Source organism: Brachyistius frenatus, unplaced genomic scaffold (assembly GCF_029030835.1).
Source record: "Brachyistius frenatus isolate BFR_SWC_R1_liver_20210118 unplaced genomic scaffold, ASM2903083v1 Contig_25, whole genome shotgun sequence".
NCBI classification, from domain to species: domain Eukaryota; kingdom Metazoa; phylum Chordata; class Actinopteri; family Embiotocidae; genus Brachyistius; species Brachyistius frenatus.
The window spans coordinates 4,151,152-4,223,240 of record NW_027210624.1 but is presented as its reverse complement, the minus strand read 5'-3'; the positions used below and the strand labels follow the sequence as shown (position 1 = coordinate 4,223,240).

The window sequence follows — 72,089 nt, the reverse complement described above, 5'->3', positions numbered from 1 at the left end:
CATGCTGGTAGAAAACAAGAAGTTGACATCTCTTGGGGGAAGTGACTCTGCCCAGGACATTTACTTGCCCTATGTAGTCAACGATATCACCACCTTCTTCACACTGCTAGTCGGCATCTACTTCCCCTCTGTCACTGGTGAGACTATTATAAATGTATATATGCATGTAGGCCTTTTTCACCTTCGCGGTCTCAAAGCCCTCCACACTGTTTCCCACTCACACACATGGACTGACATCAGGAGCAACTTCCACTTCCACTTCAACATGAGGACAGTGAAAAGCGGGTATTGAACCACCAACCTTATGATTGATGGGCAACCTTCTGTACCTGTCTGATTTTAATGTATATTGTGGTTGAAATTTCCCACCAGAGTTTAGTTTCATTTCTGAAGACCTTATGTTTGATTTTATGTTGTGATCTTCCTGTTTAGGTATAATGGCTGGTTCAAACCGTTCAGGTGACTTGAGGGATGCCCAGAAGTCCATCCCCATTGGCACCATCCTGGCTATTGCTACTACTTCCGTCATCTGTATCCTTAAACCTTGCACTGTGACACAGACAGCAGAAAATCTAGTAAAAGAAACACTGATTTGAACAATGTTATTACATCCAAAGTGGTTGGTGTCCAGCTTGTGGTTCACAACTGATGTTGCAGTTAACTGCAAGGTTATCCTACAGTTGCCCCATTTAAAGGTTGTTAGCAGTAACACTTAGTTTAGAGACATTTAAAAGGAGAATTAAAACTTGGCAAAAGACAACTAAAGACCACCATTTACTGGGTGGGTCCTCTCTGTAGTCTTTTTAAGAGTTTGTCTCGAGATTAATTTTATTCTCCTGAACAGTGCTTCCCAGACGTCACTTGTGTGGTTCTGTTCGGTGCCTGTATTGAGGGAGTTCTTCTTCGAGACAAGTAAGACTTTAACACTTAAAAATACAATACACATGTTGTGCCACGTATGTGAAAAGAACGTGTTTTTACAAAGGGATTGGCCCAGAAAATGGTGCACATTTTGTATTATTTAAATTTCATCTTCTGAGGGTGGATAGATAAAATTATCTAGTCACTGTCTGGTATTTAGCATTGTTAACATAAAGAACATGCTTGTAATTGTGTATAAGGTTAGTTTAAAAGCACCTTTTACATCACCCATAAATGAAGTAAATGGTGTACAAAAACCTTTTATGTATTACAAATCAAATATATATTTTGAATGATTTCCAGCTTTGTATACAGGCTTTGTATAAACACATGGACCTATCATATATTTAAAATTCACAGTCTACTCATTATGGCAGCTATGTAAGTGAATGTTTCTTTCAAATAGAGATAAACAACAACAATAAAACTTGGCTATTATCACAAAACATCCCATAAAGACACCAAAACATACAGTGCATTAGTCCATCTCTAAATACTTTGTGATATATTTTCTGTAGTTCTCAGGCTGAGCCCTGTTCACGCCGGCTTAATATGAAATCTTTAAAAATGACCACAATATCTCATTTTGTTTTTAGAAAGGTACTGTAGTTTAAGCAAAAATCACTCAAACAGTAGAAAATAGTGCATTTGTTGGGGACTATTTTATGGGTATGAGTCAAAAACTACAGCCCGTGTGTTAATAGTAATTGAAGAAGCCTGATAGGTAATGACTTGGTGACTTGTTAGAAGGATCAGCTCATTGCTGGTTATGATCCCATAATGTGAAAAATGAAGAATATCACCAGACATTTCCTTTAAGTAAATTTTTTGACAATGCATTCCCTATTCAATGCTTGTTTTTTGTGTTCCAGATTTGGTGACTCAGTAAAAGGGAATCTTGTTATAGGCACACTATCGTGGCCCTCTCCCTGGGTCATTGTGATTGGCTCGTTCTTCTCCTGCTGTGGGGCAGGTTTGCAGAGTTTAACAGGCGCCCCTCGCCTGCTGCAGGCTATCGCACGAGATGGCATTGTACCTTTCTTACAGGTTAGAAACAAACTCTCAACATAAATAGAGTCAAAGCCAGTGCTTCAGTTTCCACACTTGACTGTGTTTCTGCTCGTAGGTTTTTGGTCATGGGAAAGCTAACGGAGAACCTACCTGGGCTCTGCTACTGACTGCTGGGATCTGTGAGATTGGCATCCTCATCGCCTCCTTGGACGCGGTTGCTCCTATCCTCTCTATGTCAGTATCTGTTTGCAGAGTAATATTACATGCTCTCTTTCCATAAAAGCAGATCGCTGAATGAAGTCTGTGATCCCTCCAGTATTTCCCTTCTTAAAGCCACTTGCAGTAGGTCATAAAGAAGAGATTTAGATGATGAGTAAGGAGTTTTTTTTTGGCTTGTTGTCTTTCTCCCTTCAGGTTTTTCCTTATGTGCTACCTGTTTGTCAACCTGGCCTGTGCTGTTCAGACCCTGCTGCGAACACCAAACTGGAGACCCCGCTTCAAGTACTACCACTGGTGTGTAATGAATTGTACATCATTGCTGGTATATTGTCCTTCTGCAGTGCAACGAAAGAAGAGGCTGTCGAAAGGCTCTGCTTGAATTTGAGGGTCACATTATTCCAGCAGGAATTCTTCTACCAAGATGACTCTCTTAGAGATTTTTGGATACGTGTCAAGAATAACACGTAAAAAAACAACTTCACAACTGCAAGCACATCAGTCTAATGTGGCTTGTGTGATAATGGCCATTAATGAGATTAGTTCCACAGTACAGGTTGAGGACAATGCCGGATATCACTATTGTTAGCTGTTAGCATTCTGAACTGTTTTCATTTCATTGAGACATTTACACAGAAAATCCAAATCAGTTCTATAAATCGATGAGCATGTAAAGAATGGACAGTTGTACAGTGTGCTTTTTCTCCTCCAGGGCTCTGTCCTTCCTGGGAATGAGCTTGTGTCTTGCTCTCATGTTCATCTGCTCCTGGTATTATGCTCTCGTTGCAATGGTCATCGCTGGCTGCATCTACAAGTACATTGAATACCGAGGGTAAAATGGACTTTGTTCACAAAACTTTGTTTGGTTTAAAAGTGGTCATATATACAGTGTATCCTTATTAAGTAAAAGTTCCTATTTACTGTAAGTGAGCAAGAAAACTGACAGAAAAGAAAGATTGAATCAGAGGAGTAAAGAACCATACAAAGAACAAACTACTTATTTTTTAATTAATTTTTTCATGCAGCGTGTTACAATAAGTTACTTAGTGCTAGTGCTCCCATGTTGCTACATATACATGTGAACCCACAAAAAATTCTCTGAAATAAAAATGAACCGAACCAACTAAAAACACACAGGAATTCATTCAAACCACGAAACAGTCTAAACTATGGAAACAGTGACTTCCTACGTCCTTCCACTCCTTTTGCATTTATCGGGTGGTGTTAATTCATGTTTTTGTGCTTTTCTGGAGATTTAATTCTCATTTCTTTGTTTGCCTCTCCAGGGCAGAGAAGGAATGGGGTGATGGCATCCGAGGCCTCTCTCTTAATGCAGCCCGCTACGCCCTTATTCGACTTGAGGATGCTCCACCACACACCAAGAACTGGAGGTACAGGGTATTTTGTGTGTTTGAATGTGCGTCAGTGTGTGTTACATGGGTGCGGTTACAGTTGAAATGGGGCCACCTGTCACTGGTGGGTGGACAATAGAAGGACAGGAATAGACACAGAGGGGGAATTTGATTAATCTCTCAAGTCTCTACATAATCTGTCAGAAAAGTCTGATAAGCCTTCATACTGTACAAAGGCCCACACTGGGTGACCCTGTAGGCAGCTTTTTCAAAAGTCAAACCAGTTACTATCTTGGTATTTTCAAGTGTGGATACTCTTTTATGATTTGTCCAATGCTGTAGATGATAAGATACAATGGATAACTTTTCATTTTAGTTTTCTGCTTTTCTGTTGTCCTAAACAACTCCAGTTAGTCCCTGCATAGCTGAGTGAGAAATTATTTAATAAAAATAATGCTGCTGCTTCACAGACTCTTCAGAAGTAACATGTTTTACACACTATATTCTACATCTATTTTGACTCACACACCAGATTAATTTTGTTATTTTCTACCACAAAAATATGTATTGCTGCTCTTAAACATTAAGGATAAATGATAAAATGTAAGGTTAAAACAATCTCTTCCCACCTGGCAAAGAAATTAAATGTGACTCCATCCCTGTTCTCCTTTTTGCTCTTGATGTTTCCAGGCCTCAGTTGTTGGTGCTCCTCAACGTGGACTCTGATCAAGCAGTCAAACACCCTCGTCTGCTGTCTTTAACCACTCAGCTGAAGGCAGGGAAAGGCCTGACAATAGTGGGCAATGTTTTTGAGGGAACCTACCTCACCAAAGACACAGAGGCCAAGAAGGCTGAGCAGGTATGGTGGAAGTGCACAAACAGGCGAGCAAACATTCGCAATAAGAGAGCACAATGAGCTTTGTAAGACTGTCACTGAGTGTAAGTCCTCCACCACTGCAGCATTTTTGAAACAGACGTTCAACAGCATTTCAAGTCATGTCCTTAAAATGATAAACAAATCTATTCAAACAACCAGTTTTCCAGATGCCTTCTAAAAGGCTGTTGTAAAACCCTTACTAAAGAAACCCAGCCTTGATGGCAATGCATTGATATAGCTATAGCTATAATACAATATCTAAACTGCCATTCATTAGTAGGATACTTGAAAAGATAGTTTTCGTGCAAATACACTCCTTTCTCAAAGATAACAACATCCTGGAGGAGTTTCAGTCAGGCTTTAGAGCACATCACAGCACTGAAACTGCACTTACTAAAATATTAAGCAACCTCACACTAAACTTTTATGAAAATAAGGTCTCAATTCTACTCTTCTCAGACCTAAGTGCAGCTTTGATGCAATTGACTATGATATCCTCATTAATCGTCTTCAGAAGTTGGTAGGTCTGTCTGATAGTCTCTTAAACTGGTTCAAAACATACATCAAAAGGAAAAAGTTTTATTTCAGCATTGGAGATCATTTGTCTAAGAATATGACAGCTGCTTTGGGGTTGCAAAAGTGAGCTGCCTTGGTCCTTTATTATTCTCACTTTACATGCTGCCACTTGAAAGAGTGCAGTGTTTGTTTCCATAGTCATGCTGATGATACACAACTGTACATTGCTGCTGTACCAAATAATGATGCAGTTATGCACCCCATCACCAAATGTCTTTTGGCAATAAATAAATGTGTGAAGATAAAACAGACATCCTCCTTGTCAGCCCAAAAACAAAAAGTGAAAGACTGAAAAATAATTTGGGGCAACTAAGTCCTTGGATAAAATCAGAGGTCACAAAGTCTCATCTTAGTTCAAAGTTATCTTAGTCCCAGATCTACGTTTCAAGGCCCACGTTAACAAGGTGATGGAAACCAAATTTTTCCACCTTAGAATCATAGTTAAGGTAGCCCAATTTATATATCACACAGATGCTGAAAAATTATTCATGCCTTCATTCTTAGCCGAATGGTTTACTGTAATGCACTTTTTACTGGCCTCCCAAAGAAAATAATAGACTTTAGTTCATCCAAAACTCTGCAGCTTCGCTGTTAACAAACAACAGGAGAGAGCACATCAGTCCAGTTTTAGCGGGTATGCTGTAACACAAAGAATTAACACGAAGATCCTCCTCCTTACATACGAAGCTCTTAATGGGCTTGGACTAACTTACATTGCTAACTGTCTGGTTAACTGTGTGCCTTCAAAAACATTGCGATCATACGCTACTGGCTCATTGGAGGTTCCCAGCAAAAGCCGAAGGGAATTTCCTGGATGCAGTTTTTGTCAGTTATGCTCCAAAACTGTGGAACACACAACTGTAGATATCAGGGAAGCTAGCTCATTAAATACTTTTAATAGAAAGCTTAAGACATGTCGCTTTACATTCGCTTTTAAAAAGCTACACCTGAAGCTCTCTCGCATCTGCTTGCACTTTGCACTGCAGCGCCTTTTAAATGTGTTTTGCTTCATTCTATACTTTAACTCAGTTTCATTAGTGTTATCTTGTGTTTAATTTCATCTGGTCTTCTGGATTTTGTTCCTTATCTTATTTTAAATTACATTTTAACATGTTTTTATGTTCTTTTATATCTGTTTATATGTGAAACACTACATGGGATTTTCCTGCTGTAAAGCACTTTGAGCTGCATTTGTTGTATGAAAGGTGCTATCCAAATGAAGTTTTTTTTTATTATTATTATTATTAATAATAATATTATTATATGCAGGCACACGTATATTGTCATTAATGTGGATTTTTTCCCCCCACAACTCTGCCTTCTGTTATATACTGTTTTTATTACATACCATATGTTATATATTGTTTTTATATGACCTGTTCATTGAGGGTTTTTTTTTAGTAATAATGTAGTAAATAAAAATGTTCTTTTTTTTGAAAGTTTTTAAGATTCATCACTGGACCATCAAGCAAATCTGTAGTGTAAATCTGATGTGTAGCATTTTAGAGCCTTATTCCATATAAACTTCGCCTCCTACTGGCCACATTGAGTAAGGCATATGATTCTTGCTGCCTGATTGGACTTTGTCCTCAGGTGCATTTTTAATCAGCGTATTATCTGTAAAAGCAATTATGTGCATGACCAACATTTCGGATCACACGGGTTTAAATCTATCAGTATGAATTGTCCTGTATGGATACTAATGAGGGAGCTGTCTGTTCATTTTGTGGAAAGAATTGAATTTGTTCAGGTGATATCATGAAGGCAATCGTTGCTATTGAGTGGCCATGGCCTCTCCTTGAGGAAGACATATTTTCTCAACAGTCAGTGTTGCAATATTAGTGTATCAGTCCATGTATCCTTCCTACTTAATGTTAAAGACCCTATTGTCTTTTTTTTCTGTCTTTCTCCTTATAGAACATCAAGGCTTCTATGTCAGCAGAGCGTACCAAGGGCTTCTGTCATGTTGTGGTGTCCTCGAACCTCAGAGATGGCGTCTCCCACCTCATCCAATCTGCAGGCTTGGGAGGCATGAAGCACAACACAGTCCTGATGGCCTGGCCTGGAACCTGGAAACAGTCCAATGACCCACAGTCATGGAAAAATTTCATAGGTACAGTGCAAGATAAATTGAGTACATATGGGAATGCAAAATCAAGACCAAACTGACGGTAGTTACATCAGAAGTGATTTGTAAATGCACTGAAGGTATGATGCACTGAAGGTATCCTACTATGGGTAAGATATGATTATAGTCACATACTGATGTCGCGCCTACACTCTCTTTCTTTGTCATCCAGAGACGATACGGGAGACCACGGCAGCCCATCACGCCTTACTTGTGGCTAAGAATGTTGACAGTTTCCCCACCAACCAGGACCGCCTTGGGGAGGGCACTATTGATGTTTGGTGGGTGGTTCATGATGGAGGCATGCTGATGCTGCTCCCCTTCCTGCTGCGACAGCACAAGGTTGGTTGGTGTGTTAGGGTTGTGTTTATTTCTGAAACCTCACCCTAACAAATACATTTTCTCTGACCTTTCACTCTGTTTTTTTATACACACACACCCACAATTCCTCTTGTCAAGCCATATTTCTATCTATCTATCCTGACTTTCTCCTTCCATTCTCTTGATAATGAATTCATCCATCCTTTTCCTGCTGTTCCTCCATATTAACTATCTTTTGCTGCTCCAGGTGTGGAGGAAGTGCAAGATGCGTATCTTCACTGTAGCCCAGATGGACGACAACAGCATCCAAATGAAGAAAGATCTCCAGATGTTCCTTTACCACCTGCGACTGGATGCTGAGGTGGAAGTAGTGGAGATGGTGAGACTTGGTCTGATAGTAAACTATCGCATTACATCCTGTTGTGGTAGTGATGCATGAGCATTGGAATCAGGATGATTGTCTCCAGCCAGTGTGGAGGTTGTTTTTTTTTAGTCATAACACAAACCTTAAAACCTCACCCAGTGAAATAATAATATTTAATATTATTGAATAATATTATTTAATATTATTGAATAATATTATTAAATAATATTATTATATTATATATTATTATTATATATATATATATTATATTATAATATATATTATATATTGTATTATATTAAATAATAATTAATAATTATTTATTTAATATTATTTAATATTATGAAATAATAATATTTAATAACAATATTCTATTGTGGTGAAACCAAGAAAAACGGGTTTTTCTATTATCTGCATTCTGTCATAAAAGTGGAATATGACACATTTGTGATTCAATTATGTATTCACATCTAAAATGTTTTCATGTGGTGATGGGTCTTTCAAACAGTTAATTTTGTTTCTTGTTCAGGTTTGTCTGCCTCCTAGTGCACCTAGAGGTTAGAGGTTTTTCTTTTCTCCGAATTGTTTTGGTTACACTGTTTCTGTCCTCTTCTGTGCAGCATGATAACGACATCTCAGCCTTCACTTATGAGAAGACATTGGTGATGGAGCAGAGGTCTCAGATGCTGAAACAGATGCAACTTTCCAGGACTGAGAGGGAGAGAGAGGTAAAGTACATGCGTTCGTGAGCGTAGCTGCATTTTAATTAAACATAAAGGATGTCGGAGATTAGATACTAAAAAGATGAACTCATATAGACACACAGCGCCAAGATGGCTTTTATTCCGGCTAAATGTATTTTAATATTTTGCTTGTGTATGTGTACATGTAAAGTGATAACTATCATATTCCCACAACTCTTCTGTAGTTTTACCTCATACAGATAAGTTGAAACAGTATGTAAAAAAACCCCAAAAAAACATAATGTAGGTCATTTACATAAATAACTCTGCATCGTTTAATGACAGCATAATTTAAGTAATACCTAGCTAAACATTAAGCTATGTGACAATTGGCCCCCTCTCCCTGTTCATCTACCACCGCGTCTCTGGGCCGTGCCACACTGTTCAGATTCAGAGTATCACTGACGAATCACGTAGCTCAATCCGGAGGAAGAACCAGGGCGCTGCTGAGAGCACGAACCTCAGCCGGCAGTCCTCAACGATGGAGGACACTCAGGAGGACGAGGTAGCCGATCTTGTCAACCCATTGTCCCTTATTGTCAGACTCGCAGGCCCGTCTTCACAAAGCTCCATCTTTGGCTTTCCATTTGACTCTTTTGAAGACGTTCATGATCGTCATGGTTTTAAATCTGGACTCGGAAAATCAAATTTGACAAGATGTCAAAAATAGATGTGCAAGTGGCCAGTGTTGCATTGCGATTCCATTTTTCAGATTGAAATGCACATACTCAAGATTTAATACCCAGATGAGGAGGAAGGAGAAAAACACTACTAGTGTGGGTTAAAATTAGTCCTACGGCAGGTAGTGCAGTTTTCATTTGTAAATATCGACCTTTGTAATGTAAAGCATTGCTCTGACATAAGAATCAGAGAATAGTGGTGCTAATGGAGAGTCAGTTGTGTTATTATGATCATGTTGGAAAGGATCATGTTGTTTGTCAGTTGAAAAACTTGTAGAAAATGATATATCTACTCTCAGCTCATTAGTTGAAATTTAAAGATTTTCTCACATTGAGAGTTGTTTGGACTTTAGTTCTCCTCGCCATGCTTCTCCTCAAACAAATGTCCATACTGTGTCTTTAGTGTCACAGTGAGGTAAAATGTTCTCTGGGTAATCATTTGTGCTTCTTAACCTTCTCAGTGTGGGTTTATTCATAGCATCAGCTCTTGGCTGATTTGCCATGTCCATGCAGTGTACTGGTAGAGTACTTTTCCAGGGAACGAAGATGATGGGTAACCTTGTTTAATTACAGCTTTCGCTGCTCCAGAGCAGCTCAATCTCGTCCGAAACCAGTTGCTCCACTATAGAAAGCAACAGTGTGATATCCTGGGTAGTCCACGACTACAAAGCAGTTATTGACTTTGAGGCACTTATCATTGTAAAATTTGAAAATGGCCTTTTTTGGTTAGGGCACTGGCTAATAACCGTATGAATATCCCAGAAAGAGTAGCAGGTGCATGGTTCCAGATCGCATCCTTCTTGTACATCTGACATTAAAACCGCAAGCCCAGATTGACCCAACTGTAGTGCTACTTACTGTATAGTCATTGAGAGCTGCTTTGTGAATACCAGCCAAGCACACCCTGAATCTGCTGCCAGCCTCCCAATGCCTCTAAAATTCCACCTCATCCCCCAAAAATGTGAGCTAAAAGAGTGGACAGTATTGTCTCAGAAACCTGTAGCTTAGTACTAGTACCAAACCTGATGCTGTCACACACATGAATCTGCTGCTCCACACAGTTTAAATCCATCTAAATATGATTTAGAACATGGCCTTTCATGCATATTGATGATAATGATCCTTTGCAAGTATTTTTAATTCTCTTAAATTTGACATGACAATACTGTCTTCTCTCTTTTATTTTTACCTGAATCATAATCACCATCCCTGTCATCACCATTTTGCCTCTGATACCTATAAGCAGAGCCCATACTGTTCAGTCACAGCTAGTAGTGACCGGTGGAGAAATATTATCCAAGTATACCAAAGCTTCAAACAATATGTAGGACAGACTCTCATTTACATCAATTCAAGGACAAGACCCTGAAAACAATCTCATCTTAAATAGTATCAGGAAGTTCTAAATATCTTACATCATCAGTCTGCTGACTTACATGTTACTTTCTTTGTTTTATGAAGATACATAATGCATTCATCAGATATATACTGGTACCAGTGAACACACAGAACTTTATCCATAACTTAATGACAGATGATAATAACCCATAGTTTTTTCTTGTCTTTGTCATTGACTGCAGTTTTGGAACAGTCACTGTAAATAACCTTTAATTCTAATAATGACATAATGTATGTTAGTCCTGCTCTGCTGTGTCGGGCTGCACCGCACCCACATTATAAACACACTTTATATTTGTGTAAGTGACATATTCTGAGCATGTGTTAATATTTGGAAGCCGTGCATGTAATATGAACTTTTTAAGGTGACATGACACTGCACCGTCACCACCACCACAACTCTGTTCTCGTTAGCCACTCATACAGTAAATGTTTAAATCCTTGTTTGGATCATGTGTCCTTGTGTGTTGTTGTAAAGGTTTGTATTAGTTCCATTATTCACTAGCATGGTTTCACCCCACTTCTGACAACTTGTAGAGAGAAAGTTGGATCCCCTCTTTCCTCAGTCCTTGTTTGTAAATTCTTCCTATGTCTTCGGGCAGTCTGTAACTTTTTGCTTCATTTATTCACCTCTATTTTGGATTCTTTCTTCACCTCCTCCAATCTTTCTTACTATTTAGCTCCTTAAATCATTTTGTTTTGTCTTTCTGTCATTGTCATGGCCTCTCAAATCTCATCAACTCCATCTTCCCCTCATCTTCTCTTCATTTCTGAACATCTTTGCTTGTCTTTATACACCACATTTCTATTTTTCTATCCTTTTCTCATTTTTTTCCCCATTCTGTTCATTTTGTTTTTTCTCTCCTTCCCCTGAAACATCCTCCGGTAATACTTACATGCACTTATCCTCTATTGTTTTCTTTCCAGGCCCAGCTCATTCACGACAGAAACACAGCGTCTCACGCCACAATAAATGACAAGGCTGACTCTGGGCCTGAGCGGGTCCACATGACCTGGACCAAGGACAAGCTCTTTACGGAACGTAATCGGAATCGCGAGTGTAACGCCAATGTGGCCGTGCGTGACCTGTTTAACATGAAACCGTAAGTATAGGTTTGCTTGAACACCACTGTATATTTGTAGCTGAGGATCTAAACAGAAGGAAGGGGAAAAGTGTCGAGTCTATATGCCAGTACAGCTACTGTTAAGTGACATGGCATTACTGCATGTGCCTTGTCAGATACGTTTGCATCATTTTGAATTACTTTCTAAAAAGTTTGAACTGAAACTATACGACATTCTCGAAGAGTGTGAAGCTCAGTAGTGATGTTACTTCGGGATGGTGCCAAAGCCTCAGTGCAGGAGGACAGCATGTGTAGTTGTAGTGGTGCTACTGAGCCTGACAGGGTGAAATGGGACAACTTTGTGCATGGTGTGTGCACTTTGGCTGCATTTGGTGTGTGTGCGCATGTGTGTACACTTTCAGCCATTTCAGTCGTAGTGCATGGCCAGGCCACGTGCACACCTAGACTAACGCCTTCCATACTTTCCATACTGTCAGTGTGGGGACTTCATCAGGTGTGTCTCAGTCCACTTCTATTGGCTTATGAAGTTTGTCATTCATAGTGACTGTAAAGTCTCGAAGAACCGAAGGCAACCTTTTTACAGCCTCACCATAGACATTAAACGGCTCTATGACACTTTCTGGGGTTAACTTAAGTCACCTTTGGGTGTCCTGGTGAGTCATTTGGGACAGTTGGGAGCATGCAGTGTGGTGGGAAGAGCTGCAGAGCTGGAATAGAAGCAACTAAGCCTGTTTCTGTTGTTCTGTCCCATTTTCCTCCTTCTAGAGAGTGGGAGAGTCTGTAAGTCGCATTTTCTTTGCCTTCGGCTCTCTGTGTGTTTTGCTGCTGTGGTGACTATAGTTCTGTTCAGTGTCCTTCAGCTCATGTGCTCGTCCCCCTGTGTATATCTGTGGTGTCCTCGTCTGCATGCCCTAATGTGCATGAACTTCATCTTCCAGCTTCAAACAGTGTTGGTGGGAAAAGCCTCCACTAATGCACGTACAATTTATACCATTGCTTGTATGCAGGTGAAAACTTATGCCTTCCATTTATCTTTTTCAAAACAAATATGCAAATACAAAAACGTTATTTGGCCTTGACATTTAATTGTAAATTTTTTTAGTGGAATGGAAAGCAGAATTTTGTGAAATTGCCTTGTTTGACTACTTTACTGTAATTTGGCTTCTGGCAGTTGACGTCATGTGCTGTATCGGCTTGTGAGCTAACACAGTGGAGGCGATGATAAAGAGGCAACATTTCAAGAGATAGGAGACGCTTTTTGACAGCGGTAACTATGGATAAACACTTAAAGAACAAGAGCATGTGTTTATTATAATAAAACAAAGCCTAAATAAAGTGGTGACATCATGTTTGTGCTGTGATACTGATGCATGTCCTTTTATCTTAAAATGCTGCCTCTTTATTTAAAATTGAAAATGCTTCATTCCGCTAACCAACAAAGCCTTTTTTCTTATATGTTTGAAGCTAACATACAATATGCTATAACAAAAGTATTGGAAAAAAACGTTATTGATTTATGTGGTGTGTGATGGTGTTTCCACCATCAAGTGCCCATCATGTATTGGTTATGTTTTGATTCATGAGAAAATCAGAAAGCCCTCCAGCTCCATTAGTTTTCAGTTGTAAAGATGTATAAACAGGAGACTCATCGGTAAGTTTTCTGTCCATTCTGTTAATAAAGGTTTGATTCATTGAAAGTGTGTGTGAGGGGGGAAGGAGGGGGGAGCAGGAGCTGCTTCTAAAGTGGACCTTTTCCGCAGGGATTTTCCAGTGTTTGGCCTTTTTCACAGACATTGTAACATGTCAGAGCAGGAAAAGCATGGGTTATAATACTGAAATCCAGGGTTTCCACTGGTCATGTAATAACTGAAAAATGTGTGGGGGTTTTATTCCCTTCCCGCTTTCAACAGTCACTTCAATCAAGATTTTTCCTGTAACTGCTAGCAAAGGCAAACATGCAGGCAACAATTTGAATCCTGAAGATCAGGTGATAAGATTAGACGACAGAAAAGCCAGATGTAAAACAACTATTGACAAAAGCATCAGCTTTTAACCCAGGTGGGGTCACTGCTCTGCTGTAGCCGATATAACAGATGTTATTACTGCAGTAACACCTGTGCTTTTCCTGTTATGACGCGTCTAAAGCTGCGTCCCAAATCCTCAAGACACACGCATTCTATAAAGTATGGTCTGTATATTTTCATCATACTGTTTGAGCAGTTATTATACAAAAATATCCAGTCATGCTCAATAAAGAGACATCACAATTTAAGTATTTTATGTTGACATGTTTCACCATTATCGACACCATCAGTTGCTCCAATTCCTTTGCACATCGCATTGTGGAAGAATAGAGCGCACTGACACCGCACTCATATACTGAGACAGACAGACAGACAGACGGATAGATAAGGTCAAAGGATCAGGTAGGTAAGAAACGAGTATAATTAAAAATTAATTAATTTCTGTCCAATGACTTACCATAAAAATAAAGCAAAATAAAATAAAAAGCTGAGAACAGGGATGACGGAGGGTATGATTAGTCTTTCCAAACCTCTAGTGCGAACATACTACATATTCCCAGCATGCTTAGAGTTAGTATGTTGTATGGAATTGGGACATCTATGGTAAAACTATGTAGTCTGTGAAAAAGACCCACTGTCTTACAGATCACCTGAATCAAAGTCTTTACAGTTCCCCAGTATACAGACAGAAAGAAAAATTGTCTTGAAGGTTTCACACTATTTTTAGAAGTACTGAAGAAGTCCTAAAAACAAGCTAATACCACGACTGTTTTAGAACCAGTGAAATGAAGGCTCAGGTTTACTTGAATTTTGCTCTTATTGTTCACTTTACTGCTGCCTTTTTTCACTCTTGTCTATCTAGGAACCAGTCAAATGTCCGCCGCATGCACACAGCTATCAAACTGAACGAGATAGTGGTGAACAAGTCACAGGGAGCTCATCTGGTTCTGCTCAACATGCCGGGACCACCGAGGAACAGAGGAGGAGACGAAAACTGTATCCTCATAACAGCTAATATTAATTTTTCATTGTTTTCTAATAGTGAATCAGATGAGGGGCGGCACAGTGGTGCAGTGGTTAGCATTGTTGCCTCACAGCAAAAAGGTTCTGGGTTCAAATCGGTCCTGGGTCTTTCTGTGCAGAGTTTGCATGTTCTCCCTGTGCCTGCGTGGGTTCTCTCCGGGGACTCTGGCTTCCTCCCACCATCCAAAAACATGCACCTCAAGTTAATTGGTGATTCTCCAATTTTAGGTGTGAATGCGAGCGTGAATGGTCTTTGTTTCCATCTGTCTGTAAGTGTTGGCCCTGTGATAGACTGGCGACCTGTCCAGGGTGTACCCTGCCTTCACCCAAGTGAGCTGGGATAGGCTCCAGCCCCTCCAGCCCCCCCCTCCCCCCCTCCCCCCCGTGACCCTGCTCAGGATAAAGCGGATATAGATAATGGATAGAATCAGATGAGACTGTGTTAAAAGGATCAACCTACAGAGAAGTATCAGCAGCTTGGTTTGATCTCATGGTGGCAGTTTCGGCTGCAGCAGGTGGATGTTTTCAGAGGAAAAGCTCAACAATTCCCACTGTACACTATGTGCTCAGCAGCAAACAGCTGACAGAAAGTCAGAGACATTTAGCAGCTAAAGAAGCAGGTATTTCCCTCAGAGCTTGTGAAGAACAGAACAGAAGAAAAAATAAATGTTGACTTTCAACAAGTGGTCAGAAACACAACTCCAATTAAATGATATTGCTTAGTAACTGCTAGACGTTTAAATAAGAAAAGGTGATGATATGCAAGTGTTGTGTAGTATCTGCTGCCCCCAAGTGGCCAAAAACATGAATCACTGTTGGTTTATTCGTACGATTTCAATTCATTCGGTGGGGGAGATAAAGGTTTGGGTGGGTGATTGTAACTTGTGGTACTGTCATGCTCTCTTTTTGTGTGTCTGTGGTTGTGTACCTTGACTGCTGGTGCCTCAGACATGGAGTTCCTGGAGGTTCTCCTTGAGGGTCTGAACAGAGTCCTTCTTGTACGGGGCGGTGGCCGTGAAGTCATCACCATCTACTCTTAAAAAAAAAACTCTCACGCCCCAACCTGCATACATGGGCATGTCGCCATGGACACCGGTCACCGGGCATTAAACGGAAAAAAAGCCTAATTTGGTTTGTATAAAGAGCGGGGGTTGTTGGAAGGCGGGACCACTTGTGACAGACAAAGACATCAAGATGAAGGAAAGAGCGTTGAATCAGTGGACTGGCTGAGAGCGCGAGCACAGTGTGTCCACGCTGCATAACCCCTGAACATGGAAGATAGAGCATAGAGACACTTTATATCTTTCATTTAACTCTGAAAACCTTGTTCTACTCTATTCTGTTACATTTTCATATTATTTCCTCCTTGTGTTGATGTCGTGAAGTTACTGGCACTCACGAAGAAATGAATGTGTGCTGTTTATATGAACCTCGTAGTCTATTGTGTTGTTTGGTGTATTCAGCTCTGGGAGGCTCGCAGATTTCTGCTGGGCCTGACCAAAACATGCACAGAAACAAATGTTGATGGATGGATGTGCTTGGAAGTACATAGTACAAAATCAAAGCTCTACTGTAGAAGGGCCAATCATTACACATCGTCAGTTACATTATATGTTCTGCAGCACCATCTGCAACCAATGTTTTGAACTTCTTTGGAATGTTTTCAGTCTGAACTAGCTCGGACGCTGGTAAAACATTGAGGTTACTCAAGATGACTCCTGTCTGCAGCTGACGGTGTGTACTTGTACTATTCTGTGGTTGTTTCAATTAGTAAAGGAGTAGCCAGAAGGAATGTGCATCAGATGTTGTTTGATAGTGGGAGCCTGTCATTGATTTCCCACCCTCAAAGACTGCTGTTAATTTAATAGGGAAAAATAGCCATGGCTAATGGTGCGCTTTATATGAACATGTACATTTATGGTGTCTGAAGTAGGGTAGTGCTCGGGTGGGAACAAATATAGATTTTTTTTTTTAAATTTTAATCCAGGGGCTGTTTTACAGCAGACAGGAGCTTCATAAATGAAAATATTGGCTTGTAGGTTCACCCATGACATCATCGCTTGCCCTCAGAATTGTAAGCATTTAACAAAGTCTGCTTATCAACTGTAAAAGCACAAATTGACACGTGTGAATTATTGTAGTTCCTTCCATACTCGCATAGTTCCAGCACTGTTGACATTGCACTACCAATCGTTTAGCACTTAATTCACTGTGTACTTTCACTTGGTTCTTTCGCCTACAGTGACACTTTCTGATGGTCAACACCTCTACAGTCTTCACAAGAGATAAAAGGCAGACAGAAAGCAACTCCATACTGTGGAATAATCTTGTTTTTATGATATTTTACTAAACAAACATCTTTAGGCTTTGGGTCCCAGACTAAGTAGATGAGTTATGTAGGAGAAAAAGTGCCAAAATGACTAAAAGAAACTGTGGAAGTATTATTGATGCGTCTTTCACCTTCAGGAACTCTTAAAAAAAAGTTTATTTTTTCATGATGGATCTCCTTATTTCTACTAGAATTATTTAAAAGAAAAATTAGGTAATGCAACTAATAGTGCAATTTCAAGGGCATTTCACACCTTGTGTGTGCTGCAAAATTGTGGTCAGAAAAAGCATCACCCTCTCGCCCCACCGTAATTCCACCGTTTCTTTTTCAAAATTAGCTGTGCAGTATTTTGTAAAGCAGAAAGTCATAGTTCTCTATGTTTCTGTGCAGGGAGAGCAAGAACTTCCGATCATCAGTTTTGCAACGTGTGTTGTTTTCTTGTATTTTGTTCAGTTGTTGACATATGCCTCTATGTAACTCTTTAGTTATGCTCTCCGTGGTGTTTGTTACATTATAATTGAGCTTCTGTTACTTTAAGTGTTAATTTTCAGTTTGATTTTTATGGAAGGAGGCGGTTCATGTGAAGTTGGCAGCAGGTGTCGGGTGTTTGCATTTTGTTCAAAACCCAGCCGAAGCACAACAGGCTCAACACACAGGACTGAAAACCCCTTGTGATACGGTGGCACCATGGGCTGAGTGTTAAGAATCATTGGTGAAGCAAAAGGGTGAAATAAATGAAGTAGTTCTATCTGTCACTGTATGAAGTTCAATATTACTGTTTGTGTTCAGTTTTCTATTTTAGCCACCAAAGAAAAAGACAAGATTAATAACCTGACATAGTCTTGTTTTAAGAAGTTTGAGTGATTGAAAGTTATTAAGATAAATTATTAAAGGGGTTTCTTTTTGTTTTTAATCTGGTTACTGAGCTGAGTAGCAGGAGCTGCACACAAAAAACAGAACATGCGTAAAACCTTAAATAAAAGATGCTATAAAAAACCCAGCACATTTTCTGGAGTTGATAGGATTGTCAGCAGTGTGTTTCACAGCTGTGATGTTTGAGGTGACTGGAGAATGTTATCTACCTCAAGGTGTCTCTGAGGCTCGGCTGAAGAAAGAAAAACATGTTCAGTCACATCTCTCTTTCAGAAATGATCTTACATGCATGTGGACTCATGAAAGGAAAAAATAAAAGCTATGTGAGAGAACCAGCAGAATATTGTGCATGTACGAGTGTATGTCAGTGTTTCACTGTTCAAACCGTTGGGAGGTGAAGTTGTGTGTGTGTTCCTGCTGTTGTCTGCCTCAGCTGGCAGGCCTCACTGGCTAGAAAAGGAAGTCACTTGTGGGCGTACATTTAGAGGAAGGTAGCCCTGTACATTGTATTTGTGCCTCTGAGTAATTATTAAAAGTGCTGAAATAAACCAAAACTTGCCTGAGTACTTATTCTAGTCACTGTGGTTGTTGAGTGAAAGCCTTTCTTTATTTAATGTATGCCGTTATCGGCTAATGGCGCCAGGAAGGTCACTGGTGATACAGAGCTTTGAGATTAATGCTAATTTAAGAAAGCTGTTTCTACCACATACTGTATAAAAAAAGCCTCTACAGTGTTATGTTTACAATGATCGCCATCTTAGTATAGCATGTTGGCATGCTAACATTGGCTGACACAAAGTACAGCTAAGGCTGATGGGAAAGTTTTGCAGGTATTGGTCACGTGTGGATTTGATGTAATGATGGCACTACATCCTGAGCTACCAAAGTTGGATTCAGCACCGCATTTCATGACTGTCCATCCAACACCTATCAAGACCAGAGATGCCCAAATTCTTTCCTATGAATGGCCAAAAATTAACGTTCACAATCTAAAATAAAAATTCAGAATAATTAAAACACTACTCTTTGATCTGCGTAATAGTAATTCTGTTATTTGGCCGAAATTGCTGTCAAAAACAGCTGTCTTGCCATTTAAAAAAAAAAAAAAAATCTGCAAGTGTGCCACTGACTTAATCTGTCATTGGCTAACAGCCCAAAGTCAGTGACATTGGACACTAACTGACCATGAGCATGAGAGAGAGAGATTTCCACAATTCTTCAGACATTGACCAATTTTATTTAATAGGGCAGCTTAACAGTGCTATGCTGTACATTGCCGTAAAACATATATTTTGTACTTTTTGGCTGCGAAAAATGGATGGTTTGTGGTCATTATGGTTAGGGTTTTTCAGCACATTAGAAAAAAGGACAATAAGCATGAATTTCTCAAATGCCTTGGTGGGCCAAAACAAAGAAGGTGCAGGATAACCTTGTTCCATGGGCCCCAAAATTGGACTGCTTTTCATTTAAAAGCTCAAATTTCAAGCAGCACATGGTGGCGCTACAACCAAAGTCAGAAGATCACCAAATTCAGTGTGACTGTACTCAGTCCAGTATTTTAGAAAACATTTCACTGTGGACCAATGTGGTGAACAAACATTACAATCAACAGAAGAATGTTGCAAATGGGGATGAAAATGGCAACAAAAAAAAAATTGAATCCTGACTGGCAGCTTGTTTTGGCATTTCTGTTGTCTTGATGGTTTCTCTTTCATGGTTGGCATCCTCTGCTTTCAGTCAGCTCATTTGGCATCAGTGACAACTGTAAAACATGAAAACTACTTAGAACAACGCTGGATTTCCAGCTGGGTAAGACAGGAGCCCTAAGAAGTGGTTCTCACAATTTAACTTGATCTTGAAACTCTACTTAAAAATGGTTAATATTTCATTTGATGTTTTATTCAAATATATTTTGCGTACTCTTAAATAAATTTGAAATTGAGTCATGACCACTAAAGTTAAGGATTGCCTCAAATTCTGATGCAGTTTATTTTTCTAACACTTCTCTTGTTGTCTTTTTGTGAAATAGTTTGATCCTTTTGGGGCTGATTCATGTAAACCCATATCTAAGGGCAGAAATCCCTCTTTGATTGAATAACATATAAGTATGCAACCTATGAGGGGAGGTTGTAAACAGCGTCAGATTAGGTACACAAGCAGAAAGTGTGCTGCTAGTATTCTGGACTCAAGTAAATGTCCAGATTAGTAGTCACATTTGTGGAACCACATTCCTCCACAAGGAGGCAGCCTCGCCTCTCCTTGAAACTGGCTCCATGCTGCAGTTTGACAGTAGACCTTGATACAAAGAAGCAGGCATATCTTTAAACCAAATCAAGATTGGGGACATTTTTGTATCACTTGACTTCCAGAGATACTGCCCCAAATGAATGTAAACAAAGTGATATGTTTACTGCAACCCCACATCTTCCCTCTCTCTGCAGCAGTCAGGACAGCTCCACTGCTGTGGGAGATGTAGGCCTCCTCCAGCCCCATCTGCACCTCCCCTCCTATCTAGCTGGACATTCAGCTACCCAGTCCTGACTGTGACCCCGGCGGGTTACATGGTCCCTGTCTGACACAAACCTTAACAACATCTGATTCAATTAGAGCGTGACCATGACAAAGCAAAAGAGGGAGAGCATACCAGAGACAGGAGTTATAGCATGATGTTTTCTCCCAAGCTTCTGTTGCGGTAACTTCAGGAGGAAATGACTGTGTGCGCAACAACAGCCTGAACCAGATTCCTCTTACCAAACCATCCAGGGTTTAAAAAAGCTGCTGGTTTCATTTCAGCAAAAAGCCACACTTGTTATTTAGGATATATAAAATGTTCTGTGCAGCCACCCATTCTGTCTGAAACTGTCCATCAAGAACACCCTTCAGCTTTGACCTTTGACCTTTTATAGCTGCGGTTGCCTCTCACCTTATGCGCAACCCTTCAGTCCCAAAGTACTGCCTGTCTCTATCTGCTGTTTGCTGTCTACATTGTTTACCAAATCAATAGGAAAGAGTGGCAGCACCACATGAAATCTGTGTCCAAATGTGTGACAGACAGACACAAAGAAATGTCATTGACTTTTCACTGCCGCTATGGATAAAAATAACAGTTAAGTAATGTGTGCGCTCCAGTGGAAGATTGTTTGCTTTTGCCTGTATTGATCAAGCTATGACATTCAGCTTTTTCCATTCATTGAAATGTTGGTGATTCCTCATATCAGCCTGGGTCCTGCTGGGTCATTCGCATGGTTTCTGTTAATGATGAAGCAGTTGGGTGCAGATGTTGGATTTCTAAATGTGAGGTTTTATTTATACCCCCCAAAAAGTGGAAATTAACATTATAACAATATCACATTGGAATCTGAATGGATCAACAAAACAACTGACAGGAACATACAATATATTGACTTGGCAAACCAATATGGCAGTAGACAAAACTCAATAACAAACATACGTTGTAACTACAACTAAACACAGCTCAATATTTCCTGTTCAAATAATAACAGAAGCTAAACTAGACTTGCAAGGTTAAATTCAATGTGCATGCTTTGCTGTGGCCGGTGTTTGCTGCAGCAGTCTTGTGGTCTTGTGTGGCCATTTTTCATTTGCTCTGTCCCATCTTGGGAGCCCCAGAGTGGCCATGGAGAGAATTTGTTTTTAATTGTGCACACAAAATACAAAATCATGGCCACAAGATAGCATTTTATGCATACGTTTGAATTAATTTCACCTTCTACACCACTGACTTCCAGTACAACTCAGAGTCCTGCCATCTGCAGAAGTTCTCTGATGACTCTGCAGTGGTAGGATGTATAAGGGATGGACGGGAGGATGAGTACAGGGCAGTAGTGGAGGACTTTGTGGAGTGGGCGGGAAGAAATCACCTGCTCCTGAATGTAGCCAAGACCAGAGAGATGGTGGTCGACTTCAGGAGGAAGACGACGGCTCCACAACCGCTGAAAGTTCTGGGAGAGGAGGTGGACATGGTGGAGGGTTGAGGAGTACAGTACCTGGGTGTGTCCATCGACAACAGACTGAAATGGAAGACCAACATCAATGCTGTCTACAAGAAGGGGATGAGTCAACTATTTTTCTTGAGGAAACTTCGATCCTTCAATGTGTGCAGCGAGATGTTGGAGATGTTCTACCAGTTTGTTGTGGCCAGTGCTTTGTACTTCGCTGTGGTCTGCTGGGGGGGCAGCATTGGAGCCGGTGACACCAACAGACTTAACAAGCTGGTTAAGAAGGCCGGCTCCATCATCGGCTGCAAACTGGACAGTCTGGAAAAGGTGGTGGAGAGGAGGACGCTGAACAAACTATTGTCCATATTGGATAATCCTGACCACCCTCTCCACCACCTGCTGCAGGGACAGAGGAGCACTTTCTCTAAAAGACTCCTCCAGCTCCGCTGTCACAAGGACAGATACAGGAGATCATTCCAGATACAGCATGACCATTCCTGATACAGGAGATCAAGTCTGTACAATAACTCACCTCTGGCAAAATCCATCACAGTACAATAACACTGTTGACTGTGTTTCTTGGTTGCTTGTATATTGTATGTATATTATATATATATATATATAGATATATACTGTACCGTATGTATATATATATATGTTGACTGTGTTTATTGGTTTGTTGTATATAATATATATAGATATTTAATGTACTGTATATATACTGTATGTACTGTGCATTTTATATTTTATATTTATATTTTTTATTTTATTGCTTTTCTATTATATTATTCTATTCTATTATTATTTTATTCTATTGTTTCTATTATTGCTCCTGTATGTATGCTGCTGTGGTGAAAAAATTTCCCCTCGGGGATTAATAAAGTATATACCTACCTACCTACCTAATTTGCGCGCACGCAATATGTTCCTATAGAGCGAGATAGCACAGCACAACAGGCTTTCTCCTCAGCATGAAGTGCATTGCACCTGCTTGCACCTGTGATGATATTGAGAGCTTGTGGATTATGTTGTTGGCAATATGCTAACTTTGAGGATGCTATCAACTTTATAGTTGGTCAACTGACACTTGAAGCAGGTGCAGTGCACTTCATGCTGAAAGGAGAAAGCCTGTTGTGCTGTTTTTTCTCTCTCTTTATAAACGTATCTCGTGCAGAAGAGTGAATTCAAACGTGTGCACGGTTTACTATCTCGTCTGCACAAATTAATTTGCTCACAAAATGCTACCTCTTGGCCATGATTTTGTATCTCGTGGCCTTGATTTAGTAATTTGTGTGCAGGATTTAATTTTGTTTTTCTATCTGTGGCCACTATAGTGTTCTGTGCCCATCTTTTGCAATGTAAAATACAAACATCCTTTAGCGTGGCAGCATTGTAACTCTAAAGACATGAAGTGATGAAGCTATAATGTTGATGCACCTTAAAGATAAAACTTGTTGACAATACAACAACATATTACAGCCACACTAGCAGCCCTGTAAAATAAGAAAATAATGTTAATTTAGTATACTGTAGCACCATTAACAGACTTAATTCATACAGTGCTGCACATGCATGAAACAAACAAAAAAAAAGTAATAGAACAAACAATAAACTTAAGCAAACAAAAACCTTAAAAGTTAAATTTCATTATTCTTTACTTTGTTTTGAAAAGCATTGACAGAGACTGCAGATCATACAGGAAATGTAGGAAGACTGTTCCACAGTGTTACAGCCACTTGCACAGCCAAAGTCACCGCATCCAGAGAGTTGGAGCTCGACTAGACGTCCAGCTCCTGGTAAAGGCCCAAGTTGTTGGAGGGTTATGGTTAGAGTTAAGTTAGGGACTTGATGACTGACAGTGGAACACCGCTCCACAACAGTGTACACTTAGGCCGGAAGCTGGTCCAGCTCCACCCATTGGCTCTGCAACCGCTCTGCATAATTTCAAAGGCATCACCTTTTGGTTTTAGTTATGAGGGGCAATCAATAAAACTGGTCCGAAGACCTGAATGACCTACTGGTGATGTAAGGCAGCTTAATATAATTATTGTAATACACCTGACTGTCCACTAAAGGGCAGCATGACAGTGTCGCGGCTTTGCCTCTTGAGGTGTAAAAAAACAAACATGATTAAAGGACAACAAAAACACATGGAAAAGCACATGGTAAAGGTTACAACAACAACAACAAAAGCCCAGAAAACACACTTCCACATTGTCCCCTACTGACTCAAACCCCGAAGTTCTGCACATGCTGCACTCTCACGCTGGCAGATGTATTGCATGCTTCGCTGAGCTACTGGGTTGTGTAAGGATGGGGCAGGTCACAGATATAGGGCTTAACAAAGCTGTATTCACGCACAGAGATAGGCTACATTCTAACATCAGCGTGCTAACACCCTCACAATGACATGTTTAGAATTCTTCTGTCATTAGAGGACGGGTCTCTCACTGCAAGCCATGTTGATAGTTTGCATTAACTTCAAGCTCTGAATTAAAAATGCACAAGGAAACTTCCAACCTCTGACTTGAATGCAATGCAACATGTTTCCCATCTCTGTTTAGCTAATTAGCTCAATGCTAAGCATTTGAAAGAGTGCAAAACACAAAGCACAACTGAGGCTGTGACTAGTTTCACAAGTATTTGATCATACACCAAACGTGCATTAAAATTTGGACCGGTTGATGGAGCCACATGAAAATCAGAGGATGACCTTTGTTATAACACATCTTCTGGGCACCATTAATATCTGAAGCAGATTTCCCTGAACGACACGTCATCCTGCAGACGGTAGAAGAGGAAAAAGTAGGATTCATCCTCTTGGAACCATGAACTACAACACTTCAGGGCAAAATATTGAATCGTTACAACTGAATAATTATGGTGATATTTCAGTATGTATGGCTAAAAACAAAAAAATGTAGGCTGTTACTCGAAGATATCAAAAATCCCAATAAACCTGTGGAAAACCAAACAATGTTGGGTGTTTAATAATATTTGTTTTGTTTTTTTTAAATCAAAGAAAGATGTAAGCATAGTGGGCATGATTTATCCAAGGCTTCACTATAATGGTCTTTGTGGGTGCAGCAACTGCATCTCACAACATCCTGCAGCTTCAATAATGGCTGCAGGGTGTTTCCTTGGTGAGCATCTTGACCAATACATTTACCAGAATTGCGGCCACTTTAGTAGCTTCATGAGAACTCTTTGTATTTACTTTTATTCATTTATATTCATGGATTTAAAAGTCAGCAAATCAACTGCTGTGTGAGAATCATCAGTGCTGTTTGCAGGGAAGTGCGGCACACAGTGGACTCGGTCGTGATGAAATTCAAATCCTTTCCTCACATCAAAGGCTCTTGATCCCTGCTGAAGAATGCAATCTTAAAGCTGGTAAATTAAGTCTTTCCCAATGACAGTGTCTGTCTATTTACTTTTATTTGCTGCATGAAGCATAAAGGGTGGGGTCTGCTGTAGGGTTAAATGTACAGTTCTCTGTGCTGCTGAATGATTAAAGCTGGGCAGTGCAGTTTGATGGAATACGTTTATTCTTAATGAGTACCTGTATATTTCCCATAAATTGGTTGTACATTGTTTCCATGAAAATGTATAGGCAGAAAATCCTTTTAAGGATATCTGGAACCACTGCACGTCTGAAATCACTCGAGTTGCAGTTTACTTTATAGAATTGACAGTAAATAAATAAATAAATAAATAAATATCACGTAAAGTAATATGGATATTCAAAAGGTCTACAGTGATTGAAGTTGTCACTTCATGTCCTGATATTTCAGAATTGACCATAAGAACTCTGGCACCATGACATGAGCTTAGATTGTATTGCAAATATGAACTCTACCATAAAGCAGAGCTCCCTCAGTGCCCTGCACCTTCGCATTCTGTTCGGGAGCTGAAGGGTTAAACTGGGGAGGAGAGCGCAAAGTGAGCTGCGTCAAGTGAAAAACACAGACTGAAAAACGACCGGAAACTTTTCATTAATATAAAAGCGTGTAGCTGTAACTCGTAATCCTGCTTCCACCACAGCAGTTCCAGTAATCACTGGTAAAAATAAATAAATAAATAAATAGTAGCCTACAGAAAAACGAATGAAACAATAACAGGGAAAAGAAGAATATAAATTAAGTGTTATGGGTATGGATAATGCATACCCATATTTTACTCAGGATCTTAAACAAACTGGTTGTGCTGTCTTAACATAGTCCAAACTATTTTCTGATAAATAATTGTGATGATGACTGACTAGCTTGACTAACACAAATAAAAAGTTCTGTAAAGTATTTTGTTGAAATGGAAAAATGCAAATGTCCTATATTTTACTTTTTATATTCACTTTCACTTTCAACATATATTCAATATGTCACATTGAACTATTTGTGTGCTATCTGTTATGCCTGACATAACCATCTATCATTTTTGTGTTTTTTTTTTTTTTTATTTTGGGAGATTTTTTTAAACTTCATATATACAGTAACTGTAACATACAATGGCACCAAAGTAATTTGAACTTCAGTTGATACGTGCATACCACTTTTATTTCGGAATGACACTGATAGGCGCTTCCTGTGACGGTTTCCAGCTTGACAGCGCAGCTCTGCGTGAGCTGCAACCTTCAGCAGCATAATATCGCCGCTGCTGTTGCGGTATCCTCCGGGGAGCGGGCACAAGGCGACGGCAGTGTTTCTGTTCGTCGGCTGTGAGGCAAAGCTCGTCTCCGGCTCTCATTTACCCCCCCCCCACCCCACCCCCACCCCGCTCTATCTGAGGGGAGGCTCCCGCTGGAACAGGAGGAACAAACCCTGGAAGGAGGTGACATGCCCTTCGCTGCTTGGCGCAGTCAGTGCTGTCAGACGAGGACGAGGTAAAGACCGGGATGGTGTGTTGAAATTGTTCTTTCTAAGAGCCTGACGAGGTTTTTCATCTATCCTTGGATTATTTTCAGGAGGGCATAACAACACATGTCCGATCGTAGAGCGGAAGCGACGGGAGAATGCAGCAGAGCGGGTGTTTGACTGCAGGTGGATGGCCAACCTGACGGTCCCAGCCGCCGCTTCCCTCCCGTTCAGCCGCTACTGCCGCTGCAGCAGCAGCAGCAGCAGCAGCAGGGGCAACAGGAGCAGGTCTGGCTGTGAAACCAAACTGAAATAAAACTGATCCAAATCGGAAAAATAATTCCCCAGCCATGCTTCCCGGGGTCGGCGTGTTCGGCACCAGCCTGACCACCAGGGTGATCATCCCGCTGCTGAAGAACGAGGGCTTCGCCGTCAAAGCGCTGTGGGGCCGGACGCAGGAGGAGGCGGAGGAGCTGGCCAAGGAGATGAACGTACCGTTTTACACCAACCGGATCGACGACGTGCTGCTGCATCAGGATGTGGATCTGGTGTGCATCAACCTGCCGCCGCCTCTGACGCGGCAGATCGCAGTCAAAACACTGGGTGAGTTCTGCAGCTGCTGCTGTTGGGCGGGATGGATGCTGCGGCCCTGCACGTTGGGTGGCGAGCTGACAGAAGCACCACTGATACCTTAACTTGTGTGATTATTGTCCTGCTGTGGAGAAGACTCAGAGTTTGGAGTTAAGTTACCAGTTTTGGTTGTAGATTAGGGAGGATGGATGCCATGAGCAGCACCACATCACATATAGGCTGATTAATGTCAAACTGCTGCTGCTTCCTTAGTATGGAATCTTGGAGCTGATGTGCTCTTGACCAAGGCACTGCTGTTCTTACTGTGCAGACGGTTTATGATTAAGTCTATATTTGAAGTTTGACCTTTTGACCTTCTCTGACAGACTCAGGAAATCTAAAGATGCAGATTAAATATATTAGGACTCCCCCTGAAACAAAGTCCCCGGTCAAACACCAGAGTTAACCCGAGTTAGTGAGACTGTCAAACACAAAAGCCCTAGAGAAGAGGCCTGAGAGCAGAAAAAGAGGCACGCGAACACACACACACACACACACACACACACACACACACACACACACACACACACACACACACACACACACACACACACACACACACACACACAAAATGAGGTTGTTCTAGTTTAAATCTGGAGCAATGCAGCTTATTTTGGAGCTCACATTCAGGAGCTGTAGGGCTGCTGTGAGAGAATGGTGGCGAGGAGTTCTACTCCACACAGACTGTATTCACCACGAGGTTTGGCAGCAGAGCTCAGCTGGCAGAGAGCTCTAATAGGTCAGGTCTGTGAGAGAAAAACAAACGGGTTCAAAGATGCAAAACACGCTGGGAGGAAGCCAGTTATATCAAGAAAACATACTACACCTTAGCTACAAAGCAGTTGGAAGAAGCAATACATGTAGAGTTGTCATGAAAAGAGAAGTTACATCTTCAGATTGTTTATTTTGATTGATCAAAAGTCCAAGACCCAGTGCTTTTCAATTTAAGATGTCAAACTAGCACCAAATGGTTCACAGCAGAGAAGATGAAGCCAGTGAATGGACATGGACGAGAAGCAGGGCTGTAGCCGGTCATGGTCACAGTTAACCCAAGTATTTCATTTGATTTTCAACAGGCTGTCATCGAGCTAAACAGTTAAAGTGGAGTTAAAGAATGTGATCACCACCTGGGCTGAAAAAGTCAAACCTCTGGGTATGCCCAGTAATTGAATGAATAAATATAGGCCACAAGCCAAAAGCAGAGACTCTCTACTCTGCTTCTTCCCTCCGAAACCTAACAGTTTTCTTCAGATTTAGTTCCTGCAGTGAAGCTTGTGAGACCTCATGAGATCATGAGATCAGCAGATGTGACAAAACAAAAACCGTTTCAACATAATGACAACTTGGCAAACTACATCTTCTGAAGACGACCATGTGATTGGATGATCAAAAGCAATGGAGAAGCTACTTAATGGACCTCAAGGTCCAGTTCACATTGCAGTTAAAACATCTGTAGCACGTGGAGCCGGTCCTCCTGGTGAACATTGTCATCAAATAGTATAAAAGTGCAAATATCTGAAAAATAGATGCAGTATGTGAAAGAGACAATCACAAAGTTCTGAGAGGGTGTCCAGCACAATGATGGAGCAGGAGGAAAGAATAACTTTCATTAGTAAGTATTTCAAATTTTGTCACTTGATCAACATCAGCATCTGTGTTAAATGCGTTTTTGTTACCACCGGGATGTGAGCATTTTTGCAACGTCACCATGGACTCGAGCAGAAAGCGCACCTCATTTTTTAAGTTTAACTCAAGAAATCAGCAACCGAGACCCTTGAAATGCTTCAGAAAATCCACAGCAATGATGCAATGAGGGAGATGTTTTGAGTGCATCAGGTCAAGAGCTCAACCAGGTGTGTTTTCTTTGACATTCGCGAGGTTGTGCATTGAATTCGTCTCCCAGAGTTAGATTGTCAACACCGAGTTCTAATGTGACGTTCTGAGATGCTTGAGGGAAAACATTTGGTGCGAACAATCTGAACTGTGGTGCGATAGCACTTAAGTTCTCAATGCGCCTGTTCACCGCACGCTGAAAACGTGCGGGTTTTTGGCCTGAAGCAACACAATCGCTGTTCCCCACCACCCTGTAGCTTCTATTTGTTCCCACATATAGGACACAAAATTAGATGTGCGCTCTCTGCTCAAGTTTAAGGTCCATGGTGAAATCATGGTGGTCACAAAAACATGTTACAAATCTAGTGATGTTGATTAAGCAACATAACTACGTACCATAATTATTCCTTCCCCCTGCTCTGTGCACAGCACATCAAGGTGATGACCCACTGTGTTCATGCAAACAAGAACAGTCTCTAAACTTTTTGATATCCCCTGGCGTGAACAAACCCTGGTTTGACCCACTTGGTGTGTCCCATCCTACTTATATTATTATACTACAGTAGCTATAAGTCAAAGAAGGAAAGGGGTAAATGTGTGTGTGATTCTAATGAGCTGGGCTGCTTTGACTATTAGTGGTGAAGCTCCCCGGGTCTGTCACCTTCATGTCGGTTGGTGCTCTCCTGGGGAGCTGAATGAGCTGACAGTAACAGGAGAGGCTGCGTTAGCTCGAAGTGTGTGTGTGTTTGTGTGTCAGTCTGAAAGGACATATGTGGAACAGGTCCTCTGCTAATGTGGTATTCTTACTGAGCTGAGTGTCGTGATATCATCAGACTTTTTGACATGGAGCACATGATGTTTCTGATTGTTGCCTCATAATCAGCCTGTTATATCACACAAGGCTGTCCCACTTGGCTGAAATGGGTGTGTGTGAATGCCTGCTCATGTCAGCATGTTCGATGACTCCCAGTGTAAAAGTTCTCTCTCATTGCTGCCTTGTTTGCTCATTGGCTTCTGTGTAGTGGCAGCATGAGCTAACAAGAGCCTGATGTACAGTCGATAGTGTTTCCTCATACCACGACTGCATTCATCTTAGCATGTACTGTACATGCACACACGGAATCACAGGCCTCACTTAATAATGTAATCACACATGCATGTGTAGATAAATGTTGCACAAAGCCAGCTGATCATGTCCCAGTGAACTTGACTCAACCTGCAGCAGCCGCTGCAGACTCGTCGGTGGCCTTTCTTCCCTCTTTCCTCTCAGCTCATTTCCTCAGAGCTGCATTGTGTGAGCGCCGCCTGTTCCTTCCCACCCACCTCTCTTCCTCGGCAATGCAGCCAAGTCTGGGTCCAATCCTGCTTGTATTCTGTTGGATGACAAACATAAAACAGTGTTTGCAAATTCTGTTGCACTCAGCTCCATAATGAGCGCCAGTCAGAATATGATTTTGAGAATGTGCACCTTACTGCACGGCAGTCACAGAAACTACTAATTATTACCAGTATGGGTTAATCTGTTGTTGTTTTTTAATTTAATTTAATTTTTTTTTTTTTTTTTTTTAAATATCTATCAGTTAATAATTGTGCCAGAATAAAGTTACTCAGAGCCCCAGCTGGCATCTTTGAATTGCTTGCTTTATCTCATCAACACCTGAGAACTCAAACAGAGAAGCAGCAAAACCTCCAATTGGAGAATCAAGTTCAAGTATATTTTCACATCCATTAAAAGTACAGATGTACATTCAAATGTGATTAAATTCAGTTGCCACAGCTACCGCTCTTACTCCTATAGAAAACAGCAAAGATTTTAAATGGACAGCAAGTAATGAATAAATAAATACATAATCTATTATCAATCAAGACTGGTAGAATAGCAACGATAAAATTGAATGTGTAAAATACTCACAAGAAATAAATAAATAGGTCAATAATCAATAAATGCTCATCAATGAGTGCATACTCTGCATTTTTCTAACTGCCTGGGTCTTTGACATGCTGGGGCTCTGAGTAACTTTATTCTGGCACAATCATTACCTAATAAATAAAAAAAATAAACAACAGATTAACCCATATTGGCTTATAATTAGCAGTGGCTCTGATGCTGTATAACCTCTTCCCTGATGGCTGTGCAGCGGCATTCCCATCATTTTGGATGCCATTTTTAGTCTTTCTTAGTTGTTTGGGGTTCTGTTCAGTCAGGTTACCAAACCATACCAGCGTGCCTCCAGTAAGGATGCTCTCTACGGTGGCCCGGAAGAAATTGACTTGTTTTTTTTCTGAAATTCCATAGTTTTTCAGGCAGAAAGTAACGTCTCTGTTGCACCTTTGTAATGCGGTTAGTCTAAAGAGACCAATAGATGGTGTCTGTTATCTGGATATCCAAAAATAATTTCTACAGGAGAATTGTTGATGTGTGCTGGTGGCTTCAGAGAACTTGACTTTCTGAAATAGACCTCCTTTGTTTTCAAAACAGACAGAGGCTCAGAGCCATCAATTGGTGTTTACACTTTTGCTCAATCAATGTCCTTAACAGTTGATTCATTTATTGTTTAAAGCAGTGTAATTTTGCATTGTGTTCATGCACTTCCATTGGTACCCAGTAATGTACGGTGGCACGGTGGTGCAGTGGTTAGCATTGTCACCTCACAGCAAAAAGGTTCCGGGTTCGAATCCGGTCCTGGGCCTTTCTGTGCAGAGTTTGCATGTTCTCCCTGTGCTTGCGTGGGTTCTCTCCGGGTTCTCCGGCTTCCTCCCATCATCCAAAAACATGCACCTCAGGTCAGGTTACCTGGCGCCGCACTAGTGGCAGCCTGCTGCAGCATCTCCCCCCTGAGAGCCCCCCTGCTGTAGTGAAGACATTTCCCCTCGGGGATTAATAAAGTGAAATAAAAATAAACAAATAAATAATGTATTCAAGATAGTGTACAACAGCTCAACTTGTAACCTTATAAATACTTATTTGTTAAAAATCCACATTTTTGTGTGGAAATATGCAATAAATACACAGAACAACTTAGAAACGTAGGCACCTTCAGTATATTTATTGTACTACTGAATGTGAATTGTTGCAGTAGCTGATAAATTACCAGCTACGTGCTGAAAAGAGTGCATAAATACTAGTTTGCATACAAGCAGAGAAGCTGAACTAGCAGCCTGGTATCTCACCTAAACGTGTAAATACACCCATCAGTCCAGGAAAGGATACCGTGTCACTGTCACGTTTTGCCTCGCCTAAGCGTAAAAGTACACGCATGTATGGTCCTGGGTCGAAGAAGGAAGAGGTCATGTGACAAAGTACAAAGTGTGATGAAGTCCACAGAGGGAGGAGGTCTTGGTGGTTGGATGGAACTAATACAGGACTTTTATTAGGAGACCAGTGTTCAAGTCTACAAGAAAACCAAAGTCACTATGCGCATAAGGCAACGTGTCTGACTTAAATACCGTGACGTACTGTACATAATCTTACACATGTAAAATGACTTGACAACCAAACTCTGATCTATTCCTAAACCTAACCACACATTTTTTGGTTCCTAAATCTGAGGCACCTTCCTGTTCATGCCTAGGTGAGACAAAATGTGACACTGACACGGTATCCTCAAACTCTGCTTTACAGAGAGCAGACGTATGGGGGTAATGTGAAATAAAATTTCGCTTTATCACTATCAGCTGACCATTGAAAGGCTAATCGTTCAGTCTTGTGCGTCACCTTAATTCTGCTCTGTTAAAGTCTTAAAATGATTGGTCATTGACCAGAGCCACCAGCTGTGTGAGAGTGTAGCACTAACTTCCTCTTCTGTCAGGGTGTGTGAGCTGCTTGTAATCTGTCCACGGCTGGCTTGTTGCTCACCTCATGGGCTCTCCTGATAAGCCTGATCAGGCCTCTTCAACAGAAGAATGTGAACTGTTGCGAAATTCGTCAGCAGTTTGTTTGACTGTCTTTATTTGTTTTGACGCCCATGTTTGTTTTGAACAGAATTCCCTGCAGGCTTTAACTGAAGTCACTGCCTGTCATAAATTCAGAGCAGTTTAGACTTTGCTAGTGGAATGCAACAGTTATGCCATCGTAGTGAAAGGGCGTGACACAGTGCATAATCTAAGAAACTCCAAAGTTTTCACAGTATAGCAAAGAAAATATCATGGTATGACGGCATCACTGTATATGGTATTTAATTATTATTATTAATATTACTATCAGTTACATTGTTTGGAGTGCCACCAGAAGTGCCCTAAACAATTATCAGAAAAGCTGGCTGAGTTGTATGTACTTTAAACTCGCACACACTGATGTCAACACCCCAAGCTGGAAAAGATGGATTTGGGAGCTCAGATATGGAAAATTCTTTCAATAGCGCATTTTGTGATCGAGATTTAAACAATCACAGTTTTTGTTTGGCATTAAAGTTTAAACGGGACACATAACTTGATCAGCTTAAAGGGATTCTTGAAGATGTTTGATGTGTTTCCTCCTTAGGAGGCACTCTGCGTCCACTTCTTTGGCAAACTGGATATCCGTTCTCGAGGACAACCTCACCTTCATTTTTAAGATATCCGAAGTCATCCTATATTGTTTTTAATCCCTTTTTCAGAGGTGGAGATGGTAATATTATCAGTTTCCTTTTCTCCGCCGCCTCTGAGTGTGTTGCATCCATTGCTAAATCTGACAGGATGTTAAGAAGGAAAGAGTTGCAGCGGTTTACCGGTATTCAGCTTAAACCCTAGCCATAGGCTTCCTGAAGCATTTTAAGGGTCTCTTTTGCAGATTTCCAGAGTTTGACACAAAATTTTATGTCTACAGAGAAATCGTTGTGCGCAGACTGGTGATTAAAAAAATTAGGCTGCGCTCCGTTTGCGCGCAAAAGGAGAAGTCTCGGAACTTATTGATCCACCCTATATTTGATGATTGTACTGTATTTATTTGTTGCCTGTGTTTAGCATCTATAAGAGTTAGGCTTTGGTCTTATATCATTGAACCGCTTCCTACAGTGGGCAGTGGTTCTATATACATTTGTATATATAGAACAGCGGAACAGTAATTTATAATATTAGTTACTTCTTCCCAAGCCTGCGATCAGCCCGAGGTCGACGCACAGTACCATAAATGTGGTCATTAGAGCCTGAGCCTCCAGACAAGTATGTCACTTTCTTCCAGCGTAACGTTTGGATGGCGGTGTCTGTGTGCTCATCATTCATGAGAAACTGACAGCGGTCTTAAAGGGAATGAGAGGCGCTGGTTTAATTGGCACCTGCTATGACACACCTTCTCATTATCTATTCGTCCTACTTCACCACTGCACCGCGTTGCGCCAGAGTTGCACTTTTACCTATTTTCACAAAAATACCAAACACATTTGCCACACCCACTTGTGCCACCGATGCAAGGCGAATGCCGAGGCAGTCAAAAACACAGCGCTCAGTCTCTCGCCCCTCTGTATGAGAGGTGGGGGGAGTTTTCTGTCTCTGTCCATAGCTGTGAAATATCTGGAGTGATGAATAGCTATTTATTAGTAATAGTTCATATAATATTTCAAGCTGTTTATTTTGTATTCATTTATTACACTGAATAAACAATATAACTATTAATAATGCAGAGTTTACATTACCCAGGCACTCTTTTCAGAGTTTTTGTGCCCGAGCGTGGTGCTCCATTCATCCCTGGTTGGATGAGTACAGAATTAAATGTTAATATATTACCAACTGAAAATGTTGAGAAAAATGAAGAAACACTGGTTTGTGTGAACACTACGCTGCACGTGTTGCTCCGGTTCTACCTGAGTAGATAAGCAAACTGTGTGTCATTACAGCGAACCAGTCGGTCTTGTTGAGCAGCATCTCTCCTTCCATGGGGATTTCTTTCTCGGTTTTATTCTCTTTCTTATTACTGTTGCATTCCTGAGGCGTCTGATGTCACTAAGGCTTTCTGTGTGTGTTGGGAGGCAGCAGCAGAGAACACACAAAAATCTGCCTTCAAACACAGACTTGTGTGAGCCTGAAGCGTTGCTTGGCCACTATTCCTTGAAAAATAAGTGTGGTTTCTTAAGACTTAGGAGACTGAAGCTTACTTTAGCCTTTCCAATACAGTGAACCCTCGTTTATCGCGGGGGTTACGTTCCAAATAGAAACCGTGATAGGCGAAATCCGTGAAGTACTAACCTTTATTTTACAATTGAAATAGATAGAACTGGACATTAAATATATCTACGTTACATATAGTCGTAATGTGATTTCAATGCACGATGCAAATCCGTGAAGCAGCGAGACCGTGAAAGGTGAACCGCGTTATAGCGAGGGGTCACTGTATGTTGCAGCCTGAGGGATTCAGACTGGAAGTAACACATTTTGTGAGGTGGATTGGAAGTTCTGTCTCTCAAAGCAGACGTTTTTAATGTTTTCAGAGCTTTAGCTTGTTGGTGGTTTCAAGGCTCATGAAAGTATAGAGCAGAGATGCAGAAACAGAGAACATGAATAATTAAAGGATGGTTTTATATTTTATAGGTTTACACTCTTGTTCCTAAGAGAAGGTTCTCAGGCATCCTTATATGAATACTTGTATATAAAGCTGCTCAATGGACATGTCTCCTACTACTGAAAATATGTGAAAGTTCTTTTGTGACTTTAGAAATGTTAATTTTGCCAAAGGGCTCCACTTTCTAGCTTTTTCCAGAGCTTTCCACAATTCATGGTCTTCCTCGGAGGATGGAGTTGAGATGTGTTTTGAAAAAAAGTTTACTTTTAGTATTTTTTTTATTTATTGTGGAAATACTTAATTTATTGATAGCAAATAAGGGAGTGTTCCAAATTATTCTCACAGCTGTTGACATTTAGTGATTATTCTGAGGATTAATTTTCTATTTTCCTTAAAAAACACCTTTATCAAAACAGTTGCAGATTACTTTTCTGTTGAACAACTATTAGATTGACTTGCTTTAGTCTGACGATCTTCATGTTGTGCTCTTATTTTGGTAAGAGTTCACATTGTTGGGGCAGGTTGTGTGGTCTTATATGCTGGAAGGGAATCTGAGAGCTGAACTGAAATGTAACCTGTGTTGAGAGTTTCAGGTGCACTTTCTGTCCCTTTGTGCACTTTTGTTTCAACGTGGGGAGGAGGAAGTGGTGGGCGAGAAGCCATTCAGCTCAGCGTAACTGGTAGAGATTTACAGCGATGACCAACAGGCGTGGAAGCCCAGCGTGCTGGGTCTGCATTTAGCATGATGTTCACATGTTGTTTCATAATTAATGTGATTGTGAAATACAACAAATTCTGTTACATCAAGTAAAAATGCAACACCCATTGCAAGGCAGTGAAAAGGTCATGCAGCAGCAATGACTGATCCCACATAACCACTGAACAGGAAACTGAAGACATTTCAGTTGACATTTAGTGTTTTCTGCATCAGAATTGCAACTCATAATCAAACCATGGTTAGCCATTTGTCTGGGTGAGTCCGTTGGCTGTATCTGCTGCAGATCAGATACATACAGAAAACATCAAAAGATGGGTTGAGAAGCTTCCTCAGTCCTTTTTTTAAGTGTGTCCAACATGAATCTGATCTCTGTCATGTCGGTAATAGAAGATATCACGTATCTGGTCAGTGTGTGCTGAGCTGCACGACCAGACGTTTGCTCATTGCTGCCAACTGGACCAGACTGCACCATCTAAGAATAGCATCTAATGGTCAGTAGATGGGAAGTTTCGGCAATTACTCATCTTCCTAATCTGTATTTATATGAAGAGTGGGTCAAACCACTACTTATAAAGCACCTTTTTACCTAAATGGGCTCAAAGTGCTTTACAGTTTGCCACCAATACATCCATTAACACATATTCACACACCGGTCACAGCAGAGCTGCCATGCGATGTGCTTGCCTGCCAATCAGGAGCAACTTCTGGTTCAGTGTACTTCTCAAAGACACTTCAGCATGCGGACAGGAGGATTGAAGCACCAACCTTATAATTAGATGTTGCTTGTAGGAAGAAACCCAGAGGAAATCTCTCGTCGCCGCGGTTGCCATCAGCGCTGCAAAACATTTCAGCTTCTTCTGTCAATGTTTGAGGTTTACTGTTCTCTATTTTACTGCTTTGTTTCAGTCCCAGGCAGCGCTCTCATTCACCTTGTTTTCAGGTACTAGCTGGTTTACATTGTGGAGCAGCTGAAGAGGTTGTTTTTCCTCAACTGCCTCAACTTCAAATACCGCTAATATTGCTCTGTTTGCTCAATGTATATACAAAATAACTGTTTGCGAACACATTCAACTATTTTATAAACTAAATGAACTTAATGGCCTAAATAATATAATTATTTTATTAATTGTTACATTACATATACTTATAATACTTACGATACTTTTGTTGCAGTTCCATTACGTACCAAAAAAACCCAACAATAATTTATACTGTTTCTTTTGCCATATCTTTAATAGATGATACTAGTTTGCTGCACTGCCACCGAGTTCTGAACCACAACTGTTGGCATTTTCAAACTTTACCTGAACACCAACCGAATGTTATGTTAAGTTACTTCAAATCCAACTGTAATACAACACAACAGCCAAATATAGTTTCCCATTATTTCACCCAGAGAAGAGGGAATGAAATCAAAGAAGGAGAAGAATTAATTTTATGAGGCAGAGAATTCTCTGAGGTTGATTAATGACTGGCTTCCTCAGTATGAGTTTATTGTGACAGCTCGACAGTTAGGGAAAGTTAAAATTTATATTTTACCTTGTGACATGCATCTTGTCGTCACCGTGGGTTCTTTCAGCATGAACGAACAACAACCAGTCAAAGTATAGTTTCCGACGTGTTTATTCAAACACAACAACCCCAATGATTGTATGCTCTCCTGCCCAGCAGCTGAGCACACGTCCCATGTCCTTGCCGCAGCCAACCTGCTGCTCTGTGTCCCCAGGAGTCCACCCTGTCCGGTGTCCTACCAGGTGCTTTTATGTGGAGAGAGAGACCATCACTGATTCACTGCAGCTGTGCTAATTAAGCCTCTTCCAGGCACTGTTCCCTGAACCACTCCCCCATTCACTCCTCTGTTCATGCATCAGTCTGCAGGGTAAAGGGAAGAGAGAAGTTAGGTGTGTGGAGGAGTGGTTCCCCACAGAGAGCCTGTTTCACCCTCTCAAACACCAACTGGCACTGCTCCGATGATAACATCATCCAGGTAAGCGGCAGCATATGCAGCATGCGGATGCAGCACCCGGTCCATGAGGCATTGGAAAGTGGGTGGGGCACCGAATAAACCAAAGGGAAGTGTGGTAAATTAGTATAACCCAAACGGAGTGGAGAAGGCAGTTTTTTCCTTGTACTCTGGCGAGAGAGGAATCTGCCAGAAGCCCTTGGTTAAATCCAGTGTCGTAAAAAAACGTGCAGTGCCCAGTCGGTCCAGGAGTTCGTCGACCCGGGGCATTGGGTACGCATCAAATCAATCACATCAAGAGACGGAGAAGTCTCAATGTTGTGCACTATGAGGTTCGTGCATCCTGGCAGGAGGGAGAACACATCAGCAAACTGCTTTTGCAACTGGGCAACTTCTGTTCTCTGGGTCCCGGAGAGATGGGCGTGAAACCGGGAGCGAGGCAGGATTGGTGGACTTTGGAACCTCTGGCCCCAGCTCCTCTCTCTAGGATACCGCGGACACCAGAGAAACAGGCTCTGCCTCTCTACATGCTTTTAGGAGATTAAGGTGGTAGATCTGCGTAGCTCCGCCCCTGTCAGAACGCACCACCTTATAGTTGACATCCCCTACTCATCGTGTGACCACTTGGCGAGGACTTTCAAGCTGGAAGAAGGAAGCAATACAAGTACTTTTTCTCCCAGTGTGAATTGCCTCAGCCTGGCCCCTCTGTTGTACAGCCATTCCCCCAATCAGTCCCTCCTGCAGCTGAGCCAAACCATGCCCCACTACCACATACCTCTACTGTAATGGAAAGATGATTTGTCAAATGTTCAAGGACAATGATATGTCCCAGGACCTGCTGACAGTTATGACTAAATATTTAAAAATAGTCGTGATCACAGCAAAATCCTACCAAAGTTTCAGAGTTATTTAAGTATTTTTAGACATCATCACCATCAACCATGTGCACATGAAGAACAACCATGAAACAGCAGGCAGACTAACACCCAGCAGTGAGCAGGATTAGCTGTTGGAATGATTTAGTTACCCCATAAATACGTCTAGATAAGGTTCCATCATCAAATGAGAGCTTATCTGCTGCAGAGCAAACAGCATATGACGTCTGCATGAGTTTTATTATTATTATTATTATTGACATGCACCGCACCACTGACGCTCTTACGCAAATGCACTTCCGAACGGCAATGAGCTCTCTGGCAGTCTACGCAACTTGTTTAAAGGGCTAGTACACACAACATGTACAGAATGTGTTACATTACTGATGGAACGCTGGTCGAGATTATAAAGTTACACTGAAGCCAGCTGTTTTATGACATTTTGTCTTCAGCGCAAAAAAGTCAATGTAATACTGTGGACATTAAATTAAATAAGACAAAATTATAAGAAAAAGTAGTTCAACGATTAGATTGCTTTTTGGCAGACTTTTCTCTGTTACTTGCTTTTTGCCATTTCTTTCATCAGAACATCCAAAAACAGCCACAAAGTCAGATCTATCCTGTCTGGGAGAGATCAAATCATCAAGTAACACACAAAAATCCTCACTCTCAGGATGACACGAATATAGGAGGTGCTATACAGAAAAATTAAGAAAACTTTGTTATTTTTTGTAAATACAGTTTTAGTTACAAACCTACACGGGTTAAAAAAAAAAAAAGTACTGGTGATATACAGTAGTATATTTATGGATTTAAAAAAAAAAGATTTTAATTTCTGCTTAAATAAGGAACTCCCATGGGAACATGCAAGATGTGTGCCCTTTTAAACTTTTGTAAGAGTTTTTGTCATGAACAAACTATTACTAATATCAGGTGTCCGCAGTCAGCCTACCATGTGCATCTGCTGAAAGCCTTAACTATGATTTACACAACTATGATTTTGCCAACTGAGTGGAACCGTGTTTGGAAATACTTCCCAGTCCAGAGAGAAAAGCTCCGTTTTCTTTAGGGTGACTTCTCTTGTTTTCATCAGCCTGCTGGATTAAGGGCCTTTGGGGTTAGGTCCTGACAAATCAACAACCCTCTCCGATGGAATCAGCCAGGAGAATGCCTCAGATAGAGAGATACGCTGCCATTCCCAGGCCTTCTTTTTCAGTGTCTGCACTTGTTTTTTCACCACAAGTTTCCCACTGGTTCACGTTCATGTTCTCCTGGACATCCATTAACATGCTAATGACGGCCTGGGAGCTGTGTGAATGAGCATGCCAGAGAGAGAGAGAGAGAGAGAGAGGAAGCCACAGTGAGACCATGAGTAGCAGTGAGGAAGAATGGCAGAGAGAAAGCTTGTCTTCCTGTGAAATTGCCTTTGTGTGTCAGATGAATGGCTGGACGGGGGAGACTCTTTCAACCCGCCGCCAAACTGCGCTGACAAGTGAGCATTCCTGAAGAAAACGAGAGAGTAAGAAAACCTCCCCTTCCCCACCCCATTAAAGTCCCGTGTTTCTTCTGCATGGACCCATAAGGTGCTGGTGAACTTCGGGTGCAGCCTTTGGATGAGGAATCACATTGTGTTTTTAAATCCAAGGGCAGGAGAGAGGGCAAGCTTTCGATATAGGATGGGGTTGGAAATAATTCTGCATTATTAGACTTGAGCCTTGATGAGGGTTTTATTTTTCTATTATTAAATTTGAGCAGAGGAATGGAAGACAGGCTTTCAGAGATTTACAGTTCTGTGTAAGTGGGTTAATCTGTCTGATTGTGAATGCTTTTTTTGTTTCCATATTTGCCTTTAATTTGATCGTGGACATTAGAGAAGTGACAGGAAATGAGGGGAGAGAGAGAGAATGGATGACATGCAACAAATATACCCACCCGGTGCAAATGCTGACTTTGGTGAGTCCCTGGTTCAATTCCCAGCCAGTTGAACCTTTGCTGCATGTCATTCCCCCTGCTGTTTCCCTACATTTCCTGTCAGTCTCTACTACTCTTATCCAATAAAGACAAATAAAAAAAGAAAGATACTCATTATTAACTGAGTCAGGGATGTACTAATTCAATATAAGTCACATTCTGAAATGTGAAGACCTTTACATTTATTTTGTATGAATTTAAGTACTTTAGAACATACATTAACCTCATGACAAATAACTGACTCTTTCAGAAAATTGTTTCCCCTTGCAGGATTAATAAAGTATCTATCTATCTGTCTGTCTGTCTGTCTGTCTGTCTGTCTGTCTGTCTGTCTATCTATCTATCTATCTATCTATCTATCTATCTATCTATCTATCTATCTATCTATCTATCTACCTGTCTGTCTGTCTGTCTGTCTGTCTGTCTGTCTGTCTGTCTGTCTGTCTGTCTATCTATCTATCTATCTATCTATCTATCTATCTATCTATCTATCTATCTATCTATCTACCTACCTACCTACCTACCTACCTACCTACCTACCTACCTACCTACCTACCTACCTACCTACCTACCTACCTACCTACCTACCTACCTACCTACCTACCTACCTACCTACCTACCTACCTACCTACCTACCTACCTACCTACCTACCTATCTATCTATCTATCTATCTATCTATCTATCTATCTATCTATCTATCTATCTATCTATCTATCTATAAGTCATGAAACCCTTGGAAGAAATTGTTAAACCTTTTTTTTCCGCCTCTAACACAAGACGTATGTATGGTTGTAAGGTCATGTATGACCATCTGTTATCATGTGAATAAAGTCATACTAAGGTGACAAAGTAAAACAAAGCAAAGTGGGGACCACGAGATGTAGCTAAAAGCTACAGAAAACTTCCACGATACAATTCCATTTTGTAGTTTAGCGATCATAAAGTACCCAGTTATAACATGCAGCTGCATTAACTTGGGTGCATTAATACTGTTCCACTCTGTAATGCCTCACTGATGAGGCTGTTACAACACTCCCTGTTACTGTTTGCCTGCATGCAGCTGGCTGAACTAACTGTGGCATGCCAAAACAGAGACACCTTTGCAATGAGCTGTGGTGTTGTGAAATCACTTGTGAAATGTTTTCATCTTGCACAAACACATATGTGGTGCCCTCTCCTCCTCTGCCACACTTCTGATCATTCTCTGTGATGTGTTGCTGGCTTGTGTGCTGACTGTGTCATAAAGTTCATCTCTTTATTGACTGCCTTCAACTTAGGCTCTGTATTTCCAATGTGAAGCTGTTCCTTTATAGCCTTGCTCAAATGTCCTTTATGTGCCAGTGTTCAGGAATAGGCCTCTGTGTTTCTTAATTGGCCTTCAGGGACTGGGGACAAGAGGCGGCTGCAGATATGAGAGCAGGGAGGCGGCAGGACTGTCAGTCAGAGCCTCTGATTGAGTGGCCTCTTCTTCCTCTGGGACTGATGTTGTTACTACTGCATGTTTTCAGCTTATTTTTTTTAAGTCTGGCATGTGCTTTTTCAGATTACACTTGAATGATAAAAAATGTAAAGATGGAAATTTAATATGAGCTGTCAAACTCAAACTGCAGGCGTTATGCAGCTTTACGGTCAAATAGCCCCAACAGGAAGTGATACTTTGGTATACTGCAATGAAGTCTGTTTCACTTCCTGTTGTGCATGGGGCGGGTGGAAACTAATGTGTTTGTGTGACATTTAGGATTCTTCTTGATCGCTATCTGCTAACGAATATGACGTTTCACCATCTCAAGACGCACGAAATATAATCTACTGCTCAAAAGATAGAAGGGTGGAAAGATGGGTACATACATATAAACAGATTAAGTTTTGTTTCCTGATATCAATAACCAACCTCTCCATAGCAAAAAAATTCCCTTCTACTTTCAGGTTTATACTACTGTGTAACTCACATTTCTTTCCATGCTTGTTATTCTTGACACAAAAAACGTCTAGCTTGTCCTCATGCATGACTCAGTCATACCAATGGACAGGGCTAAGTATATTCCTGCAGTCCTCCCCTAACTCAACTAGTTACAGAGATACTGAATCAGGATCACAACAGCAGAGAAGTAGGTTCATCTCCCAGTAGGAATGAAATGATCAAATTCTGTACTTGATGCAGCCAACTATATTTAAATCTCTAGTATATAAAGGGATAGTTAGGGCCCGAGCACCGGTGGTGCGAAGCCATATTGTTTTTCGTAAAAATGTTCTTAGTTGTTCTTGGACGTTAGACGTTCTTATTCTTACGTAAAGTGATTTGCCTTTTTGGAGGCTTTATCATATTCAAAAACTCATGAAAGTGGATACACATATGTCTCCCGGTGAAAAATGTTGTATTCTAGTGGAGTCGCGAGTGTGCGTGGCCAAACGGCTTGAGAGCGCCCCCTAAAGAGATGCCCGGCGGCCACATTTACCTAAATTCACCAAATCCGGTGGACACGTGTATCACACCTAGACGCACAAAAAAGTTACATTGCACTATTACGTCAACTCGACAGGAAGTCCACCATTTTGAATTTAGTCGCCATTTTGGCCGATTCTGACACGTTGTAGTTTGTCAAACTCCTCCGAGGGATTTTGTCGGACCGACTTGAATTTAGTTTCTATGGATAGAAAACATGTTTGGGATTAAAAGTTATCAAAATAATTCGTTTTCGTCGATGTGTGTGCCCATAGCGTGGTGGCCATTTTGAGGGCATCGCCATGAAACTCCGAGTTGCTTTAAATCTTATGTACATGGACCGACCTTCTCCAAACATCACAGGTATGATAACAGCCCCGCCCTGAAGACCCCTGTGGGGTAATATTCGCTCATAGTCATAGCGCCCCCTGTTGGCCACTGGAAATGACACTTTTCATACTTTCACATTCTACGTCAAGCTGCTTGATCACATGAACCTAAAGTTGGGTCACAATAACCTAAACATGTAGTTGATGATATATTGAGACATTTGTTCGGCTTTGTCAATGGGCGTCGCCGTGACGATGCGGCAAAGTTTGATGTCTCGCCGTGACACAGGAAGTTCACACACAGGTCATCATTGTAAATGAGAATTGGTTCTCAATTGATTTTACCTGGTTAAATAAAGGTCATATATAAGTTGATGTTTAAGGACAAAGGATGCTTGAAACCTCACGAAACGTGTCACATACATCCGGCGTGGTGAGACGATACATTTGAAATGTGTTTTACGAGTGGGCGTGGCCAAACGGCTCGCTCGCCGTGACACAGGAAGTTGATGTTTAAGGTCAAAGGATGCTTGAAACCTCATGAAACGTGTCACATACATCCGGCGTGGTGAGAAGATACATCTGATGTGTTTTGCTAGTGGGCGTGTCCAAACGGCTCGCCAGCGCCCCCTGCTGGAGACAGGAAACGAGACAAAAATAGAAACTTTAAGCGGGGATACGCGGTCCCTCGCGCGCTGCACGTTGGGGAGATGGCTTCGGGGAGGCGGCGCACGGGAGTGCAAGGGCCCATGTATCACTGCTTGCAGTTTAAATTTTTTTTTTTTTTTTATTTTTTTATATAGAAGTCTATAGGTGCTATCTAAAAACTATGAGAGAATCAAAATGCTCAGTCCATGGAGAAATGCTCACAGCCAAATGTGCCATTTAGACCTCAGTAAGTTTGTGATGTCACCCACTCACACTCATGTCATATGTCCACAATCAGCACGACCGACTGTTCAACCTCTTATATGGAAGACAACAGCGATTGGCCATTTTTTCATAGAGCTAAAAAGCTATAAGACCATAGAAATGCTGTGGTTGGCCTTAAAGCCTTTTACCTTTGAACCTTTAAATACCAAATTGGAAATGGTTAGCTTAGCTTAGCATAGTGGTGAAATGAAAAATGAAAGGATGTAAAAACCACCCCAAAAGATCACTAATTAACAGTGTATTCCATTTTGTAATTTAGTGTAAAAATTACAATTTACATTAAAGAGGGTGGGGGTGTGGAGTCAGCTGCTGGACTTATTTCTTGGTTAACGCTTTTAGCCCTGAGCAGCTTTTTGAATTCTTGTCATCTGAGCAAGTTTGTCAGATTTTGCCCTCGTATGTCTTCATAGAGATCTATACCAAAATTGAATCTTGCATGGTGTATGGTAGCTGGGACTATTGCACATGAGTAGTGGGCAGATGTTGTTTGTGTTGGAGAGAACATGGCTCTGTATAATCTCCAAACTCATTCTTTACAGATGGACAATATCTCAGTAAACCTGCCAACCAGCCCAGAGTCCTTCTTCTGCCCTCTTCTATTGAGTGCGATGCTGCTGGGAGAAAGGAGACAGTGGCAGTCTAAATTTAATTTACTGCTCAGAAATAAACAGTTGAGAAATTATGAGATGCCTAGAAATGAAACTGAGGTCAGTCAATGTGGCATAGAAGCACTGTCTTCTGTTACTGTATGATAAAGAGCGTTGAGATCAGATAAACATGAAATCATGCAAAAAGGGGATTTTGCATACAGAAAATACTGTACACACAGAGTTATTCAAATCTGTACAGGCAGCCACAACCCCAGTGAAGTTCTTAGAATGACAGATGTGTCATTGTGTAAGTGTGTGCTTTAGTGGTGGCTACATACCAAAGCACATCTGGATCTCTGAGTAGTCTTTGATGAGTTTACAATGAAGCAGTTCAGACTTCATTTCACAATCTTTCTCAAGCATTATTCCTACCAGCTGGTGTCATTGTTGTTTGAGTTCTGCAGTCCCTGACACTGACTGCACTGTCTATTTGTGTAAATATTTTTTTCATTTGGTTGTCCGTAATTGCAGAAGTGCTTTACTTTTTTCACCTTGTGTATCTCATAACCCCTGAAGAGTCACACATAAATTAAGTTTTGTATTGGTGCCCTATCTGCTGGTCCCCAGCCAAAGTCAGTTATATCCTCCAAAGCAGCCAGAAGACCAAATCCAATTATGGTAGAAACAAATGGGCAAGAAAAGTTATGAAAGGCAATATTTCAACATGCCAAATAGTTTCAAAAGGCAGGAACGTATCAATACTTGATGGAGGTCATTTTGTTTGGTTTATGTAACATCATTTGTTACATAAAACTCAGGATTTATTGTGCTTTGTGATGTTGACGGTGTCTGAGACTCAACATCCAAATATAACAAGCGTGTTTGCGGAAGTCACAAAATAAGAAATACGACTTACATTAAAACAAAAGAAGTTAAACTATATTTATCTTTAGAGACCCCGAGTCCTCTGGACGACCCAGAATCCTCGGCTGTTTTCACAGTGACCCGTCCTTTGGTCAGGAAAATGTTCACAGCATCACGGAAGCAGGAGAGAAAACAGATAACGATGGCAGACTATGTGTGTTCTGGTGATGTTCATATTTAATGAGTGAAGTGTTGAGTTTGATGGACAGAGCTAACAGGTCCATATCTTCTTAATCATGAGCTCTGATCACTTCAGTAAATTAAAACGTTTGATTGACTGAATTTATTACTCACATAACAATAACATGCAGCTACAGACGCAACAAACAGTGTGTCACATTAGTGACCGAGTTATTAAAACAACAATTCAGATTTAAAGATGAACTGAGGCTTTGAGAAACAGAACTAAAAACCAGACTGACTCCTAACATGTTCTCATGTTAGTGATTCAGAGCCTTGGACTGCAGGCCATGTGTCATGTATCAACAGTCATAGTAACTGAGCTGTTTCAAACAAAGATTGTTTATAGAGACAGGAAACACTGTTTCCCCTCAGCTACGATATCAGTGACCTCAAAGAATACATTTGACATTTTATGTGATATGTTTGTCAGAATGATGGGTGAACTGTGAAATTGTGTCTTTTGTAAAATGACCAGTAGCCTCTTTCACGAGCACTTTTTAAGTTCAACTATATATTGTAATTTTACACATACCTGAATTAAAAAAAGGCTGCAAAGGCTGTTGAAATTAGTTGTTTTGTAATATTTAATTCCCCCTCCCATTTACTGCCAGGTGTAACTATTAAATATACTGACCGCACCAACTGATCATTCTAGCCTGCTAATACGCTGTAAAACCTGTTTAAAAAGTAAATTAAAAAAAATAAAATTAAAAAAAGGCAGCATTAATATGAAATACAGTCAACAATTTAATTAAAAGTAGCTAATAATGATTTAATTTTAAAATTTCAGAAAATAGCAAAATACCACTTATAACATCAGAATGAATTTCTAGCTACAGTAAATAGTGTCAGATTTGCATGGGAATTGGGAAAGTTCCCTTTTTTGAAGAGGGCAGAAATGAACAGAGCCCTACAATGTGTGAGACATTCACCACAACACTGCGCACACATCTGAGAAGTAAACCTGGAGTGAACAAGACCGACTGAGACAAACAAAGGGAACATTTATGCTGTCAGAATGTAGAAAAGTGACAACAACCTCATCATCTTCAACACAAGGATAAAATGGAGCTCAGGAAGTCAACATTTTCTGTAAACTTTATCAATACACGTTTTGACACACTGCCATGTTTAACATTCAACACAACCAGTTAATCAGGTAGACAAGGCTGATTCAAGTCTGTCTATTTTACTTTATTTTCAGAGCATGTACGTTTATTTCTTCACCACAAATGCTCTACAGTGGTGTGAAAAAGTGTTTGCCCCCTTCCTGATTTCCAATTTTTTGCATGTCTGTCACATTTAAATGTTTCAGATCATCAAACAAATTTAAATATTAGTCAAAGATAACACAAGTAAACACAAAATGCAGTTTTTAAATGAAGGTTTTTATTATTAAGGGAGAACAAAATCCAAACCCACATGGCCCTGTGTGAAAAAGTGTTTGCCCCCTCCTGTTAAAACATAACTTAACTGTGGTTTATCACACCTGAGTTCAATTTCTCGAGCCACACCCAGGCCTGATTACTGACACACCTGTTCTCAATCAAGAAATCACTTCAATAGGACCTGCCTGACAAAGTGAAGTAGACCAAAAGATCCTCAAAAGATAGACATCATGCTGAGATCCAAAGAAGTTCAGGAACAAATGAGAAAGAAAGTAATTGAGATCTATCAGTCTGGAAAAGGTTCTAAAGCCATTTCTAAAGCTTTGGGACTCCAGAGAACCACAGTGAGAACCATTATCCACAAATGGAGAAAACATGGAACAGTGGTGAACCTTCCCAGGAGTGGCTGCCCGGCCAAAATTACCCCGAGAGAGCAGCGACGACTCATCCGAGAGGTCACAAAAGACCCCACGACAACATCCAAAGAACTGCAGGCCTCACTTGCCTCAGTTAAGGTCAGTGTTCATGACTCCACCATAAGAAAGAGACTCGGCAGAAATGGCTGCATGGCAGAGTTCCAAGACCAAAACCACCGCTGAGCAAAAAGAACATTAAGGCTCGTCTCATTTTTGCCAGAAAACATCTTGATGATCCTCAAGACTTTTGGGAAAATACTCTGTGGACTGATGAGACAAAAGTTGAACTTTTTGGAAGGCGTGTGTCCTGTTCCATCTGGCGTAAAAGTAACACCGCATTTCAGAAAAAGAACATCACACCAACAGTAAAATATGGTGGTGGTAGTGTGATGGTCTGGGGCTGTTTTACTGCTTCAGGACCTGGAAGACTTGCTGTGATAAATGGAACCATGAATTCTACTGTCTACTAAAACATCCTGAAGGAGAACGTCCGGCCGTCTGTTCGTGACCTCAAGCTGAAGCCAACTTGGGTTCTGCAGCAGAACAATGATCCAAAACACACCAGCAAGTCCACCTCTGAATGGCTGAAGAAAAACAAAATGAAGACTTTGGAGTGGCCTAGTCAAAGTCCTGACCTGAATCCTATTGAGATGCTGTGGCATGACCTTAAAAAGGAGGTTGGTGCTGGAAAACCCTCCAATGTGGCTGAATTACAACAACTCTGCAAAGATGAGTCGGCCAACATTCCTCCACAGCTGGAAAAGACTCATTGCAAGTTATCACAAACGCTTGATTGCAGTTGTTGCTGCTAAGGGTGGCCCAACCAGTTATTAGGTTTAGGGGGCAAACACTTTTTCACACAGGGCCATGGGGGTTTGGATTTTTTTTTCTCCCTTAATAATAAAAACTGCATTTTGTGTTTACTTGTGTTATCTTTGACTAATATTTAAATTTTTTTGATGATCTGAAACATTTAAGTGTGACAGACATGCAAAAGAATTGGAAATCAGGAAGGGGCAAACACTTTTTCACACCACTGTACTTCTTATCAAGCTATACTGCATTTTCATTTCGATACAATATACGTGGAAACATTATACTTTGTATCGTTACTACCTCAGACAATACATGTAGAACTAAAACAATGATTATATTAGTCAATTGATAATAAACTATTTTGAAAACTGTCTAATTTAATTAAAAATGTCATGCAAAACATTTGGATTTCATTTGGATTTCATTTGAATTATTTGAATTATTTAGTTTTGTTTTAATTTGTTTTGCTTGGACTGCATATACATTTTTAGGCTTTGGGTAATTCTGACGGCATTTCTCCGAATTTTTACAAATCAAAGGATTAATTGATTAAGAAAATAATCAGCAAATGTTGATGCTGAAAATGCTGCTCTTTATCATTAACTATTCTGTCACCAACTTCAATCTGTCCTCCATTTTCCTTTATCCCCTCCTCTCCTTCTGTTATTCTTTTCCACTTTTGACCTCGGTGGCAGACATAAAAGCAAGGGTGTTGGGGTCATCACCATGACAACAGTCCAGATTCATGGTGCATCAGTGTGTTTTCTCTCCTCCCTTCGTCCTTTTTTTCCCCCACTGAATTAAAAGAGGGAAGTTTATATGTCCCCAACTCCCTCTCCAGAGCGGCCATGACAGGCGGAGCCTCAGAGGCACACAGCTGCTCAAGAGGAGTGTCTTCCCTTTGTAGTGAGTGCAATTCAGTGAAGATGTCTCCATCCATTAATTTGTGCCTCAAGTCACTCGGCTGCCCATGCGCCTCAGGGCAATAAAGGTTATTAATGAACGCTCGACATTCATGGTACAGCTGTTTCTTTTCTCCCTCGCATGTGTTGATATGTTGATTTTCTCAGCATGCTAAATTTCCAGGCTGAACGTTGTTTTGCTCTTGAAACTTGAAATGGTTTAATTCAGTTCAACATGGAATTACTCTGATCTATTCTACTCCTTGTACCCTCTGCCAGACCATAGGTATGTAGGTAATAAGTTTAGAAGTCAAGTTATTAATGATCATGTGCCGTGATTCATGTGCTCCTTACTAGAGCAGTGTGTATTTGTGTATTAGCGCATATGGCTGTGTCTTGAAATAAATTACTTTAAAGTGATAACTGTGAGCTCACTGCTGCTCATTAGCATTCCCTGCTTCTTCCCATCACCTCCTTCATCTGACACAAAGATTCCCTTCATGGCCCGACAGAAACCGCCAGAAAAGAGGGGTCAAGTTCACGTCTCGTTTTGTCAAAGCCTTACTTTTCCCAAATAGCCACCTCTTATTGAGATCCACTGAAACGGCACTTTTTTTTTGTTATAGCTTCTGTATTCACACCCATAGCAGACTGGAGAAGATGATGATGATAAGTGCAGGTGGGATAGTATAGCAGTGAGCATGGAGCCTCAGTGTTGATCACTGTATCTCTAGCCATTTAAAATGCAGCAAGACACCTTCCGGCAGCAAAGACAAAACTGCACCCATTATTCAATATTTGCATGTTCATTTATTTCAGGGATACTGTATACCACATTTCAATCAAAAAGGGTGAGAAAAAAAAATTTGTTTTCAAAAGTTTTTAAAATTACTGTGTATGGTGAATTTACAAGAGTGGCTTTCAACCATTTTTCTTTCCATCTCGACTTCTTTTTTTGCCATATCAGTTTTGGAGCTTTACACGGGCAGATATAGCATACACTTTCATTTATGTATTGTAAACTCATCAGATTATGTCATTTATTATTTACAGCCTTCCTTCTTGCTACTTTTAATGTAAGTTACTGTGGCCAAACTCTGTCACCATAACATTCGTAGCAGTTTCTGTAGGACAAAGAATCAATTACATATATATTATTGATGCCAGCTGGCAGTCTCAGTCGGTCTTGTTCACTCCAGGTTTACTCCTCAGATGTGTGCGCAGTGTTGTGGTGAATGTCTCACCACATTGTCGGGTTCTGTTCATTTCTGCCCTCTTCAAAGGAGCTTGCTCTGATGTTCATTTCGCCATCTGTAATTAATGAGATGGGACACATACACAGGACTAAGCAGGGAATACATGCCCACCCCAGCCATTTATTAAAGTGAGCTGAACTGCTCTTTGAATCACCTTAGTTTGGCAGTTACATGAGCAAAAACATGAAGTGTGTCTAGGTAGTCTTTTCTGCCTGACCTATCACTGACAAAGGCAAATAAAGGCTGCTCTGACAGTAAAATGCAAATTTCACAGGGTGTGTCTGAGGTGGCTGACAGCTCTGTCATTGGCAACCGTGTTTTATTTGTCTCAGTTGTGTGTGTTACCGTACAATGTATGAGGGGAACTGGGCTGAATAGGATTGTGTGTGTGTGTGTGTGTGTGTGTGTGTGTGTCAGAGTGATTAGAGAGGAGGGGGTAGCAGTTCAGCCTAGCAGTTAATTAAACCCTGGAGGACCACAGGAGATGCAGGTGGAAGTCTGATCTCACACTAACACTAACATTTGCCTTTGCCTTTAGGCAAGAGAGGTGTTTAAATTGCAGCAGCAGTTTTTTGCTCAGTGGGGGAAGCTGTAGTTTTTTTAATTGGGGATAAACGCTCATCATTCCAGCCTGTGCTCACTGTTAGTGAACTTACACTTTTAATTCATCTTAACAAAAAGAAAATATATCACTGCACCTGTGCATCTTTCACAGCCATTGCGTAATGGGCGTAAACCTCAGGTTCATTTTGAAACTAATTGGAGCAGCCATTTACCAACTACCACTGCTGCAGCTACCCATAGCAAAAAACACTCGACGTTATCATCACCAACAACAGTTTACAAAGTAAAAAAATAATATTTTGATAACTTACATCTATAGTATCAGTCCTTGTTGGAGCTAACATATTTTGCCGTGTGAGTGTGCTCAGTCTGCTGATGTGGCAGCCTGCTTAGTGCAAGCCCATAGTGCATGTGCTATTAGTGCAAGCCACTTCTTTGGTGACTATTCATCTCCATAGTAGCCAGGGAGCCACTCTGGTACTGGGGTTAATGGCAGCACTTAAACACATTTAGGAATGCTAAACTCCTTGCAATTCAAGGGCATTAGCGGAGGGGTAAAGCCGACTGAGTGAGGCTAATGCTGGTCATCATTCATAGTTCTACTGTGCACTAATGGACCTGGAGCTGCAATACAGACAATACAGACCCCAAATGGAACCAGCTATTATTTTATCATTCCCATCAGTGAGTTAGATGTAGTCCATCTGCTGGCATATTTTGCCTGCATAATTATGCAACTCTGTGTTGCAAAATTAATTCTATACACAAACAAAGGAAAACACTCTTCCCAAATGTCCCCAGTTCCAACTTCCTGAATTTATTCAGCGAGGATGACTGACAGAATAATTGAGTTTATTGTTGAGGTCCATCCAGGGTTTTGTTAAAGCTACTTTCTTTATTAGCTCTCCCATTTTTGTTTAGAAAAAAAAACACTAATATTAGCTTGCATTTGTCAGCATATTACATTACTGTTATACTATCAGTAATCAAATTAAATGAGAAGAAATTCATGCACTATTAGATTTTTATTAGAATATTTGAATACTAAGCTAATGTTAACATCAGCTTCCCAGACTGTCAGGACAGACTGCTTCAGGCTCAAACGATGATGTGCTTCTGAAATTGTGGCACCACTGTTCATAAGTTTGTGCGCTCTCTACCTTCACCAGCTTGTCTTTCCATTGAAGGTTGACTGACCATCAAATTTCATACTTTAATGAATGAAATGTAATTTTTCTCATCGTTTGACTGTGTGTTCCTGCAAAGTGATAGTGGTTTGTGCCTCTGGATTTGCTTCAGCTGTCGCAAAAAGGCAAACATTGCTGTGTTCATTCATCACTGCTATCAAGGCTGCCATTTACATGCTAATTTCAGACTGGGAAAGCATGCCAGTCACACAGTAACGGCAAATTAGTCAGCAGGAAGCTTGTTTCCCCTTGATTTACATCCAGCAAGAGGTAATGAGTATGTATAGTTCTCCATGTCTGTCTCTCTTTTCCACCCTCTCCCTGCTTTGTAATTGCTTTAAACTAAATTTAATTTGAGATAAACAGGAGTAAGATGAGCCTGACCTGTCTGTCCGAGTGTCTACCCCAATGTTTTGTCAAAGGCAGTTTGTACACAGCTACTTTACAATGTTATAACCAATGGTTTCTACTCTAACATCTATGAGACATCAAAAAATATATATGAAATATATCAAAGACAGAATAAATAAGCCCTTTCAGGTTGAAATTCTGTTTATCGCTTATGATTTTTTTTTCTTAGACATAATGTTGTTCAAGTCATTTCATGTTCACTTTTAGGTCTTTTTATCAAGCAAGCTCCACAAAATGGGTAATTTTTTTTAAAAGAATGAGGAGTCTTTCTTTGAACATTTGCAAAGGGTGTTTAATTACACCCTTACTGCATGTGTGTTTGTGTGTGATTGTAGGACCTTTTTAGCTCCAACAGACAAAGCTAATTACTTTTCCAGTGCTTCAGTGGTCCAGGATGCATTATGATCTTTGAGGTGTGCTTGCTTTCCTTTGTCTGGACACAGTGCTGCCACACACAGAATTATACACTTGTGTAATTATGCACACACACACACACACACACACACACACACACACACACACACACACACATCGATATTCACCATTTCATTGCACATATTATATGTCGCATTTAGAATAAGATGTAGTCTGATGAGCTCTGTGTTGGCCACTTTGGAACAGTGCACATTCACAACAAATCTGTACAAAAATTCCCTCTATTGTAATAGTAATGAATCAAGTACCGATGTTAGTTCACATAAACGCAAAGGAGTTTTACACTGGGGTCAATAACTATCTTTTACATTATTTATTCCCAAAATGTTCAAACATAATTACAATTGCCATATATAATTAAAACCTGAAAATAATTTAAATTACAATGTAATGCAGAGCTAAAAAGGAATATTTTATTAAATTTGAGATTTTAAGACCAAAATAATTTTTATTTGTACCTTAAAATTACTTAAAATGTCAAAAGTTTCAAATGATTTATTTCTAGATTCCATAGTAGTATTTTCTGAACCCTGACAGTTTAAATATGCTCTGACCTTGGTGATATATAGCAAACCCGTGTTTACTAAAATACAACATGATACTATTTAATCTTGCATGTGAAACATGTTCAATTACAAATAATTTTCATTGGTGTGTAGGAATCTAAAAAGCTCCTCAGTGTGTCCTGACCCTCGCCCTGCAGGAGCATGTGCTTGGTATAGCGCAGCAGATGGTTATCACTCCAGACTGGTTCCCCTAGCTTTTCTATTTCTGGCATCCTCAGGCAAAGGGCCTATTGTGAAGGCTGTTACGATGATGCGTTCAGCATCCTACTTAATCCACCTGGTTTTCCTCTGTAGCATTTTTCAGATGTTGCCACTGAGCTGCATAAAAATGGATTTCAGTTTTTAGCAAGGAAACACGCGGTCATATGCAGCTGTGAATATTTGTGATTTGTTTCCTGAAGAAACAACAAGGAGGGAGGGTTTTTTCCTCCAGTCCTATTCATAAAAATGTAAGAATTGTTTCTTTGAGGGCATCGGATATGGTCAGAACTACTGTCGTTGCTTTGGTCTAGAGTCAAGCAGATTGTATACTGTTGCCATGGCATGTTTCCCTTCTACCAGAATAAAATGTACAGCAAAACAAATGAGTAATTACGTACTACCCGACATTGCTTTGCTGTCAAGAACAAACCCGTCAGCCTCACACCGCACTTAAACCCAACCTGACCTTCCTGCACAGCTGCCACTTCCAGCTTTTCCTTCCTCAGCATTGCCACCCTTGTGCACAATCAGTGGAGGTGTGACATCTCATGCAGTGATGGCGTTCCCTGTGCCACACACAAAGCCTTGTCTCCCTCCTTCCTTTCGGGCCATGCCGGGAGTGTGTGTGTATGTGTGTGTGTGTGTGTGTGTATCGGTGCGTCAGTGTGTCGGTGTCCAATAGGAGACCCCATGAGCCGCACAGCGAGTCCCAGATGATGTACATGGCAGCGAGCCGAGAGGAGCACTAGACTGGAGAGAGTTGGCCTTCTCTCGCAGTGATGCAGCTGCTTTCTCTTGGCCTGTCTTTGTCTCTGCACGTCTCTCTCTCTCTCTTCATATCTTTGTTCATTTCTCTGTAGCTGTGTATTTTTCAAAAAAATAAGTGTAACCCGCTCTTGCTGTTGTCTTAGCAAAATAGTATAATGTTAAAAACATACAAATATATACCGTTTCCAAAAAAGTTGGGATGCTTTGTAAAATGTAAATAAAAATAGAATGCCATGATTTGCAAATCATGTAAAGCCATATTTAATTGAAAATAGACCCAAGACAACATGTGTAAAGCAATGTTGAAATTGGGAAACTTTATTATTTTATAAAAAATATATGCTTATTTTGAATTTGATGCCAGCAACATGTTTAAAACAAAGTTGGAACGGGCAATAAAAGACTGGAAAAGTTGTGTTATGCTAAAAAAAAATACCTAGTGGAACATCTCACAACTAATTACGTTAGCTGGCAACAGATTATTGTAACAACGGTAACATTATTGGTTGTAAAAAAGATCATCCCAGAGAGGCAGAGTTTCTCTGCAGTGAAGATGGGGAGAGGTTCACCCCTCTGTGAAAGACTGTGTAGGCAAATAATGCAACAATTTAAGAATAATGTTGCTCAATGTAAAATTGCTAAGAATTTGGGGATTTAATCATCTGCAGTACCTGATATCATTAAAAAAAAAAGCATAAATTCCTCACATGTAGCTCCATACCATCCTCAGCAGAAATATTTGAATTATCACCATCAAGGTGATAAGAATACAGTAAATGTGTAGATGTGCATTGTGTTTCAATTCACAGCAAATTACAGATTCCGAGAAAATTCTAACCTTCTGGTATGGCCATCACTTTACCCCGGAAAACCTAATACATCATTGCACATTGTGACAGACATCTTGCCGTCACCAAGGGATCTTCCGGCCCGAACGCACAACAACCAGCCAAAGTATGGTTTGTTAATGGGTTTTATTCCACACAGCTGATATCTCACATCCATTGTGCTCTCCTGTCAGTCATTTGAGCACTTGCCCCACGCTCTGTCCACAGCCAGCCTGCTGCTCTGTGTCCTCCGGAGTGAGAGACCGTCTGGTGACCTGCTAGTGCTTTTATATGGAGAGAGACAAATTGGTAATTGCCTGCAGCTGTACCAATTAAGCCTCTTCCAGGCACCATTCCCTGAACCACTCCCCCAATCAGTCCCTCCTGCAGCTGAGCCAAACCACACCTCACCACCACACACATCATCGCCGCACGTGCTGTTTTTATAACTGACACTTAATTCAAGAAGCAGTGTATGCTTTTGTGCAGGAGTGATTACACTGTACCTCTGGTTGTATTAGTGAAAAATTTTGGATTTATTTTCCAAAATTTCATTTTTATTGGACCTGCTTTTATCTAAAGAAATAATGCCTATGGAAATTGTTGGCAGCCGGTTATGTGAATGATCATGTTTTGTGTTTTTTCCAGACAAATCTTAAGGCAACAACACAAAATGCTGCTAAACCTGGCATTGGTCTCACTATTTAAAGTTATTGTACAATGGCTTATACTTAATGCATTAATGATGTAAACATGGTGCAGATGGAAAATTCACTGAGGTTTCAGAGTCATTTTTTTCATCCAAATAATTCCAATGCCACTCTTTGCCTCTCCCTTCAATGAGATTAAGGAATTAACTTCGGTTTTGTGCGATGTGCTGGCAAATTATTAAACATTAGTCGTGTCAAATGAGAAAAATGCTCCACCACTGTTGAATGGTGCTTTTGCTTCTCTATCTAAACAGCAACAGCACATTTCTACATAAACCAGGTCTGAGATGACAGGATATGATTTCCATCTTCGAGGTTTGCTGATTCTGTCTGAAAAGATGTCAAGTGTCTGCACATCAAAGGCACCCGAAGGGACTCAAAGGTGAGCAGGCTGCCACCATTCAATGATGCAGAAAGTAAATGTGATGCACAGTAGAACCTTCAGTCCAATACCACCTGCTCTACAAAATGTCAGTCAGATTTCCAGTGCAGTACAAATACAGTTTATCTACTGCTCCATATTCCTGCTGCAATAATAGTTTAATAGTGAACTTTTAGTGACTTCTATTGTATCAAAATATGCCAAGATTATAATCACCTTATTTATTTTTTATTTTGTGGCATCACCATTATTTTCCTTTTTTTATCCATAGTTTGGTGGTCATACTTTTGTGATATCTATCAGATTTCTGTAGTCCTTCTTCTGCAGGGTCTCTCTGTCTTCAAAGTCTCTTGGTTAGATATGGTAAATGGTAACTGGTCAGTACTTGTATAGCGCTTTATCACCTTTTGGTCTCAAAGCGCTTTAACATGGTTTTCCCATTCACACAATAATGAGACAGATCACCATGCAAGGTGCTGCCATCAGGAGCACATTCACACACCAATAGTATACCATCGGGAGCAACTTAGGGTTCAGTGTCTTGCTCAAGGACACTTAGGCATGTGGACAGGAGGAGCTGGGGATCAAACCACCAACCTTCTGATTAGTATGCAACCCACTCTACCGTCTGAGCCACAGCCTCCCTATCCTCTATATGTCCTCTATTTGAATTATTGATGTTAAGGGACTAAGCTGCTGTGCTGTAGATTTTTTTTCTGGTCCATTACTGCTCTCCCACTGGGCCAGGAACTTTACCTGCGAGTGAAGCTCCACTTCACTCTGCTGTTCCAGAGTATCTAACTCTCTAACCCCGGCCCACAGTATCAGGTTCTTACACTAGTGCTGCAGTATATCTGTTAACACTGGTCTAAATAATGTGGGCTGTATAATCATTGCAGATCACATTACTGTCGCTTGAAAAATCTGTCTTAAATCATGCCAAAGAATTTGGCAGGTCATTCTATCATCCTATTGCTGGCACCAGTACCTAGAAATATGGCCAGGAGAGAACCACCTTCAAGAACCATCACGTGGACAGCAGGTAGACGGTAGGAGGATCCCTACCTGCTCCAGTAAGGAAATGGAAATTTCCCTTGCAGGGATCCCTGGAGTTTATCCATAATTCCAGCGTTGACAGGACAAAATACCTAGGGAACAGCCAATATTGTCACATCACAATATTAAAAATTGGTGCAAGATTAGTGAAACTGTTCGATTCACTCACTGAATACATGGGTCTGGAACACTTCATGGGGGGATTGTTTGCAGTCATCTTAATGGGTGTAGATCTTGTGTTAATTCTGACACTTATGGACTTGCCTTTAACTAATGGGCATTGAGCACCATGTGAGTAACTCACCAACCCACCAACACACCAACATTAAACCTCCCACAGACTGAGCAGAGTGCAACCCCATGTCCGTAAAAAAAAAAAAAAAGATTTAGGCATTGTTATTGGTCCGGCCTCAATTCCTTGATATTTCCTAGCATTGCTACAACTGTATCTAGCTCTACTACCGCTGCTATTGTTGGAACTACATTCCGAAACAAACTCTTTACTATAATATCATCTCAGTTAGCCACTTCGACGGGTCACTGATTGGTCTGTCTTTTCAGTGGCTGAGGAAACTTTATTCGAGCAGGGTTTCCATAATCGTCGTAAAAACTGAAACTGTTAGCAGCAGGTGGGCCAACGTAGTCTAGCTTGAACCACCCTGTCTCAATGAGCGAAACGCACTAATTTGTCCAGCATGTTGTCCAAACACGTCAGATGGCAGCAATGTGGGGGCAAGGCATGTTTTATTTGAACACCCACACTTTCGACAATCTTTTGTCGAAGGCATTTAAAGCGATGAACTGGTTTGATTAAACCTGATTTCTTTAGATTGTTGTACTGTGTGTTTTGGACAGTAACAATAATTGTTAAGGGCAGAGAGTTTTTCAGATACTGTTCAACCATCCGCCAAAAACATCAGTCGAAGTGTACTGTACCTTTAGAATCAGACACTCTGAAGAGAAACCTGATTTCGGCCACCAGTAAACACAATCTTATTCTTTTATTCAGTCCACAAAGCTTGTGGACATGGGTAAGGGTTGGAACACTGATCAACCTTTTCACTCTGAAAGTCCATTACATGATCCGCATTACTGTTGACATTATACCAATAGATCTCTAGATCCCTTATTCTACTTTACCCTCAATTATTAGCTCAACTTGGGGCAACAACTTTCCCTCCCAGGGAACTATTACATCAGTTTTGGAAGTAGACTCTCGTCGTAGCTGGACTGATAATGGCTCTGTCTTCATGGCATTCTGACAGATGATCTTGCTCCATTTTACAGTCGTAATTCCCTCTTTTTCCCCTCCTTTTAGGATATCTGTACTCTGTTTTTCACTCCTACCTTTGATCATTTCTGCTTCCCTCTGCTGTGCTCTACCAAATTAAACATTATTTCAACTGCTGGTTTATAGCAGTAGCTACTATGATTCTACCTTGTGCTCAAGTGCATTAATAATCTGTTGGGCACACACACAATGTATCCTCTCACTGTCTGAGCGAGGCTGTGGCAGAGTAGCTCCAATGACTCAGCAGGCTGACATGTCGCAACCTTTCAGAGCTTTGTTCATGAGGAGTAAAAGGTCATTGCTGATCTGAAGAGAAACTCTCTTCAAGGCCGGACTTGGAGCCTGAGGTGACATGTCATGAGTTACAATGACACTGCATAAAAAGTCTTAAATTCCGTTATTTCCTTCTTTATGTACTTGTATGTGTATTTTAGTAGCTAGCCAAGCTGTCTTCTGTAAAGACATTGAGCTTAATATGTATGCCAAAAAAACAAGTCAGGAGCATTTAGCATTTAGCCAGAAGGGCCTTACCCAAGGCAGTGCATCTTTCCCATATCTGTTTGTGTTTTGCTGCCAATAAGAATTGGATGGGGGTGAACTGTTGTTGCTTGGCTTTGTGTGTCTGCAGGGCTGTGGGGTCTCTCACAGCGCTCCTCAGAACTGGGTCAGAGGGATTAATTTCCTGGCCTGGCCTGACCAATTGGAGCTAATGGCAGATTAGCATGGAAAGTTTACTTCCAAAACTGTTCTTCCACTCAGCCCCTCAGTCAGGATTTGAGGAGAACTGGCATGCTGCTTTTCACACCCCTATACTGTGTGAGACCATAGCATTTAGAGTTCATTGAACTAACACATTGGTCAAACTAATTTCTTTTGAAGTAGCAACAGTCTGAAACAGCTGATAAGTTTAGCCAGCCGGTATTCATTATTAGGGCTCGAGCACCGAAGGTGCGAAAGCCCTATTGTTATTCGTAAAATTATTATTCTTTTTATACTGAAAGTTTAAATGCATTTTTGGAGGCTTTATCATATTGAAAAACTCATGAAAGTTGATCCAAAAATCTCTCCCAGCAAAAAATAGACGCACAGATGCTCCGGCGGCTTCATTTACCTACATGCATGAGATTCGGTGGACATGTGTATCACACCGAGACGTACAAAAAAGTTCCAATGCACCATTACGTCAACTCAACAGGAAGTCCGCTATTTTGAATTTAGTCGCCATTTTTGGCGATTCGCACATGTACTTTAACTAACTCCTCCTAGGGATTTTGTCAGACCGACTTGAAATTTTGTCTGTATACTCTTAACATGTTTGGGATTAAAAGTTGTTCAAAGAGTTCGTTTTCGTCGATGGGTGTGCCCGTGGCATGGCAGCCATTTTGAGCGTCTCGCCATGAAACTACAAATTGCTGTAAATCTTATGTACATGGACCGCCCGTCTCCAAACATTACATGTATTATAACAGTCCCCCCCCTGAAGACACCTGTATGGTAATATTCACTCAGTGCCCCCTGGTGGCAACTGGAAATGACACTTTTCATACTTTCACATACTACGTCAAGCTGTTTGATCACATGAACCTAAAGTCGGGTCAGAATAGCCTAAACATGTGGTTGATGATATATTGAGATTTTTGTTCGACTTTGTCAAAGGGCATTGCCGTGGCGATGCAGCAAAGTTTGATGTTTCGCCATGACACAGAAAGTTGATGTTTAAGATCAAAGAATGCTTGAAACCTCATGAAACGTGGCACATACATCAGGCGTGGTGAGACGATACATCTGATATGTGTTATGCGAGTGTGCGTGGCCAAACGGCTCACTAGAGCCCCCTGAACTGCAGCCCCAGCACATTGTTTCACCTACATGCACAAACATTTTTGGATATGTGTATCACATCAAGATGTACAAAAAACTCTCGGCAGCATGACCTCAACTAAACAGAAAATCCGGCATTTTGGAATTATTATTCCCTGTTATTATTATTCTCCATAAACAACTGTATTTTTGGAGGCTTTATCATATTCAAAAACTCATGAAAGTTGGTACACGATGGCGAAAAATTTCTTATTTTAGTGGAGTTGTGAGTGGGCATGGCTAAATGGCTTGCTAGCGCCCCCTAAACAGATGCCCCGGCGGCTACATTTACCTACATGCACAAGATTCAGTGGACATATGTATCACACCGAGATGTACAAAAAAGTTCCAACGCACCATTACGTCAACGCAACAGGAAGTCCGCCATTTTGAATTTAGTCGCCATTTTTGTCAATTCACACGTTGTACTTTAACGAACTCCTCCTACAGATTTTGTCGGACCGACTTGAAATTGAGTCGGTGCACATGTTTGGGATTAAAAGTTATCAAAATAATAAGTTTTCATCAAACTGCCCGTGGCGTGGCGGCCAAAAAGTGACCCAGAAGTCATGCTATAGCACTCTGCAACCCCCCGCCCATAAATATTCATTCAAATGTGACCAAAATTGCCGCAGACATTCTTTGGATAGTAGATATACATGTTTTCAAGGGGGTCTGCAGTGATATTAAAGATATTCCTGTTATGTGTAGTGTATGCAAAACTTTTTCACGTTTCAACTTCACTAAAAGTTGAATCACTATCAACAGGCCAAGGTGGAATTTGAACCACTAATAGCAACCTTGGTGAGGTAGAATCTTTTACCTGTTGAGTTAACCAGACTGTCGGCCGAGTCGCTGGAAGCTCTGAGCAAACTCTGTGTTTCTCCTGCCGCAAATCATTCTCCGGCGCCTAAGATAGTCCAGCGATCTACGACGCCAACACTGAGCTGGGAACAACCTCATGAAGATACGGGTTCAAGCCCCGCCAAGGTATTTCACATGATTCGCGGTTCACAAGGGGGCAACTCCCCCTGAGGGTAACATTGTTCACGGAGGGAGAGTCCCTCTAAGGCGAGTCCCTGTAAGGGTAAGACACATGGTTTATGGGGACTAAATCCCCCTAAGGCGAGTCCCTCTAAGGCAGGGGTGTCAAACTCAATTGCACAGAGGGCCAAAACTCAAAGCAAACTTCAGGTCGCGGGCCGAACAGGATAAACATTTTTTGAACACACTGAAACTACATGTTTGAACATAAATATGAATAAAACAGACAGGAATATTATTTCAGAATAAATAAACTTAAACTTTAAATAAAATAAAGTATTTTGCTCTTCATAAAAATATATCCTGTCAAAATTATACAAGTTAGAAATATGAACATGCTGCAAAAAACCTGAAAAAAATAAATAAAAATAGTGCTTTTAAGTAAAATAAATCAAAACATTTTTCTTTGCTCTTATGCCATTTTGTCTGAGCAGGATGTTTGGCATCTTTTTTTGGCAATAAGATGGTTTAGGTTTGGTGTGAGTTCCTGTGTTGTGGAGGTCCTCAGGATGGACTGCAGGTGTTCGTCGGTGAGACGACTCCTGTGTGCTGTTTTGTTAATCTTCATCACTGAGAACAGCTTCTCACTACCAAACTACCAGATATGTGCTACCAAACATGCACAAGGTTTGAGCAGCATGCAGACGGAGCTGGGGCTTTGTTTCAGGAATGGAGCGAATAAACTGTGCGGGCCCTGCGGTGTCGTACTTTGCCTTTAGTGTCTCATTACACTGCAGCTCAATCAGCTCCATCTGAATCTGTACAGGAGCAGTTTCCACGTCGACGGCAAACGGGTTGCGAAGCAGCTCGAAATTCTTTTTTCGTGCTTCAAAGTCACCAAAGCGCCGTGCGAATTCAGTGCATATTGCGCTCAGTTTGTCAGCAAAGTGTGTATTTGGGAACACCATTGCGCCGACTTGGTTCAACATTACTTGGCAACAGGGGAAGTGAGGCAAGTTGGACTGGTGCATTTGTGTCTCCCATAAGAGCAGCTTCACTTTAAATGCCTTCACCGCATCGTACATGTCAGTGATTGTGCGGTCACGTCCCTTTCGGTACTTTCATCAACAGCAAGAGAAAATGCAGTAAAGTCTTTGCTTCTCTCACTCAACTGTGTTTTTAAATCAGTGGCCATCTCACAAATCCGATCAACAACCGTATTTCTACTCAGGCTTACATTTGCAAACATCTGCTTTTTTTCTGGACACAAGACATCGCACACCTTCATCATGCATCCCTTCACAAACTCTCCCTCGGTAAATGGACGGGCTGATTTGTCAGATCTCCTCTGCCACAATAAAACTTGCTTTCACAGCAGCTTCACTTTGGGATTTTGCTCTGGTGAAAAACGTCTGCTGAACTCTCAGAGTCTTCTTGAACTCTTCTCCTCTCTGTATCTTCTCCTCTGCATTCAGGTTTTGCAGCTCCTGATGTTTTGTCTCGTAGTGCCGTCGTAGATTAAATTCCTTAATTACAGCCACATTAGCTCCACAAATGAGACACACAGGTTTACCGGCAGTGTCAGTAAACATGTACTCAGCCTCCCATCGGTTTTGAAAAGCTCTGTTTTCAGAATCAACTTTTCTCTCCTCCATTGTGAGGGGCTAGCATCGCAGTAACTTTTCAACAGGGTTGTAGCCAGTTGGAGCGCAACAGAAGCTGACTTGATTGACGTGGGAAAGTTCCCGGGTATCCGAGCATCCGTAAAGGCAACTGAAGCACTGCATTATGGGATCTGTAGTTTGTGTATTATCAGCGCTTCATATCGCCGGGCCATAATAATAGATCTATATAAAATTATCTCGCGGGCCGGATATAATTGCACGCTGGGCCGGATGTGGCCCGCGGGCCTTGAGCTTGACATATATGCTCTAAGGGTAAGCCACACAGTTCACAGAGTGCTCACAGTTTCGGGTTCGCGTTGTACATCCAGTCATACTGGTACCAAACTAAAGGTCAACAACAATACAAAAACCTTGATACAAAATAATAATCCCATTAGAACATTTTAATGCTATAGTATGACTTTTTTTTTCATATTTTGGATGACTGGGTTCGATTGCCACTTGAGGTATACATCAGTTCAGAAAAAGGTCATACTCCAAAAAGTTATAAAAAAAAAGTAATTTTTGTATATAGTAAATAGTATAGCCAGGGCGATGTGGCTAAGTTTGATGTTTAAGGTTGAACGATGCTCCAAACCTCACGAAACTTTGCACATGCGTTAGGCAGCAACTTTCATGAGTTTTTGAAGATGTTAATGCTGCCGAAAAAAGCCAACATTTTTTTTAAGAAGAATAAGGTACAAGATAATATGCAGACTGTCGCGTCCTGCGCGTCGGGGAGCCGGCCCACTGGATCCCCGACGTGCAGCATGCAAGGGCCCGCACATCACTGCTTGCAGTTTTAATTTTTATTATTATCTATTATTAATTCTTTTATTTTATTATTTACCAGTGCATTCTGACTTACAGCACAATTGTGTTTTTGAACTTTTGAAAAGTTTTAAAAAGCACCTTTTCTAAATTCAGCACACTCACGGGTTTTGCCACAACAGTCTAACCAGTAGTTTATGGTAGCAAATGTTTGCTTCATTTGACTCAAGAAAGTGTCTGCCTGCTGTTTTTGTAAGGGAAGGGTGGAGGTCCTTTTTCCAAACTGAACAATTACTAATTCTCATCAAACTAAACCGAACCATGATAACTACTCAGATACCGTGTGGGCTTAATCAGAGTTTTTTTTTTTTTTTTTATCGTGGAACAGGCCCACCATCGTTTTGTATTCTTCTGTTTTACAAGGGAAAAGGTTATAATGATGAGGGCCAACTGGATGGCCTGGAAAATAACTTAGAATTACTTTTATTATATATGTGTTTTGGGCAAAAAGGTGTCCTAGACAACAGTGCCACTGTGTCAATATTTATCACAATAGGTCAGTGACATGATAAAATCAGAAAAGCTTTCTTTATTCCTTATATGGCTGTTCACATAAGAGCCATACATTTGCATATTTCCAATAACACTCTTTACTTTTCATTATTCTCCAGCTCGAAATAATTCCGAAGCAGACAATTCATTGTTAAAGTATTTTATCCAGAACAAATGATTACCATTTCCAATCAATCATTTGTCTTGAAATTGAAAAATACATCAATAAATCCAAACAGTTTAAACTAGTCATTAATAATTTTTGTGTCATCTAATTGCCTGCTCCTGTTTTTGTCCTTCTAGAAAATAGTTACTGTGTCTCTACTCACATTACATTTAGCTGATGCTTTTATCCAAAGCGATTTACAACACACCGATGGTTCACCATCGGGAGCAATTTTTTTTAGGGTTCAGTGTCTTGCTCAAGGACACTTAGGCATGTGGACAGGAGGAGCTGGGGATTGAACCACCAACCTTCTGATTAGTGTGCTGACTAACTGAGCTACAGCCTCTCTGACATTGATGTCCAACTTCTCTCTGTTGTGTTTGGGTGTTGCTGGCACCAGTGGACCTTTTGATGTGCTGGAAGTGATTTTAATTAGGTTTCATACAGTGTCTGTGGGCTCTTTCTCTCCACTCGTCTTCATCTCTTCTGCACCGTCTGTATTCATCCTTTTATCAACCTTCTATCAGGCCTCCGGTCATACCAGTGAAGCCTGTCTCACTTCAGTGGAGCATCTTGCCTGTCAGCTGTTAAGGAAAGTTGTGAAGGCATTCTTCAGTCAGCTGTTGTGGGGAGTTTCCACATTTTGCTATACTGCTTTGTTTCTTATGGGGAGGTGATGTTTTCATGTTCAAGAGGATATTATGTTTGTAAATGTTGCAGAGGCTGCTCACATTACTTGTCTCTCTTTTTCTCTCTCCTTCTCTACCTTTGAGCTTCACCTTAACATTACAAGCAAATAAGAAAGCAGTAGGATCAAAACAAGACTGTCTAATAGATGAATAAAGCACACATGGCTCATTCCTAATTGTCTATCCTCTCTTTTCTAAGGTATTGGCAAGAATGTCATCTGTGACAGGACAGCCACGCCTCTGGATGCCTTCCGAATGATGTCAGCTGCCCAATACTATCCCAAATTGCTGAGCATTATGGGAAATGTACTACGTTTCCTGCCAGCCTTTGTTCGAATGAAGGAGCTTTTAGAGGAAGGGTACATCGGAGAACTTCTGGTCTGTGAGGCCCAGGTATGACAAAAAAAGAGATTTCCGATTGCTTTCTTAATATTGATAATAATGACAACAATTTAATACTTTACAAATATGTTTTCTTGTGGTTAGATTTAAGTTAAATCAGCACCCTCAGAACTGGCAAGCAATCAGTGTTGCTCAAAAGGTACTTGAGCAATGTTGGTACTTTACGAGGGATACCAAATGCCAATCCATTCGTTATGTTTTATGCTATTCGGTGTCTTAATTATAATTAAGTGAGACCTTATACAGTACCAAAAAAAATCTCCCCTCTTTCTCCTAAAGGTCCACAGTGGTAGTCTCCTGGGGAAAAAATACAACTGGAGCTGCGATGATCTAATGGGAGGCGGTGGCCTTCATTCAGTGGGCAGCTACATCATCGACCTGCTTACGTTTCTGACAGGTCAGCGTGCGGCAAAAGTCCACGGTTTCCTCAAGACATTTGTCAAGCAGACGGACCACATCCGGGGCATCCGTCAGATCACCAGTGACGACTTCTGCACATTTCAGATGGTACTGGAGGGAGGAGCCTGCTGCACAGTGACGCTCAACTTCAACGTCCCCGGAGAGTTTCGGCAGGAGGTCATAGTCGTGGGGACTGTCGGGAGGTTAACGGTCACGGGGACAGACCTGTACGGACAGAAGAACAGCGGTGGCGGAGGAAGTGGTGGCGGCCCTGAACTCCTGCTTAAAGACACCACGTCTCTTGAGAAGGCCTCCTTGCCAGAAAAGGCCTTTAGTGACATTCCATCTCCTTATCTCACCGGGACGATCCGCATGATCCAGGCTGTGCGGCAGGCCTTTCAGGACCAAGACGACCGGCGGACATGGGATGGGAGGCCTCTGACAATGGCCGCCACTTTTGAGGATTGTCTTTATGCTCTTTGCGTGGTGGATACAATCAAGAAGTCCAACCAGTGTGGAGAGTGGCAGAACATTGTGGTGATGACGGAAGAACCTGAGGTCAGCCCAGCCTATTTGATCAGCGAGGCTATGCGAAGGAGTAGGATGTCACTCTACTGTTAGCATCCGGCTGATGTGCTCAAGACCTTTGTCACCATAAAACTGAAGGAATGGCCTCGGTATTGTTGGAACTCTTTTCACAGATCTACTGGATTCACTGGTTTCTTTTAATACTTTTAAATCTGTATTGTTACTGTTACAAACAGAGTTTACACCACTATGACAAAGAGTTGTCGTTTCCCAACCTCAGCAGTAGAGGAAAAGCAATGTGAAAAATAATCAAACATTTATGTGTTCGGAAGCCTTTTCTGTTTTTTTTTTCATTTTGACAAAGGACTTGAGCTCTTCCAGGGAGACACACTTGTAAGTCAAACTAATTCATGCAACAGAGTCCTAAGGTGGAGCCATATCAGGGAGTGAGACTACTTCCTGGTTAGTTGGTTGATCAGTAGCAGGCATCCCTGCAGGGATTTACCTCTAACATTCTAATATTGCAAACAAATGCTTGTGATTTGAGAAATTTTTCACCACCCCGCTGGCTGCTTGGTCAAAAGGATATTGCGCCTCCTGTCTCTGCTTCTCTACTATATTACTGCATCCAGAAAGACAACACCTTACACTGTGGGTCCGAACAAGGACAGCCAAGGAAGAACAATAGTCTTCTCAAATTGTCCTGCTCGGTTGTTGCTGTAATCTGAATTACTTGCTACATTTACCAAGTGAATGTCCAAAAAAAGTCAGTGCACTTGATAGTCAGTCTCTGTCTACTCTGTATGCTTCTTTTGTGCGTGTGAAATGAGAAAAAAAAAATCAATAGTTTGGCTGGTGGGTTTTTACGAGGGCTTTACCTTCTGGTTTATGTATGCAATATAAACAGGCTGCTGCAGAAAGACTTTTCTCTTTCAGCCTGAAATAAAGGCTTAGAATACACTATGGTATGCCTTTATGCAGTAACAGTAGGCTGTGCATCAGCTTGTTAGTCCTGTATGAGTTGCTATGTTGTGATGTTCTTATTTATTTCATGCTTTTTCTATCATCATGAAGCATAGCTATGAGGTACACTGAATCTTGTGTGGCCTGTTAGTACGTATCTGTACTGAGCCTTAAGTATGGACAGTCTTGTGTGTAAAGTTGGAAGTTAATGCTAAGCTATGTGAGGTTTTTTATCGTAATATATTGCATGTGCAATTGGTCAACTCTTCTGCAAGCTAATGCAATCTTGTTTAATATGCTCAGGCCTTACTGCAGTAAGACTGAAAACTTGCAGCCAATCAATAGTGCAGCTCAATGTGATGGACAGTGAACTGGATCGGCATTTCTTTCTATTCAAAGTGTTGAGGCTGGTGTTTTTCTGTTTTTCTTACCGTCAACATTGATCCCTTCTCTTAATAATTTTGGACTAATCCTACTCTGTCTGTAGCACTCAACGCAAAGCCCACTGAATCTGATTGAAGATTAATAATTATTAAAACTTCATCAGTTAAGTTTTTTTTTGAATAACAATTGTCAAATATGTGTAATTTAAAAGGTGAAACCCGACTATGCAGTTTGCCTCTGCATTTTTTTTAATTTTTTTTTTTTTATGGAAAAGCTTTGATGAGCCCACTATACCCACTATACTGCCCAGCACCAAACAGCAGATAGACACACCTGCTGTAGCTGATGAATATAGTGAACATGTAGCAGCTAAGAGAGCCAGATAGCTGGTGATAACCAAAATAGAGATAAAGCGGAATGACTATTGGACTTCATTTTCTTTGTTAAGTGGCCAGAAATGTGGATCCAATTAAATGCCACTGCTCCATATGTAAATCTGAAACTTTCTGCTTAACCCTTTTATCTATTTTCAGCCACTGACTGATACATACAGTATTTGGTGCTCTAGTTAACACAAATATAGACTATAGCCACCCTTATCCTTCAAAGCATATTTTACATGCATCAGCTGCCCTTCAGAACTGCAGTGCATTTGATCAGAGGAGTATATCAGTAAAAACAGTCGGTAAAGAAGAACAAGGGCAAGAGTAAGCACAAATCTATTATACTGTAAAACTTCTCCTTTTGTTCTTGAAACACCTAAATTGCAGATAACAATAAATTCAAAACTATTACACTGTAAAACTCTTCCTTTTGAACTTATTGTTATCTGCAATTTAGGTGTTTTAAAGTGAGAAAGCTGAACTACTTGTGTGTTATTCCCTGTCCAGCTGCTAAGAAATCTAAAACAAACCATCATCAAGTGATTGCAAGTGCAGTTGAACTTAAGGTTGAGGATCAGTCAGCACAGGTGAAGGAACTTCACTGACCTCCAAGCCAAAAAAAAAAATTTTTTTTTTTTTGTTTGTTTGTTTTTGTTTGATTTTTTTGTTGATTTTTTTTTTTTATGCTACTTTGTTCCCTGTGCAGTTTCAAGTTCTTAAGCTGTGCTGAAATACTATCTATGTAACAACTACTGAAAATGTACATATGAAAAGATTATAAAACAACAATATGCGTTTGTCTAAAAAATAAACAAGTACTGTATGTATTTTATTTGTAAAAAAAAACAAAACAAGGAACTGGAACATGTTTCAATGAGTGTTAAGGTTATTTATTCTATGTTTTGCTGTTGAAGTTTTGTGGACTGAACTGCAGTGTATTTGGGAGATTGACAGCAGACTGAGGACTTTGGAGTGTTCAGCTTCTCAGTTCCCCATTTGTCAAGTATTGGCCAAATATCAATTTATCAAATATTCTTTCAAACACACTCTTGTGAAAAGCTTTACTTTTACTCTTGAGATGCATCATAGATCATCGTCAGAATCCAACAAATATACACTGTTAACAGCTGATGTGAAAAATCAACAGGCCATACACCCTGTTTCTGCCCTCTTTTATTGTTTGGTGTTTTGATTTGTTGTGTCACTCTATGCTTCACTGAGATCAGGAAACATTACAACTGCTGCTGTGATAAGAACTTTTTAACACTTATTTGGAGATTTTAGAAGGAAAAAAATCCCTCCTGCTAAACAGTCTGCCTGAAACAATCTCTCTTTACGATAACTTAGATTATTGCCCCTTGTGTACCAAATGCCTTATCAAATCTGCAAATAGACTTTCCCCTTTGTCAGATAAGAGGTCTCAAAATATAAACCTATAAAACATGTGGTCAGGATGTGGACTTCTCTCTTCAGTGTGGAATGTGTCTTCGGTTTTAATTTACACATTGAGGCCTGGATTTTGGATTAGAAACTTTAATTTGTGTCTGTTCTTCAGGAACTAAGCAGACACTGCATAGGAAAAATTAAAGCAATAGAAGGGTCCCTGAGATCGTTTCTTTCCGTCATCAGGCCTGTAAACTGCCTTTATTACTGTCTGATTTATGGCTCCGTGCTGGGGTAGGCTGTTTATTCGTCCATGTTGAGTCCAATTTGTAGGTGAATGATTTCCCTTTTCATAGGTAACCTAGAAAGACGTTTACAGCGAACCTCAGGTGAAAGGCCAACATTTACATTCACAGCACATTAAAGGCAGCTGGTGACTTTTGTTCGCTTTTATTGCAATCTAGCATGGACGTATGTTTCCCTTAAAACTTTGAATTAAAGTAACTTACAAGTTTGCGTTCCAACCTTTTTGATGGATTCCAGTGCCGTAGTGATAGATAACACTTTATTTGCTGGTCTGTTGAGTCCAAATGCATTACATTCTCTTGAATGTGCAATTTAGTGCTAATTGCAGCTCAAAATAATGTTGTTTGCAGATGTATATAATCTGCACATGCATCTATATGTATAATTTTGTATTCTAGCAGAGCAGGAGGCTACGCTGACATTTAAAAACATCTGGCCTGCTCTTTTCCAGATTCAGTCAACTTTAGAATTTGGAATTGATTGGAAGTGTAGAAACTGCTCCAGCCCCTTCTCATACCAAATACAGAAACGGTGATCAACCATTGAAGCATGCTAAAATGACCTATATATACATTTATTGCAACCTTTAGCGGTCGTAATAATTCTCAAGGGAGCAGTGGAGGAAATCAGGTGATTAATAAAGAGTGAAAAAGTCTGTATATGGGGAGAGGCTGGGGGTGGTTTGATGAATCGAACACAGGCCTTTCAGCCAGGTGATTGCTGTTCATGTCCCAGACACCAAAAGGAATTTATTTAACCAACATAGTTATTTGAACCCAAACCATCATCTATTCCTACACCTAACCAAGAAATTTTAGTGCCTAAACAAAACCAACAAAATCTGACGCTCGTCTCCAACAGTCAGATGACTCCAATGTTGAGGT

At 40.7% G+C, this 72,089-nt stretch overlaps 2 protein-coding genes across 6 annotated transcripts in view; both read left to right on the top strand.

Moving 5' to 3' along the window:
- The window catches only part of slc12a7b (solute carrier family 12 member 7b), a 57,328-nt gene extending 38,853 nt beyond the window's left edge, over positions 1-18,475 (top strand). For 2 of the 5 annotated variants that reach the window (XM_069698100.1, XM_069698102.1), the window contains exons 9-26: positions 1-137; positions 433-531; positions 855-912; positions 1,794-1,968; positions 2,048-2,166; positions 2,347-2,445; positions 2,861-2,980; positions 3,435-3,539; positions 4,191-4,359; positions 6,871-7,066; positions 7,254-7,423; positions 7,650-7,781; positions 8,387-8,494; positions 8,898-9,014; positions 11,515-11,690; positions 12,438-12,452; positions 14,559-14,692; positions 15,668-18,475. The exon at positions 1-137 is cut by the window's left edge and continues 31 nt beyond it. In XM_069698100.1, the coding sequence (XP_069554201.1) occupies positions 1-137; positions 433-531; positions 855-912; positions 1,794-1,968; positions 2,048-2,166; positions 2,347-2,445; positions 2,861-2,980; positions 3,435-3,539; positions 4,191-4,359; positions 6,871-7,066; positions 7,254-7,423; positions 7,650-7,781; positions 8,387-8,494; positions 8,898-9,014; positions 11,515-11,690; positions 12,438-12,452; positions 14,559-14,692; positions 15,668-15,759 (2,221 nt within the window). In that variant the 3' untranslated portion in view covers positions 15,760-18,475. The remainder of the gene's footprint in view (positions 138-432; positions 532-854; positions 913-1,793; positions 1,969-2,047; positions 2,167-2,346; positions 2,446-2,860; positions 2,981-3,434; positions 3,540-4,190; positions 4,360-6,870; positions 7,067-7,253; positions 7,424-7,649; positions 7,782-8,386; positions 8,495-8,897; positions 9,015-11,514; positions 11,691-12,437; positions 12,453-14,558; positions 14,693-15,667) is intronic. The other 3 variants (XM_069698103.1, XM_069698101.1, XM_069698104.1) reach the window with 3 other exon arrangements.
- An 8,176-nt stretch (positions 18,476-26,651) lies between these two features.
- On the top strand, positions 26,652-70,167 carry gfod1 (glucose-fructose oxidoreductase domain containing 1). Its single transcript, XM_069698109.1, has 4 exons — positions 26,652-26,759; positions 26,841-27,333; positions 66,657-66,850; positions 67,139-70,167. Exons 2-4 carry the CDS (start codon positions 27,081-27,083, stop codon positions 67,877-67,879), a joined length of 1,188 nt encoding a protein of 395 aa, XP_069554210.1. The 5' UTR covers positions 26,652-26,759; positions 26,841-27,080; the 3' UTR covers positions 67,880-70,167.
- The last annotated feature ends 1,922 nt before the right edge of the window (positions 70,168-72,089 follow it).

Excerpts from the sequence above, each read along its gene's own strand:
- gfod1 (XM_069698109.1), top strand. The coding sequence starts at position 27,081 with ATGCTTCCCGGGGTCGGCGTGTTCGGCACCAGCCTGACCACCAGGGTG. Across the intron at positions 27,334-66,656 it reads GATCGCAGTCAAAACACTGG|GTATTGGCAAGAATGTCATC; the intron begins GTGAGTTCTGCA and ends CTCTTTTCTAAG. Across the intron at positions 66,851-67,138 it reads TTCTGGTCTGTGAGGCCCAG|GTCCACAGTGGTAGTCTCCT; the intron begins GTATGACAAAAA and ends TTTCTCCTAAAG.